Below are 72089 nucleotides of genomic sequence, written 5' to 3'. Positions count from 1 at the left end.
TTCCGACCACATACCGTGGTGCGAGAAAGAGGCCTAAATGGGGGAATACCCTAGACTTTGGATTTATTCAAAGAACAGTTGCCTAAATGGTAAGAAAAGTATTAAAGTATTCGCAAGAGCTATGGGTTATGAGAATGATAAATGCATTAGTCACCATTCGAGGACGAATGTTCCAAGGGGGGGATGATGTTACACCCCACGTTTTTGTGCATGAACATACGCCATAAGTAAATTGATGAAAGTCCGCAAATGAGATATTACATTCTGCATTTTCGCACGTTAAAGCATCGTCGTACGTTAAAGCTTCGTCGTAAGATTAATCGACGTAAGTTCGGGAATGAGATTTATTTTGGGATTATAAGTATTACGCTATTTCAAACAAGTGATAAGCAAATTCGTGAAAGTGAAAAGGGTGAGCAAATCAAAGAAAATTATTTCGTCGAAGTTTGAAATTTTGGGATAAAATATGGCCTGAGCTAAAATACCCGATATTTATGGACTAGTACCATACAAGATACCACATGGCCATGATAGTAAGGGATGGTTTAGTATGATGTATAAGAATAATGCGAAATAAGATGTATTAGTAATGCATGAATTAGTAATGCATGTGTTAGTAATGCAAGCATTAGTTGGGCATATATTATTTCTTATCTATTGTTTGGTGTGGTGTATTAAAATTATAATGCATTGCATAATTTTTAAGAAAAATAATTGTTTACAAAAATTCCCTCCATATTATTCTAGCTTTAAAGAACTTTAAGAATAATTTTATCTTTAAACATACCAATGCATGCATTAATAGCCTTGGTATTACTAATGTCATGGTTTTTTATGGATTACTAATGATAATACCAAGTGTGATGTATAACTAATACAAGTATTAGTTATACACATGTTGAAAAAATATATGAAGCAAGGTATTAGTAATGCATAGAGCTAATGCTTGCATTATTTTTTCTAATACCTCCTACCAAACGACCCCTAAGATGTATAAAGTGTATTAAAAGTGAGTAGCTTTTTATGTAATTTGAGATAATTCTAATTATGCAGGTAATTAGTTAATTATTGAATTAGTGGAGGATTAATGAATTGATTAAATAATTAAGTGGATGACTTTTGGATAAGTCTTATAATCAATTATGTGGCAGCCCATTACTACAAATAGTGACTCACGAATTATATTGCAAAATGGCAAAGTTAGGTGAATTTTGAGTGGCTTAGTCACTATGCAAATGGGGCCCACAAAGCTTAATTGTAAAGGACTTTAATATGTCTTTAAAGGAGTCACTTACGGATGGAAAATTTAAAAACAAGATTCTTTTGACTCTCTTACAAAGTGAGATAAAGTTAAGTTAGTTTGCGTCAGTAAGTTCATGCAACAACATGTATATACATGTAACGTGAGTTCTTCAGTGAAAATAAATTCACACGAAACTATTTAGCATAATAGCAATGAGATTTTGCGGTTCTAAAGGAGTACGGTACAATCTTTCTCAGGAATATCATACGAATTTTTCCTTACTTCGATCTGTCATCATGTGTTCTTCACAAAAGACGTGTGTTAGAGGAAGTGTCAAAAGAATCGGTCCAGGTATGTTAAGGTCATCCCTTCTTTCTTTTGGCATGATCCATACAATACAAATGAAACGGCCAAATGCACAACTTCCATAAATGACTCTATTCATAGAAGTATTAGAGGTGCGTATGTTCTTGAACTTCGATGTGTCATATTATTTTATCATCTGTTCATGGGTCTCAAAAAATATGTAAGTTGATAAAAGTTTACTTCATGATATTCATTAGAGGCATAATGGTCTTATGACACTCCGAAACATTTTATTGACGTACTTCTCATGCATTGCATTCATTTACATTGACATATGACCAGATGGCGTTATATACGCGTACATATGTATATATATGTATATGGGATATGGGAAAAGGTTACGGCGTTATATACGCACCACCACCTGATCAGCTGGTATACGTTAATGATTTGCCCATAGTGGCCGAAATGATATGATGGGATGCCCTCAGAGGCTTGATGATGTTATGAACGCATATACACATGCATGGTATGACATTTATATGCATATGCATGACATTATAAAATTAAATGATTCACAGAGCTATTCAGATATACATGTTGAGTCTTTTAATCCATATTTCTCTTATGTCTATGGTTTACTGATTTTTATTTCTTACATACTCGGTACATTATTTGTACTGACGTCCCTTTTGCCTGGGGACGCTGTGTTTCATGCCCGCGGATCCCGATAGATAGGATGAGAGCTCTCCAAGTAGGCTATCAGCTCAGCGGAAGGTGTTGGTGCTCTCCATTTGCTCCGGAGTTGCTTATTTTGTCAGTATGATTAGGACATGTATTGATTAGTATGGTCGGGCCCTGAACTGACCTTTATGACATTTATGTACTTTAGAGGCTTGTAGACATATGTCGTGTACGTGAAATATTATATGGCTTTGTCGGGCTTATGTTCAGTGTACGAGTGATTATTTTTGGTCTTGTAGGCCAGTATGTCATATGTATAAGTTTGGATTACATGTTGGGGTGTCCTATATCGAGTATTTCCCCATGTTTTATTCTACTTATCTCATGATAGCCTCTATGGCTCATTTACCTATAATAGTATGACACAAAAGATACGTTACGTAGGTACTCAGTTGAGTAAGGTACCAGGTGTCCGTTGTGGCCCATCGGTTTGGGTTGTGACAGTTCATGATTCATGTCTACAATTTATGTTGATCTCATCGGCCCTTATAGATAATAAGAAAGGTTAGATAAAATATACGTTGGTGCTCGGCAGGTATGATCGGGGTGCCAGTCATGGCTCTCCTGTTTTGGTCGTGACATCCAATAATTGCAAGTAGCACATAAAGGCTCAAGTTCACCTCTCAAATAGTATTTGTGTGATAGAACAGATAAATCGCAAGCAAAAAAGTTATGGAGAGGCAATTCAACAATGTCGATACTAGGTTATTCACGCGAACCAATTTATACATGTAAAGGCAACGTCTAAGTGATTGCCAAATTATCAAGTTGTTTCGAAATATAAGTTTAAATAAACCTATACGCATAATATCTGTAATTATTGGAAATAATAGGTAGGTGTGTATTTGCGTGAAAGAAAAAACCACACTGAAGAATTTAAGCAAGAGTAGTCTAATAACACTAGTTGATTGATTGTGCTCCTATAGACATGATGTCTGGTTATTTAAGATTTTATTAGAGTTGTGTAAGATCCTATAGGTTGTTTAACCATAGTCGACATGCTGATAATATCCTTTTCGTTTTTTTTTTGTCTCTAACTATAGCTCATTTTATATGTATATACAGAATATTGAATGTATTACCTGTTTTCAGGAGCGGATTTATGTAGAGGTGACGGGGTGGTACGCCACCCGGTCGCTCGAATAGAATTTCATGTACGGATTGGTGTTTCACTAGTATTTCATGTAGAAAAGGTATATAAATAATTAGTGGCACCCCAAGTCACAAAATGGCTATAGGCGCCATGGGCAAAGTAGCCCTTCCCAAGCCCAATAATACCTAAGATTGATCCTCCTCTCACCTATATTGAGTCAATTTTACTTTTTTCTGTTCCTTCTTTCCATATTGTTTTCTTTTCTCCTCTTTTTCTTAACTTCTTTTATGTTCATTTTTATATTTTCCCTCTATATACAATCTCATTTTTATTAATCCTTTAGATTATAAAAGTATATTTGCCTATGTTTTCTTGTTCTAGGTCTTAAATTTTTTTATTTGAATATATTTTTAATTATTTTTCTTTTTTATCTAGTTAAAATTATTTTTTTCTTGAAAGGACCAAATATATTTAGTTTTGTTATCATGTACTATTATTTATGCACCAAAAGATTTTGTAAAGCAAACTAAATTAACTCAAAATGGATCGAATCACCGAACCGAATTAATTTAAAATATAGCGAACCGGCCAAATGCATGTATACTCAAATTCAACCTTTTTGACTAATGATAAGTTTACATTAAATACAGTGGCATCCGCAACCATCAAATCCTAGATCCGCCTCTACCTATTTTTGTTCCCACTTACCAGTATACCTTTTTTCCGCTCATGCGTGGTTTGAATTTGCAGCGTTGGTGGTGCTTGATATGTCATTGTATTCTGAGCTGAATTTCATTATTCTGAACTGACAGTTCCATTAGTTGAAAACCAAAAGTGCACTATTAACTTATATAGTTTAAGTCTCAACCATGTTTATTGCATTAGCCAACTGTATAAGATGAGATGCTTACACGTTAATAAAGTTGATATTGAAATAAAAGAAGTTTAAAAAGACAACAATGAAAATGTTATGAAACAATAAAAGAAGAAGAACAATATTGCAGAGAAAGAGAGAGGAAATTCTTATTGAATTTTGGGATGAATTACAATGGAATAGAACCATCTATTTATAGGGAGAGAGTGACTTAGCCACCAAGTAATAAACCCTAGAATCTCTCTAAATATAGATATTCACCATAAATAAAATCATATTTACAACACTCCTCCTTGAATGTCTATTCAACAAATAATGTGTCTCGTTAAAACCTTAACTAAATAAAACCCAGTGGGAAAAAAATTCTAGAAAAGGAAAAAGAGTACACATATTTAACAATATGCCTTTTGGTTGCCTCGGTAAAAACCTTGCAAGGAAAATCCAGTGGGACAAAATCTTGTAAGGAAAAAAGAGTGCAACGCGTATTAACTCCCCTGATGAGAGCATCAATTCACATCTTTGAGCTTTCGCATCCCAACCTTGTGTACCATCTTCAAAAGATCGTTGGTAGAGATTTGATAAACAAATCAACCATATTAACTTGAATGAATGTGTTGAACCTCGAAATTATCATTCTTGATAGAGATGAATTGTCTTCATATGATCTTGTTGGAATCGTCATTTCAATATCATTACAGAGGGGCAAAAACTCTTGCTATCATATTATCATACGTGTAAATATAGCTAGATACATTTGTATACAAATTGTACTTAGGATGTAGTACTTCATGACCAAAAATTTTATATGCTTTAAGCAATTTAAATTCTTCATGGATTGTCATATAAGTTAAATCATATAAGCCATATGAATGGACTTTAAATGCATATCAAATTTTTATGTCATGCTAGACATATAAGATACCATTGACTTTATACTTTCAAGTATTTGAATACATGTCCAAAACTACATGTCTTTCATATTAAACCAATTCTATTTGAATTGCGTATTGTCTATTTGGCCAATATTTGTGTGTCTGTCTCGACAGCCTTAAGATCCTCATCTATACTTATCGCTATGATAAATGTCGTCGATGAACATTTTATATCGGTTCCAATATTTTTTTAATAAAGACATAATATAGAGATCTCTTCGTTCATATTTTAGGTACATGAACCTCTCTTGAGATTTTATGAAGTGCTATGTCATGTTATCTTCTAGATCACTTGCCTCCTTATTATGATCATTTTGATCATTTGCTCATCTTCTTTATCAAGAAGTTTATTTGGAACCGATTTGTCTATACACTTTAAGTGTACTATAGACTTTGCCTTCTAGGACTTATTCTAATATGAGCATTTGCATTGAGAATATAGTTAATTTCTTTGGGTCAGCAAATGCGTCTAGCATGTTTTGCAATATATTGCAAACGAATTATCTTTTTATGAACTTCAAGTTCATATTATCGTATTCGAGGATCTAGATATACAAATGATAACTCATTCCACGTAACTTTTTCTCAACTGTTTACCATGTCTCCCCCTCATGTTAGAAAAACTAACTTGTTTCCTCAACTTTGAGAACCCATTTTTGTGCGTTATGGTGTTAATCAAAACATACACCGCACATCAATAATAATAAGATGAAATTATTTGGTTCCTGACCCAGAACCACTTGTAAGGGGAGAATGTAATATACTTTCGTATATGACCTATATCAAACTGATATAAATAACTTTGTTCTCATAAGCAACAATTTTAGCTATTGAGTGGAGGCACCCAATAAATCATTTTGCTAAACCAACTGTGTGTAAACCAACTTGTCAAGATAAACTTTCTTGAATAAAAAATCTGAAAATTATGCTCTAAATTAAATTATTGGGCAAGTTACCTCGCAAACACCGGCCAGGTTGCGGGTTAATAATAATCGCACATGTAACCATCTCATAGATGCATCTTGTGTGGTATATACGGCAGGTGAATGTGCTCATATTCACTTTTGATATTTCCAGCATTCATGGATTCAATCCCAATTTTAGTTGGTCTATTAATTAATGAGAACAAATAACATAAGAGAATTCATAAAGAACTTTCTAGTCCTTTAATATTTACCCATGTGAATTCTCTTTTATTTTTGCACATCATACTTAAATTAACTAGGCCAAACCAATTATTCTAACTGAATAAATTATCAATATTGATAAAGTTCAGATTTACATCATGATATGTGCAATTATCAATAAACTCCAAGTTTATTATGATATGGGTTTTTATATCAATAAACATCCACTTTATTGTAGTATTCTTTTATTTGTGTAGTACCAACTGAAGAATAAAGCGGGTAGCTTTTCGCATATATATTACCCCGCTACAAATTGTAGTAATAGAAGATATCGAATTTTTCCTTTATTTATAGTCTCACTATAACCAACCGCTTTCGGGTATACTTTGGAAACTGAATAAGTTTCTTTGAAATTTACTACAACACAATACCTTATTGGTAATCAATTGTGTTTATCCAAAATAGTATAATTGGCTCTTGCAGAGTTCTCAATTAATTTTGTACTACCACATATTCATCAACATCCATATGGTAAATATCTCTTTCAAGAAGGAAGTTATACCATTATGGTTATGGTCAAAATTATATGCAAGATCTATTTCTTGCATTACCGTTGTCTTTTAATAAATACATTGCCAAAATATTTTGGCGTACAATAAGTACATGACCAGTGATAATTCATGTCATAATAATGACATTATTTTCTTATTTCATCTCAAACCTCCCTCTGGAGGTGAGTGTGGTATATTCACTACCACTAGCACGTTCATATTCTTCCAAGAATGAATATGTATTCATAAATCACATGTTGTCACATTCACATCATGAATGGACCATAATCATCTATATGTGCTTTACAAAATCTCATATCAAATCGATGACAAATATAACTTTCACAGAGTGAAGATTATTTTGAGAATCCTTATTGTTCTCATTACCACAATAATGACGATTATAATTTCATCTATTGCCACGTCCACATCCATTGATACATTCATAGTAATAATTTTGTCTTCTTTCAGACTTATCACATACTACTATCATATTCTCTTAAGGGAATCAGAATGGAGCAAATTCAATGGGACGGGTTTTTAATTCTTTGCCCACAATTATACATGAATTTGATCATGGCAAGGCATAAAAATTTTACCACTTTGGGTGGTTATAATTTCTTTCAAACTCCATTAGAGTTACAATCAAAATTTATCGCTTTTGCTTGTATTTAAAATTAAATTATAGAATGTCAAGAATTTAAAAGAGAAAAGTAAAATACTTACCATAAATCCAGAATTTAATCATGAAGGAAGTTCATGGAACAATTGACAATCATTATGCTCAATTCCAAAGCTTCTACTCAATTGGTTAGAGTCTCGTGCTGATAACGTGTTATGAAACAATAAAAGAAGAAGAACAATATTGCAGAGAAAGAGAGAAATTCTTATTGAATTTTGGGATGAATTACAATGGAATAGAACCCTCTATTTATAGGGAGAGAGTGACTTAGCCACAAAGTAATAAACCCTATAATCTCTCTAAATATAGACATTCACGATAAATAAAATCCTATTTATAACAGAAAAAGATATATGGTAGTATTATTTTATCATATTATGTATGATGCAAGTGTTTGCACAAACAAGGAATTCGAACTAGTTATCTATCTATACTATATTAAAATTACGAACACTCTTAGAAAAATATCGTTCGCCTTTTTTACAATAATAATAACAACAAACCTAGTATATTCTCACAAGCGAGGTTTGGAAATAATAGCATGTATACATACCTTACCCCTACCTTGTGAAGGTAAACATATTATTTTCGAAAGGCTTTCGGCTCAATATAATAAAGCAAAATCACTAAAGTTATAACAAAGAACTACGGAAAAGAAAAATAGTAATAACAGCCAGAAAAAATAAAATGAAGCAAAGAAAACCTTATGTAATAATATTAGTACTACAACTATGGAAGGACATATAGGGTTGGAAGGATACGCTCGATTATTTACTAACATACAACCTTAATCCTCGGCCTTCACACCCTCCTATCAAGGATCATATTCTCGGTAAGCGGAAGATATGGCATGTCCTATCTGATCATTTCTCCCTAATAATTCTTCGGTTTACCTTTACCTCTCCTTAGACCTGCCATAGCCAACCTCTCACACCTCCTGACTGGAGAATCTATGCCTCTCCTCTTTACGTGCTTTTAACCATCTGAACCTCGATTCCTTCATCTTGTCCACAACACAAGCTACTCCCACCTTATCTCGAATATCTTCATTAATAATCATATCCCTCCTAATATGACCACACATCTATCTAAGCAACCTTATTTCCACAACTTCTTAACTTCTGAACATGAGTGGTCTTGACTGACTAACACTCCGCCTCATACAACCTGGTTGGTCTAATTACTACTCTATAAAACATACATTTAAGTCTTGGTGATACATTCTTATTGCATAAGATACTGGATGCGAGTCTCTAATTCATCCACCCCGCTCCAATATGATATATGGCATCCTCGTCAATCTCCCTATTTCATTGGATTATAGACCCAAGATACTCAAAACTTTCTCTCTTGGGTGTGACTTATGTGTCCAACCTCACTTCAATGTCATCCTCCCGACTCACGTTACTAAACCTGCATTTCTAATATTCTGTTTTTGTCTTGCTCAACTTGAAACCTTTAGTTCCAAGGTCTGCTTCCAGGCCCCCAGCCTAGCATTAACATCGATTCGTGTCTCATCAATCAGTACTATATCATTTGCAAATAACATGCACCAAAGTTCCTCTCCTTGATCGCATAAACTCATCCATCACCAAGACAAATAGGAATGAACTAAGTGTTGATTCCTGATGCAACCCCATCTCTACAGGAAAGTGTCCTGAGTCCCTTTCCACCATTCTCACCTAGGTCTTGGCTCCATTGTACATGTCTTTAAGCATCCTAGTGTATGTGACAGGAACACCTCTAGCCTCCAAGTATCTCTACATAATATCCCTAGGGACTTTGTTATATGCCCTTTTCATATCGATGAACACCATATGTAAGTCCTTCTTCTTCTTCCTATACTGTTCCACCAATATCCTAACAAGATGAATGGCTTCTGTCATCTAACGCCCCTGCATGAATCCGAACTGGTTCTCAGAAATAGACACATCCCTTCTTACCCTCATCTCCACCACCCTCTCCCAGACTTTTATAATGTGGCTTAGTAGCTTGATACCCCTATAGTCATTCGTTTTTTTACGCTTTAAAACAACTTTTACAATGGACAAAATTGTAATTAATATGACTTTAAAATCAATTAAAATTTTGCATCTTGAATCTCTCCTTATTAAAATAAGTAAGAAGTTCTAATAATTAGGAATTTAAGATCAATAAATATTTTGCCCCTATATAAATTATACTAATTGGAAATATAAGCTTTGTGCAATACTTATAAAATCAAGATGAGAATGATGGTGACTTCAATTGATTTCTAATTTAAAAAAAAAATATAATGTGGGGACATAAAATCACATATTAAATAAAAATTATTTCATACAATAATATTTAGATTAAAATTATGTCAGTGCAAAATAATTAGTATACATTTTAATATTTTTATTTTAGTCATACAAAATAATTAATCTGTGTCAATTAAGCACCCAAAATGATTATTTGATACCATATTTATTAATACTAAATAGTACAAGCCTACATTTATACTATAAAAGTACGAAACCTCTACACGAAATGTCAGTTAACTCTTATCCTTTAATTTTCTTATATTGAATAAAAATGTAGTGTAAATATTTTATTAATGATTAAGATTTTAAAATTAATTAAATTTTGCTTATTGAAACTTTTCTTATTTGAACTATACAGGAAGTCCAAATAGACTTTAAAATGAATTGTTTATAAAAATGTCTAAACTAATATATATAAACATATTTACTGAATTCAATAATTTTCTATAGTAAGTTATTCATCCTATTAGTTTTTCATGTTTTAGTTACATTTCAACGAAGTTATGTAAATGATAAATTTCTTTTTTTAGTTTCTAAAATTTCACTACATGGATAACATTAAGAACTTTGAAGGGAGATAAACTAAGAAGACATATGATTTAATTTTTCAAGTTATATCATTTGATAAATCTTTAAAGAATCATAATAAAAACTTTTGTGTCTTAGGAAAAAATCTTAAATCTTAAATATTCAAGGGCTATGTGTTTTTTGTTGAAACTAAAAAGGAAGCACGCTAACTTGTGAAGTTAAACTGATAAAATTATAAAATTAAAGACAAAATTTAAGGTGAAATATTGAATAATGATTGAGGACTTTTATAAAGATTTTTTATTGAGTTATATATATATATATATATGTGTGTGTGTGTGTGTGTGATTGTTATTCATCAATTATATTAATAATTTTTATAATTCTTACAAAATTACTCATTAAGATGCGGAACACTTAATTTACAAAATAATACTTGCAATGCACGTATACTAAGACTAATAATCTATACTATATTAAAAGCACGAAAGCCCTTAGTGAAATGTCGTTCGCCTTTTTACCCTCTAAAAGTAGATTTTATGTAGGACAAAATTATAATTTAAGTTTTTCCCTAATTTTTAGGAGTTCTAAATCAACTAAATTTTGGTTTAAAATATATTCCTTATTTGAATATGTAGAAAGTTCTACATTTTGAAATCGATTAAAACTTTACTTTATATAAACACTTCCCTAAGAAGGTAACAAAACCTTCCATGTTTATTTTTTTTAATAATAATTTTCAGAATAAGGAAATAAAGAAAAACAAATGAAAGGGAAAGAAGTAAAGGATTTACGTTTCTTTGCATTTTTAACTCCTTTGCAAATCGATTCTTCCGCCTAGAGGCTATAGGAATAGAATTTTAGTGGATAAAATTATATTATAGTTAAATATTTAAAATTGGAGATGAACAATATTAATAATTTAAATCAACAAGGAAGTAAATTATTTCCTTTAATGTTGGCAATAAATTATTAAATTTTTGAATTAATTAGTTAGCTAAAAATCTAATTCAAATCTTTTCTAAATTATGAATGGTCTTAGCAAAATGTTATTCGCCTTTTTTACTCTTTAAAAATAGAGCTCACACCAGACAAAATAGTCATTTAATATTTTTATATTTAGGACATTGAAAACAACTAAAAATATAATTACTAAATCTTTCCTTATTAGATAGAAAGTCTAAAATTTGCGGCTTTCAATTAATTAAAATTTTACTTTATAAAAATTCTTTTCTTATAACAAACTATATGAACAACCAATACTCATATAAAGACTTTGAAGTCAATTAAAATATTTATTCAAAAGAAATTTTGTTTGTCGTATATTTTATTTTTCTAGTGACACAAGCATTTTTAGACCGAAACTATGGCATATTTGTCTTAACGATGATATTATTATTTTAAGAGTAACTTCAAAAAAAAATTCTGCCAAATTATATTTTAAAAAGGCAATAACAATCATAACACGAAAAAAATGCACAAAGTTATTCTTAAAATGTGAGTCATAATGCGAATTTTCCTTCAAAATTTAGTTTTTGAACTCCAAAATGAATTTAACTTGTGCATAATAAATATGACATTACGATGTAGAGAAAAATTAAATTGAACGCCACAAACGCAAAATGAGAATTACGGCTAAAAATCAACATTCAACATTTTCATGAACATATATTTTTTATTTAATCTTCATTTATAACTCAAGCAAATTATTATTTAAATGATTTTTAAAATATATATATATATATATATTTTAGTATAGAATATACGCGCGTTAAGACTAGTTTTCATAAATGTGCGTATGAGAAATCAAGCACTCGACCGAAGCTAATCAACTAGTGTACTCTGAACTGTGTACGCACAAGATTATAACAGCTAATGCGAAATTGCTTTCTAAAGGACAGGCCACCGCTCCGCTCTTTAGAAAATTCCAAATTAAAAATATTTATGTGTTAATTAATTTACGACGACAAAGGTCAAGAAAGGGGTGGTGGCGCAGTTGGCTAGCGCGTAGGTCTCATAGCTTTACGAGTAATCCTGAGGTCGAGAGTTCGAGCCTCTCTCACCCCAATTTCCCTTTTGTTTTTCCTAGAATGGCCAAAAATATCCTTGAACTAACGGAAAAGATCTAAATATACCCTTCATCCACCTATTTTGTTAAAAATGTCACTCGCTTACCTTATGGCTCATTTGTGCCCTTCAAACTAAGAAGTTTTTATTTTTTGCTTTTTAAAAATTATTTATTATGTGCCGAATTCCTATTGGACGAAATTAAACTCATCCACCCAGACCGTTCCTCTATAATGCCCTAACCCAACATACCCGCCCCATGACTCAAAATCCGTTAAAATAAAATCATTTGCTTCTTTGAACTCGAAGCTTCAATGGAGTTTTTTTTCAAGTTCAACCAATACAAAATTATCATGTGTCCAACCCGCCGAAGAAACTTTTATAAACCTCAAATAATAAACCACACTCTCGACACATATTTAATATAGATAGAAAATGGGTTAACAAAGAATAATATGGGTAACCATATTATTCATGATTTTTTAAATATGATCACTTTTGGGATAATTCCTAGTCTTCCAAGCTTGAGGAACCCTCAATTTGAGTCTTTACAATTGAGGGTAAAAATTATTTATTATGTGCCGAATTCCTATTGGACGAAATTAAACTCATCCACCCAGACCGTTCCTCTATAATGCCCTAACCCAACATACCCGCCCCATGACTCAAAATCCGTTAAAATAAAATCATTTGCTTCTTTGAACTCGAAGCTTCAATGGAGTTTTTTTTCAAGTTCAACCAATACAAAATTATCATGTGTCCAACCCGCCGAAGAAACTTTTATAAACCTCAAATAATAAACCACACTCTCGACACATATTTAATATAGATAGAAAATGGGTTAACAAAGAATAATATGGGTAACCATATTATTCATGATTTTTTAAATATGATCACTTTTGGGATAATTCCTAGTCTTCCAAGCTTGAGGAACCCTCAATTTGAGTCTTTACAAATTTAAAAGTTAAACTCATTAGTTATCCATTGGTTATCCATTTTCGAAGTAGATAATTTGATTCTTATGCATATTTAACCCATTTTTAAAAAATTTATTATACAATCAATTTTTAGTGAATAATATGGATAAATAACTATTCTTTTATCCATTTTGGCCCCACTAATTTAAGGTGAGAAAATCATGAGAAATGAAGAAAACTCAGCAAGTTATCATGCTTTTTGTTGATCAACTTAATTGAGTGTCTATTTTACCTCTGTGAAAATAATTTTGCTCCAATTATTCATATCTGTTACATATATCTTATACTAGTGTAAAATGGCCTGTGCTGAGTCCAGGCCCAAACTTATATTATTTTATAAAAAGAATGGATAAATTTCTATGAAATGCATCCGTTTATTGTTATTTAAGATATAGTTTGAGAAACTCAATTCGTGAGGGGTTAAAAGAGAGTAATATAGCTATATTAAACTCATCGCAATATAGCACTTTGAATAATCCTTTGGATCCCATGTCTGTAATGGGACATGCAGTAACATTTTTTATTTATTTATCGTTCTATTTTTACTCATCCGGAAAAAAATAACTTTGTTTCTATTTAATATAATTAGTCTAAACCGTAGAAACTTCAGTTGATAGCAGAACAAAGAAAATAAATTCAAGCCAAAAAGATCATATTTATTGCTAATCTTTGGTTGCATTAGTTCTTCTTTAAAGAATAAGTTGATTTTGATCAACTTTAGTATAAGTTACAACAGTAATATCCCAACAATGTTTTTACTATCACCCCCCACATCAAGGCGTTAAAGTATCGAGCAACATTCAGTCTCTCTTATGATTAGAAGTATTTACAGTTAACAGAGGTAGAGGTGTCTTAACTCAATAAGTACAGTCAGGCTACGCTACACTTTAATAACCAGGAATAGATATCAATAAGAAAATGGCCATAAAGAAATAAAACGCAATGAAATGCAAGTGGCCACATCCGAGAATGCTGCAGTATACCATCTGGAACCTAGGAAAAGTCTACAGGTAGTCATGCCTATATACCATCTTGTCTAAGAAGGAATCTCAAAGGAACAACAGATTCTACATTCAATTCTACCATCCTGATACAAATAAGACACTTATGTCCCAAGCAGCATATTCGGAAATGAACGACAACATACCCAATATTATCTCTATTATATAGGGCTTAAGTCTTTCGGTGTTTCAAGTCACCTTCCAAGTCCTCCCTCTTTCTTGTACAATCTTTCCATGTCGTACAAAATCACACAGCATTGCGGAACGACCTAATTTCCATATCTCATTTTCGCTTACGGCTCCGTTCATTGCACTTGGAACTGCAAAATGCGCCTAAGTAGTCTTTACTCCAAGGTACAATCTAGGCTTTTAAGTCTTTCTTTAACAACCATTGTTCATTTCCAGCAACACTTCATAAACACCTATTACATACCAACACAATGCATCAGTTAGTAGACAAATCTAACATCATGAAATTGTAGGGGGAAGCTTAAATCTATTACTTTTAGGAAAGCTCCACCAACATGTTCACTTTTCAATGTAATCACAATCTGTCACAATTGATCCACAGAAGTTGATGCTTCTGTCTCTATTCGTAAGCAATTCAATTACCGAAAGTAATGATATCTCAAGATGAAAATATTGAAATTCTATCAACATACATGAGATTTTTTATTCTATAGACCGACATGTGTTTCATGGTTGTATACCTAAGAATTCATAATGAACCGGAAGGAAGAACAAGCAAGTAGAAAATTGAATGACCTTTTATTGGAGATGGTGGAATGACAAAATTTTACATCAGTATTAACTTTAAATTTCTTGTGAGTTGCAGCAACTCATACACAAAGAGCGAGTCATGTTCATCCATGTTGTCAGGGAAAGCAACAAAGCAACTTGAAGAGGCTAGCATAAAGAAAGCAAAAATTGTGAAGTATCAGATGAAGAGAAACTGATGAGACATATTTATGAGGATTGACTGCGATAGTTAATTGTCAACTACAACGCTAATCAATTCCTTTCATCTCTGCCAAGCCATGCCTGTAGAATCAATTGTGTTACTTCCATTTTTTCGCCTGAAGGAGGAAGAGTACTTTTCATGGATATTGAGCCAAGCTTATCATATTAAATAGGTTGTGGTAGTTTTATGTTATAGCTCATATAAAATCAAAGGAGTACATAAAAAATTCAGTCAGCATATATACAATTGAAAAATTACACAGGAGACATGAGCTAAACTCTAACATTTCGTACAATATGTATATACTATATAGCGCGATGATAAATCCGGCTCTGGAGTTGGGATATTAAAAACATCTCCCGGTCTTATGAAATCAAACTACTATGATATGTCAAAATACTATTTTTAGTTTAGGCAACATACTTTGACTTGTCAAAACTTTAGTTCGTTTTATTCAAATAGCATATTTAACAAGGAATAACCCTTAACACCACTTTTGTAATGGTTATGTTAGTACTAAATAGCAGAAATCTTGGTAGAGATCTTTAACTAATGTTTGTGTTAGGTAATATTTGATAACAATAGGTAGTACTTCTCATTACATAAGTTACAGTCATTTCAAAAAGCTTATCTTGATCTATTTTACCTTTAATTAAACTATGCATCTCACGGGTCACACAGATAGCCCACCTTTACAAAACATCTATTTCGCAATGAGCTAATGCGTTTTATAAGAAGTAATATTATCAGACAACTGCGAACTTTGTCGAAGGCTGAAGAAGCATGACTTATGTCCTCCTCTATCCATGTCTGGTTTTAATCGGGAAATTGCTTATTGCAGAAGAGAATTATATGCATAAAATAGTACCAAATCTTAGCTACTTTAAGATCTTTATATACAATTTGTACTGACAAATGGATACCCTATCAAGATCATCACTTCCGAGAGTGTCCTCTGAGGAAAAAAATACCTATTGTGTTAGTCTGATACGAAAGCACATTCAAAGCCAAAATTTCTACAAACTGCCCCTTCTCTATCGTAGAACTTTTCTTTCTCTGTTTTCCCTCTCATTTTATATTTTTAGGGTTCTACCTAGAAATACACAGATGAAACATTTATAACATACCTAATAGAGATAGTGAGGCGTAATCCAACATCAAGAAACATAAGATCCACCATATTAAGATGTAGTAATAATTCTTTTTATTTTGTTATGATATCATGATACCTTGATATACATAAATGAAAAGTTAAATATACATGATGTCAGCATCGCTAGAGCTAACACATAACCCCAATCACCACCACAAGCTCACATGTAGCGACAACAGCAGATCAGATGCAAATTATATCTAAATTAAAACACTGCATATAGAATCTTATAGAAAAGCCAATTTAGGCAAATTTCCAAGGGCATTCTCAGCAAGCCGCAAGAAGAGAGGTCATACAACACATGTAACTGCCAATACTAAAAAAAATTGGCAGTGAGACTAAGAAGAAAAGATGAAAAACTGAAGGAAAAAAAATGGCACCATTTCGCTGCAATTTTAAGGACTGAAACGAATAATAATAATAATAATAATAATAATAATAATAATAATAATAATAATAATAATAATAATAATAATAATAATAATAATAATAATAATAATAAGAAGAAGAAGAAGAAGAAGAAGAAGAAGAAGAAGAAGAAGAAGAAGAAGAAGAAGAAGAAGAAGAAGAAGAAGAAGAAGAAGAAGAAGAAGAAGAAGAAGAAGAAGAAGAAGAAGAAGAAGAAGAAGAAGAAGAAGAAGAAGAATATGTAGCAGCCTCATGTAGAAGAAGAAGAATATGTATTGTTGCAGAGGGCCTATTGAAAGCACGACCACACAAATAAGAAAAGCTCACTCCAAAGATATATTCATCCAGAATCAACAAAGGCTCTAACCAGCCTCATCATGTTTTTTCTCTGAACCAAACAAAATGCATGTTATTTAGAATATGTAGCAGCTACTCTGGTTATCACTTTGGAACTAGAACAACTGAAAAGCAAAATCGAGAAAAGTAGTGGCAACAATGATGGAACACTTTTGAGCTATTGAATAATATTCTTGATGAGAACGGGTGAAACTGCCAAAAACAGAGATGACATACCTGAGTTCTTAACTTCTACAATGAACTGTACACCCTTAATGCAACAGATTATTTCCAGTACACTTTGAAGATGGTCCAATATATCCTCTGTTTAAAACCAAAATCAAGTGATTGTCCTATGAAGCCAAATTGGTGCTCTCTTCTGTTTCAATATAAGAACCGTTTGAACCTTCTACATATAGCTTCATAACCGGTTTGGGAATTTACATCCACTGAAAATTCTAGCCCTAACCATGAAATTATCATTCTTCATAAAGACCAGCTGGAAGATGAAAACAATAAGCACATAATGACATGAGATGGACATGAAGTAGCAAAAATTGAGAATGATATTGTTATGAGGATACAAGGTATTTTTGCACAGCAGAAAACCCAAGCTTTTTTTATGAAGCAGTAACTAAACACATATAAAAAAATTCTTGGTCTTATATAGACAGTAAAAATCGTAAAAACCATGTGAACATAAAGCACAAAATCATGAATGAGTAAAGTAATTGGAACTTTTAATCCAAAAAAGGTTGAAGTTTATAAGTTTTAAATCAGAAACATGTTGAAGAATGTGGTAAGCACATTAAAGTTAGTGAGTTGTAGTCAATTATTATATCAACTTTAGATCTTTGAGTTAAAACCAAAAAAGGTAGATTTATTTTCAAACCACCATATTCTGATAACTGAATGAAGCTTATCTAACTATCAAGAAGTCACGAAAATGACCTAACTATCAAGAAGTCAAGATTTATTAGCAACTGAGGTTTTCACTTGATTCGTCCCATATTATAAATGAATGTGGGAATATTACTACTCTAGTTATACGAATGTTACAAATATCAGTTAGATATTTTTGTTCTTTTATGATTGTTGTCTGAAAAGGAAGTACCAATAATAGTACTTTCGTTTAAGGCTTGACCTTAAGCTAAACCTAGTTTGAGCTCCAATCAACATATGACTGCTTACGAATTAACTTGAGCTTTAAGCTTTCTGGGGCTCAACATATTATTTAGCCAAACGTTTCATGAGAAATAAAGTTTTCCTTTTCTATGTCATCTATCAAGAATTCAACATACTACCAGACCCTTACAGCTATTTAGTGGTTTATACTACTAAAACAACATCTTCTTCTCCTCGTTCTGAACAGCCTCCTCTACATGAGTGAAATAGCAAGACTTTGAGAACATCTATGGACTTTTATACATTCAGCAGCTTATCAATGTGAGCCAAAAATAAATAGCTCTATCTATATCACAATTTGACCAAAAATGAGATCGTAACTCTATATGCAGATGTTAGTTTAAGTTTCCAAGTCTCACTCACGAAGATCAAGTGTCAAAAACAAACAATTAAAAGATCTTATTGTTGATACTCAATTTTTCCTTGCATATTTTCAATATGCAAAATACTCTCAAAATAGCATGTATATGCATATATAAGTATGTCCCAAGGTTTCAATATTTTTCTCTTATTTTTTAAGGTTTTCTAAATCAATTTATTGCCTTATTTTAGCAAGAAAAGCCCAATAATTATTCCCAAAATTGCCATTTTGGCAATTCACTTATCATATTCTCATATTTATACTAAAATGTAGCTAACATAATTTTTGCATATTTTTACAAAATTTATTTAGTATTTTTTAAGCTTAAATTGCATATAATTGCAATATTAGCCTATTTCAAGATTTAATTTTGTTTATAATTATAAAATTGACTTCAGTATTTTTTATTTTCATTATTATATGTTATTAATTATTTTATCACCTTTAATTTACTCTCAGAAATTAATTTACTATTTTTTATAATTTTAAAAGGGAAAATTGGCTATTTAAATAATAGCCCAATTCGTTTCAATTTTAGCCTAAAATCTGACTCCAAATTGGACCCCAATTTCCAACCCAATTTCAATTAAAACCCGACCCAGGCCCCAATTACCCCTACCCGACCCAAAACCTTATTAAATCCTGGCCGTTGATCTAAAAGATCAACGGCCCTCACTCGTTCTTACCATTTTTAATTCCAAACGACCCCCAATACCCCTCATTTCCTCACTCGTCTCTATCTCTCTACCTCTGGTTCTCTTTAGAACCTTCCCCCTTTCACCTCCTCTCCGATGAGTTCCCTTCATCTTTTCTGGCCACCTTCTGACCTGAATCCATGGGGATTTCACCACCCACCAAGCCACCTATGGCTCATCGCGTTTGGTTACTAGAGCTTCATGACTCGACCACGAAGAGTTGGGTCCAGAACTCTATTGATTCAAGTTCCACGACCATCTCTGGCCTGCTCCGGCGAGCCATGCCTGTTTCGAGCCTGGCCTCGACTCCTCTTGCTTAGATCCAAGCCTTTCTCATCGTTTGGGTTCCTCTGAAAATCCTAGCTTTTGAGGTTTTTCTAATCTCTTTAGATCTATTCCATATCTATACTTTCCCTAATGTTTTTAAATGATTTTTTTTCAAAAAAAAAAATATACTTTCAAAACCATTTCTTTTTTTTTCGATCTAGGGTTTTTGAGTTATTTAGATATTTCTCCGATTTTCTCTTTCTTTCGTGTGTTTCTTCTACTGTATTTTTCTTTACTGTGTTCTTCTGTGTTTCTTATTAAGTTTCCTCTACTGTGTTCTGATTAGTTTTCTTCTACTATGTTGTGTATTAGTTTCTTCTACTATGTTTTCTTTGAGCGCTTCTACTGTATTTTGCATGTTACTCTTCTACCATGTTTCTCATGAGTTTCTGTTGCTGGAGGAACATGTTAAAGGTTTCAGTTCTTTTCTGAGACCTCTGAACCTGTTTCGACTTAATTACTTGCCTTCTCATCTCCGCTCTCGACTCATGGTAGAAATCCTAGAATTTGGGGGGGGGTCTTTCCAAGTTTGGAAACCATTGGCTATGTGATTTGCTTGAACTAGTTTTATCTCAAAAGAAACCCTAACTCTTTCAGACCTATTTCGAGTCTCTGAACTAAGTTTTGAAGTCCTTGTTTTTCATATGATTCTAACTTTTGCTAAACTCTTCTAAGGTCTTTTACACTGGATTTTTGTATGCTGCTAGATGCTACTTCTCTTCTACATTGCTAACCTATGTGACAGCCATGCTCCTATAGTCTATTATCTACTGATTTTGCAATGACACGATATCTTCTTTCAGCTTAACATGTTTGTATGCTCTTTATATGTGTTGGACTTCCCCTCTAAAATGGCTTTCAAATCTTGATTAGTTTCAGACTTCCTTCTGTATAGGTTTGATTTATTTCTTTCCTTATTTGCTTATTTCCCCTATGACTCGATTTAAGTTACTTGACTTTCCTTAACTTTTCTGACTCGGTTCATTGATGGACCATTGATTACAAAATCTTTGATCCTTGATTTACTGGCTACTAATTGATTTTTCTTACCTTATTTATGTAACCGTGTATTTCAAAATTCTGCCCTTAAGTAACTTTATATGTATTTATCCCTAATTGCATGCTTTGCACAAGATGTTTATTTGATTTCTTCCCTTAAATAGTTTTCCCGTTTGAATGTAAGTTCCTTAATTAAAGGAAGTCTTGTGTGATTGATTCTTAATTGATATTCAGTTCCTTAACTGTTTTCTTACCTTATTTCTGCATGTTTTTCACACTATAAATACACGACTCTTTCATTGACACAAGGGCAATCACTCATTCATAGTCTTTTTGAACTCACACTTATACGCAATAGTATTCTCTCTTCTTGTCTGCACTATGGCATGTTTACAAGACCTACTACTTTTCTCTATTTGTTTCTTTGAAACTGGTATGTTCTGATTTAAGCTTTAGCACCACAACAATGTGTTTATTTATGCTTTTGTATCCATGTCTACTTATTGTTTCTGTATAGTTCAATACTTAAATTAGTATGTTGATTTCTTTCTGCCTGTTTCTATTATGAATCCCAAACCCCTGCCCCCTTTGTGTTTGAGCTAAGGTTTAAGGCATGGCAATATGCAAATTATTGTCCATGAATTAAATTTGATTCCTTGGGATCCTAGCCTCTAAATAGTGTGTTCTAACAGGCTTATGGGTGTGCTAGCATTCTCCATTGCTAGGTATGCCCATAACCTGCCCTTGCCACTTTACACTCTCCCCATTCCCCTGAACCCCTATGTGTACTTATTTGTAACTGTTTCCTTTCCCCCTTTCCCCCTCTCAGAATTTTGTTCCTGCACTTGCACTCTCTCTTAGTCTTTAAGTTCTGCCCCCTCTTGTGAGCCTTGCTTTGGGACCTTGAGTTCCCTCTGAACTTGGACACTTGAGGGCTGGCCTTTCCACACTGCACTTGTCTTAATCTGGTAATACGTTTGGGTGTGAACACTGCCCGGAGTTCATTTGAGACTCTTAGGGAACTCTGACACGCTCAAATGGGAGAAAGACTTTGGATCATGAATCTCTTGGAGTTAGTTTACCTCATATTTCATACATGAAGTCTGAATCAGGCTCTCTTTGGTTGTACTTTTAATTTTTAATGTATTCTTTTACTTTATTCTAGGCTGTAATAATTTTGTAATAAACATTTGGGGCTGATTATTGAAAAGGGCGGGTAATTATGTATGCAAAAAAAGGTAGATACCATGTCTATAGGAATTCTGAATTCTGCATTCTCACATAGATACCATGTCTATAGAAATTCTGAATTTTGCATTCTCACATAGATACCACATCTATAGGAATGCTGAATTCTGCATAAATACCACGTCTATAGGTTTTCGAATTCTGCACATTCAAATGCATGTAGAAGCATGTCTATAGGGAATTCTGAATGTCCATTTTCATATAGAAATCATGATCATAGGTCTGCTACTCTCGTCTAGAAATCATGCCTATAAGTCAATCTGAATTCTACATATGCATATAGAAAATATGCCTATAGGTCTTTCTGAATCCTGTATATCCATTTTTCTCATATAGAAATTGTGTTCATAGGTCTTAAACAAATTTCTGCACCTAGATACCATGCTCATTGGACTTAAACATTTAATTGCACTTAGGTATCATGTCTTAAACAGAATTCAGCAGCTAGTTATCATGTTCATAGGTTTAAGACGAGTTTTTTGCATTTTTATATTACGTCTACAAGGTTTTAAAATCTGTAACGCCTAGAAAGCATGCTTATAGGAGTTTCTAATTGAATCTGATTTGCCTCACTTTATGTTAGATATAAAAATCAAGTAACAATAGATACTGTCAGTTGCAAAGCTTATAATCAATTTGTTTGAATTCTGCCTTTCTTTTAATAATCTGAGTCTCTCACTTAGCCAGTTTAACGAGTATGCATATAGGGTTTCAAATAATTCATTTCAAGTTTTACTGTCTTTTGAATCATGCCTATAGTACCTTTGTCCTAACACTTAGGCAAGACTTAGGGTAATAACTGTAACTGAATCTGTTCTATTAACTACAACCAGCATGCAGACCTGATTCGAGCTTCTTATCTGAAATATGCCATAAATCAGTCTGCCTCAACCTCTAAGTTCTTTCACATTCAGTATTTAATCAGACCCTAAACAATACGTGCAAGACATGCTAAATTACGTGCTTCTTTGACTAAAGGAGGTATATCTGAGCCCTTTTGCCTGTTTTATGCTATCCCCCAATTTGTTATACATGTTCTTGCATGTCGCCTTAGAATTTTACCTTTGAAATTAAAATAAGCCGATATCTCTTCCCTTTAGGATTAGTAGTCCTAAATGCCTCCGGGACTGACAGGATTGGGGCAGATAATAGCATGCAATGAGTAAACGAGACCATTCCGCGCTTTAATACCTTAACGAGGTAGGAAGGTAGATATGGATATGATGACCACGCGATAATGTCACGCGTAACCCCTCATTGAGGAGTGATTACCGGGCATTGTGTGGGGTGATCCATATTAGTAATAAACCTAGAACCCTCTTTCCTTTATTTCTTATCTCTTTTAAAGAATTTCAAACTCTTTTTTTAAAGAAAAGTCAGCTTTCTTTTAGTTCTTTCCAACTTTATTTGTTTGTAAACCCTTATGTGAAAATCCTCTCTTATTTGAAGCTTTATTTGTTTACGTGTTATTTGCACCTAAGTTCATAACAATAGTCTGACCGGGAACCACACTAGTGGATCTTGAGGGGTGCCTAACACCTTCCCCTTGGGGTAATTTCAAATCCTTACCCTATCTCTGGTTACTCAAATCAAACTCTCTTGGTGTCCTAATGCACCCTAATCATTAGGTGGCGACTCTTCAAATTCAAACCCAATTCTCAAAAGGGAATAAGTTGTCCTCCCAAATGTCATAAACCCGATTTTGCTCGAGAAAAAGAGGGCGCGACAGCGTGGCGACTCTGCTGGGGATTCTTAGGCTTTTACCATTTCAGACTATTATTGTGAATTTATGCTTCTTTATGCGCAATTATCTATTTATTTCTTTCAAGCATTCAATTTTTCTTTTCGATTGCAAAACTGACTTGTCTTTTGTTTCTTTCCCTTATTACTTTCCTTTACTGCCGCTTTAAATTATGAAAACACTGTTGTATTTACTGCTTTCCTAACGTGCAAATATGTGACAACCTACTTTAATTGTTGCATAATCATGCTCAACATCATATTCCACTTATGCCAAACAAAATACCATAGCAACGCTTATAATGAGTGGTTACGCTCTTCCGATATTATCACCCCTTTAAATCCGAAAAAGGCGTATTTGCGGTAAAATCAATCGATCAATGGTGTAGTCGATGGTTCCGTTCCTTTCCCTCTTGAGTTGTTTGTTCAAGGGTACTAGTCTAAAACTCCGTAGAAACCTTACTCTGTTTGAACTGTGCATGCATCATGGTCAAACCTAGCTGAGTCAGTTATGTTGTCCGCATAATGACTCTTTAAGATAGTCTTGTCCAAAGTCCACTAGGTTTCCCTAAGATCCAAACGGACACCATCATGTTCTGTGCCTTTATTTGGAGAACTAAATGTTTTTATGCCAATTATTGATATTTAATAGTCGAGTCCGGTGGGGGTAAGGGCCTAACCCTTTTGTCTTGCAAAAATATGAGGCAGGAAGTCCCCAGATTCGGCATAGTCACCAACATCTACCCAAAATTGCTAAGTTGGTGGGTGGATCTTCATTCCAGTAATCAGACTCTTGTCCGGAAATATCTAGGCAATCTACCTTCTCTTCTAGAGATTCAACCCAACAACAAGATCATAGAAGCTGCTACTTTGTTCTGGGACTGTGAGAGGGTTGTATTCCGCTTTGGGGACATTGAAATGACACCCTTGCTAGAAGAAATAAGAGGATTAGCTGGTATACCATGGGAAACTCCAGGTTTGTTAATGCCGGAAAACTGCAAGGGAAGAGGTTTCCTCAAAATGATGGGTCTAAAGAAGAATCCAGACTTGACATGCTTGAAAGAGTCGTATATTCCCTTTGATTATTTGTACGAGAGGTACGGTCACATCAAATCTTACCGTACTTATCCTGACAAGTTCGCCCTCACATCCTTGGGACATATTCATCGAAGGGTCTTTGTCTTCGTGTTTTGCTTCCTGGGGATGATAGTGTTTCTAATGAAGAAAGCAAGGATCCACACCAGGCTAGCTATGGTAACCAAAACTCTAATGGGGGGAATTGGCAGGCAACCATTCAGCATTGTGCCCATGATTATTGCGGAGATATACCAAGCCTTGAAGAAGTGTCAACGAGGAGCCGAACGCTTCGAGGGCTGCAATTTGCTACTTCAGCTCTGGCTCATGGAGCATCTCCAAAGGGGTGAATACCGACATGAAATTCAGCGAAGAGATTGAGACAATCATATCGCTTTCCATCATCCGAAGCGAATGAACTATATGCCCAACATGTTCGCCCAGCCAAAAGATGCTAGATGATGGGTAGAGTTATTTGATAACCTTACCGAGGACCGGGTACAATGGATGTTTGAGTGGTTCCCTACTGAGGAGTTCATCGCCCAATCCAGGGATGCGCCGTTTCTGATATTAATCAGTCTGAGAGGAACCTACCCTTATGTCCCTCTCCGATTTATGAGACAGGCTGGTAGAAAACAGGTTATACCAAGGGTCGACAAGATGAGTCACTTCCTGGCTAACTTCCAAGCTGATGACAGTCCTTATAAGTGCCAAGCTCAGCATATGTGGCATTGCAAGATCATCATGGGAAGAGATACTATCGAGCCAGACAGATACCATGCTGGTTGTACTCCACACTATTCAGGCTGGCTAGAGGATAATCATAATGGTCTGGGTCAACCCGGGTTTGTTCGAGGTCATAGAATCATAGATGAAAAGGCCGAGGCACAGGTCAAATACAATCAACTGCGCAAGAGGATACGAGAATGTGAAAGCGAGCACCGTGAGATACAAGAAGCCCACCAAAAGCTAATTGAAGAGTGGAAATACATGGCTGTTAGTGCCAACAAGCGACTGGATACTTGGAGCGGGGTTTAGTAGAGCTGGAAAGGAAATTTCTCAAAAGAATCGAGGATTGCCAGAATGCTAAAGGAAACGAGGGCGGACACCTAGCCAGAGCCTATCTATTTCTAGGACTTCACGAGCTGGTGAAGTTGTTCGATGGAGCCAAAGATGCCGAGTCTGGGGAAGGTTCTTCTAGGACCAAATAGATAGGAGCTTGTTCTTTTGCTTTGAGAAATGTAATAAGGCCAATGGCCATTATTGACTTTATTTAGGGTCAATTTGGGATTCGTCTACTTTTTATAAATAAAATGAGGCATTTAGCATTCTAAGTTCTCCAAATCAATTTGCCGTTAGGCCTACCTCGGGCACAAAGAGGTTCCCAAATAGGACACGATTTACATTCTTGCACTACGTGTTCAAATATCGCAACATTTTTTTTATAATCCTCACTAACTTGTTACCTTTTTATTTTTACTTTTTTGTTTATTCCCTTCCCCAAAGGTTAGTTCGTGTACTCTGGCAACATCATCTTATTCCACGAGATAGGGGCCCTCCACCCACTCCTCCTTTTAGTCTTGTCAAAAACAAGAACAAAGAGAAGATGGAAGATTTGAACAACGCCGGAAAGGAGAACTCAACTGAACTGGTAGAGGTCACTCATGGTCAGGTACTCAAGTTTCCAAAGAAAATGCATCCCAACTCGAACAAAAACTGTTGAAATTCCAAGAAGAGCTTGATCAGGTTTGGAATCTGACAAATCTGTCATTTTCCCTCACCACTCCGGATGTTAATTTCCCAAATGCTTAGAACCCCACACACAATATCCCAAAGCCACAAAACCATCCCGCTCCTCACCACTACTGCAACACCTGCCATACTTCAAACAATACTCCGCTGCTCATCCTAGAACCCCAAAACTCCACAAATGACCACTTACACACCCGTTATAACACCCTCGTCTACGTGGAGACTATGCCACACTCCACCCAAACCATCTCAAGCATGCCCGAGTCTGATGATAAAGACTTGCTCATCAGGAATATGGCTGAAGAACTTAAGAAATTGACTAGCCGGATTCAAGGCGTCGAAGGAAGCAAAAGAATTGAGGGGCTAAACTATGAAGATCTCTGCATACAACCCGATATTGAATTGCCCGAGGGTACAAACCTCCGAAGTTCGAAATGTTTGATGGTACAGGAGATCCAAGGGTCCATTTGAGAACGTATTGTGACAAGCTGGTTGGAGTATGGAAAGACGAGAGAATCCGCATGAAGCTTTTCTTGAGAAGGTTGAAAAGAGATGCTTTGTCCTGGTACATCAGCCAGGATCCAAAGAAATGGTCAAGCTGGGTAAGCATGGCATCTGACTTTATGGACAGGTTCAAGTTCAACACGGAGAATGCACCAGATGTGTTCTATATTCAGAATCTAAAGAAGAAGCCCACAGAAACATTTCGCGAGTATGCTACTCGCTGGAGATCCGAAACTGCTAAGGTCAGGCCTGTCTTAGAAGAGGAACAAATGAACAAATTCTTTGTTCGAGCCCAGGACCCGCAGTATTATGAACGACTAATAATGATCGAGAGCTACAAATTTTCCGACATTATCAAGTTGGGTGAAAGGATTGAAGAGGGCATCAAAATCGGTATGGTTACAAACTTCGAGGCCCTTCAAGCCACAAATAAGGCCTTACAGTCCGGTGGTGTGTCCAAGAAAAGGGACGTAGGAGTCGTAATAGTGGCACAGAGAACCAAATCCCCCATCATATACCAAACCTACCCAATACCTCCACTCACATATCAGCCTACTCCGAACTACCAAACACCCTCACCCTCCTATCAAACTCCACTATACACTTACCAATCACCCCCACCTCCTACATATCAGCCTACTTCACCCAGATATTCTCAACCCGCGCGTGTTTACCAAGCCTACAATACTCAACCATCCCACTATCAATCACCTCCTACACGCCAAAACTTCCCTAGACCTCGACCAAATTTTGATCGTAGACCTCCTAAATAATACACAGCCATTGTTGAACCTATTGACTAGTTGTACGAAAGACTCAAAGTTGTTGGTTATGTCACCCCTATCCCTACTATAACTCTTGAGAACCCTTCTCAGTAGGTTAACCCAAACAAATCATGTGCATACCATTCCGGCATGAAGGGACACACCATCGACGAATGTCGTTCTCTAAAAGACAAGATCCAGGCTTTGATTGATAACAAGATTATTGTGGAAAACGAGCCCGCTCCGAATGTATGCAATAACCCTCTACCAGACCATAAGGGTGGAGACATTCACATGATTGAAATAGAGGATGATTGGGATCCCAAGGGATCAATCGGGTTGATTGTAGAAGGTGATGACCCAAAGAAGCCAATAGTTACTCTTAATCCAATCATAGTCCAGATTCAGTCGTTTGGGGACGCTGAGGTAAATATGTTCGTGCCACTTGAGTTCGAAACAACATCATATGCAACGACATCAACATCGATTGAGGTCGAATTTATGTCACCAGCAAATGCACCTACACCATTCGAAGTTGCAGTTTTACCACCCAGGGGACATGCTCCGTTCGGGGTGAAGATAGCCACGCCGATCCCAATAGCGATGTCAGCCGTGATGTCATCTCACACAAAGGCTATACCATGAGACTATACAGTTGAGGCAAGGAGGAAAGGCAAGGTTAGGTTCGAGGAAACTGTTGTCGCACACCTAACTGAGTCAAGCAAGTAGGTCTCCAATCAGTCGCCCATTATTGAGACGGGTCCAGATGATCTTTGGAGAAAGATACAGGCCAAGGAATACTCGGTCATCGACCAGCTGAACAAAACATCGGTGCAGATCTCCATACTTACTTTGCTACAAAATTCTGAGGCACACAAGAATGCTCTATTAAAGGTGCTGAGTGAGGCATATGTACCAAGCAACATCACTGGCGGAGAAATGGCTAACATGGTAGGACAGGTATTAGAGAGTGACAAGATCACTTTTCATGAGGATGAGCTGCCATCCAAAGGGTTGGGACACAACAAAGCGCTACACATCACTATGCAATGCGAGGACTACTTCATTACCAGGATCCTGATCGACGGGGGTTCCAGTCTCAACATTTGTCCATTGGTAACACTCAAGAAGTTGGGTAAGGGACTACACGAGATAAAGGATGGAGCCATCAATGTGAAAGCTTTCGACAGTTCCCAAAGGTCCACCATTGGGGAGATTAGTCTGTGTTTACAAATGGGGCCTACTTGGTTCGACGTTGATTTCCAAGTGATAGACGTGCCGGCATCTTACAATCTACTGTTAAGACGACCATGGATTCATGCTGCAGGGGCTGTAGCATCAACACTACATCAGGCGGTAAAATTTGAATGGAATTACCAGGAAGTGATCATTCAGGGCGACGGTAACAATCCTATATACAGTCGCCAGACCATTCCATCAATCGAGGGGAGAAAAAGCTGGGAGGAGAGACTTACCATCACATCGAACGGGTAAATACTGTTGACAAAGACAAATGGTGGGATAACAAGATCGAGAGTATACTGAATTGGAGTGGGTACGAACCTGAAAAAGGGCTCGACAAGAACCTCCAAGGAATCACTAAGCCCATAAAGCTCAAGAAGCATGGCACTACTTTCGGTCTAGGATATGAGTACACCTGGGAGGAATTCAACAACTGGTCTCCACCATGGCGCGGTCCTTACTATCCGCTGGAGCAACCAATACCACATTTGGAGTAGACTTTCCAACCATCTGATGTTATCTATGGGTTAGAAGAAGAGAAAGAACTAGCAGCTGTGAAAAACTTGTTCTAAGAGGACAATGACATGGATTGTTGTGTTGTTCTCTAGAAGGAGGCGGGAGGAAGGCCCTTCCATACAGGCCGTAAACAGAGGGGCACGCCTCAATAATTGGACCATCAGGGCAACTAGAGCCTAATGAGTCTCAGGGTAGCAAGGCTAAAACAAACAGCATGCACTGTTTTTATTTACTAAATGATTTTCCTTTCGCATTTTTAATTCCCGCAATAAGATCTCCAATGTTCAAAACGATTGTGCAATTTATCAAAGCATTTTTGACTTTCCTTATGAATCAACACTTATTACTATTATTTTCTCTCATTACTTTACTTATACAGCATTACTATTACCTAACTTGATGAACCAATGACTGTGACGTGCAACGAGACAACGCAACAAATGGACATAAATTCAGAGGAAGATGATATACCAGAAGAGAATGTTAAAGAAGTCAAGAATTTCAAGAACAGGCCTAAGTCCAACCTAGACGAGATTGAGATTGTTAACATGGGAGATGCAGAAAATGTCAAAGAGATACGAATTAGCGTTCATTTGTCTCCATCGGAAAAGGAAGGGTACACATTCTAAGAGAATATGAAGATATATTCGCCTGGTCGTATGATGATATGACTGGTATGGGTACATGTATTATGGCTCACAAACTGCCAACTGATCCAACGTGTCCACCGGTAAAGCAGAAGCTCAGAAAATTCAAACCTGATATGAGTTTGAAGATCAAGGAAGAAGTTACCAAGCAGGTCAAAGCCAAAGTTCTCAGGGTAGTGGAATACCCAACATGGTTAGCCAACATTGTGCCAGTACCAAAGAAGGACAGAAAGGTCAGAGTCTGTGTCGACTACCGGGATCTCAACCGGGCCAGTTCGAAAGATGACTTCCCCTTGCCAAACATACACATCTTGATCGACAATTGTGCCAGGCATGAATTGCAGTCATTTGTGGATTGTTTCGCTGGGTATCATCATATCTGGATGGATGAAGAAGATGTTGAGAAAACGACTTTCATTACGCCGTGGAGGATGTACTATTACAAGATGATGCCGTTCGGATTAAAGAATGTTGGGGCCACCTACATGAGGTCCATGACCACCATTTTCCACGATATGATACACAAGGAGATCGAAGTATATGTAGACGATGTTATCATCAAGTCCAAGAAAACCACTGATCACATGGAAGATTTGAGAAAGTTCTTCAATAAACTGAGAAGGTACAACCTAAAACTAAATCTCGTGAAGTGCGCATTTGGGGTTCCTGCCGGAAAACTACTTGGGTTCATTGTAAGTCGCCGAGGAATAGAACTGGATCCGTCAAAGGTCAAAGTTATTCAGGAATTGTCACCGCCAAAGAACAAGAAGGACGTAATGAGTTTCTTGGGGAGACTTAACTATATCAGCCGGTTCATAGCACAATCTACAGTTATCTGTGAGACAATCTTTAAGATGTTGAAGAAGGATGCCGCTACCAAATGGACTGATGACTGCCAAAAGGCCTTCGACAGAATCAGGGAGTACCTGTCAACACTACCAGTTTTGGTCCCGCCCAAGCCAGGTAGACCTCTATTACTCTACCTCGCAGTATTGGATGGAGCGTTCGGTTGTGTTCTAGGGCAACATGATGAAACGGGGAGGGAGGAGCAGGCCATCTATTACCTCAGTAAGAAGTTCACCCCGTACGAGGCCCGATATTCTCTGTTAGAGCACACCTACTGTGCTTTGACTTGGGTAGCTCAGAAGTTGAGGCATTACTTTTGTGCCTATACTACACATCTCATATCAAGGTGGATCCTTTAAAGTACATCTTTCAGAAGCCCATGCCCACTGGCAAGCTATCCAAGTGGCAAATCCTGTTAAGTGAGTTCGACATTGTTTACGTAACTTAGAAAGTGATCAAGGGACATGCATTGGCAAATCACCTTGCTGAAAACCCCGTGGATGGAGAGTACAAACCCCTGAAAATATATTTTCATGACGAAGAGGTATTGTTCATAGGAGAGGACATTGTAGAATCCTATGATGGTGGGAGAACGTTTTTCAATGGAGCAGAAAATTTCAAAGGAGTCGGCATAGGAGCAGTCCTAATATCAGAAACCGGCCAGCATTATCCGGTGTCTGCCAAACTCAGGTTTCCTTGCACCAACAACATGGCTGAGTACGAAGCCTGCATCTTAGGGCTCAAGATGGTCATTGACATGAACATCTAAGAGTTGCTAGTAGTGGGGGATGCTTATACATCAGGTCCGAGAAGAATGGGCGACCAAGAACTCCAAGATACTCCCTTATCTGCATCATGTAAGGAACTGAGAAAGATGTTCACAAAGACAGAGTTCCAGCATGTTCCCAGAGTCCGGAATGAGTTTGCCGATGCATTGGCCACCCTATCATCCATGATGCAGCATCTAGACAAGAACTTCATTGATCCCATTCCGATAAAGATCTATGATCAGCCAGCTTATTGTGCTCATGTCAAAGAAGAAGCAGATGGAAAGCCTTGGTTTTATGATATCAAGGAATATTTGGCAAAAGGAGAATACCCAGAACTTGCGAACACTAGTCAAAAGCGCACACTTTGAAGACTGTCTAATAATTTCTTTCACAACAGAGGAATCCTGTATAGGAGGACTCCGGATTTGGGATTACTAAGGTGTGTTGACGCAAAGGAAGCATCCAGGCTACTAGAGGAAATTCATGCTAGGACTTGCGGTCCACATATGAACGGTTTTGTCTTAGCAAAAAAGATACTCTGAGTTGGTTACTTTTGGATGACTATGGAGACGGACTACATCCAGTATGTCTAGAAATGTCACCGCTGCCAGATACATGTAGACATGATAAGGGTACCTCCGAATGAGCTTAATGCAACAAGCTCGCCATGGCCGTTCGCCGCCTAGGGAATGGATGTTATTGGACCAATCGAGCATGTCGCTTCCAACGGACACAGGTTTATCCTAGTAGCAATTGACTATTTCACCAAATGGGTCAAAGTAACATCTTATAGAGCAGTAACTAAGAAAGTCGTGGCAGAATTTGTCCGCAACCGCATTGTTTGTCGGTTCGGGATTCCGGAGTCAATCATCATTGATAATGGTTCCAATCTCAACAGTGACCTGATGAAAGCCATGTATGAGACCTTCAAGATCAAACACAAGAATTCTACAGCCTACAGACCTCAGATAAACGGAGCCGTCGAAGTCGCCAATAAGAATATCAAGAAGATACTAAGGAAAATGATAGAGAAGCATAAGCAGTGGCACGAGAAGCTATCATTTGCTTTATTAGGATACCGCACCACAGTCCGCACATCAACTGGGGCAACCCCCTATATGCTAGTTTTTGGTACAGAAGCCGTCATTCCCACTGAGGTGGAAATTCCCTCATTAAGAATCATACTTGAAGCAAAGCTAGACGATGCAGAATGGGTGAAGAATCGTTACGAGCATCTAGCTCTTATAGATGGAAAGAGAATGAATGCAGTTTGCCACAGTCAGCTTTATCAAAACAAGATATCCAAAGCCTTCAACAAAAGAGTCAAGCCGAGACAGTTCACATCAGGGCAACTAGTGTTAAAGAAAATCTTTCCACATCAAGATGAAGCCAGGGGTAAATTCTCTCCCAACTGGCAGGGTCCGTACATGGTTCACCGGGTTCTAATAGGAGGATCCCTCATACTCGCAGAAATGGACTGAGAAGTCTGGCCAAACCGATCAATTTAGATGCAGTCAAGCGTTACTATGTGTAATCTTTATGCTTTCCCATATGATGTAAATTGAACTACATCCAACCTGATTCCTGTTTAAGAGGGGATACTTAGGAAGCCCTATGGGTTGGTCACAATTCAATAAATTTTCATTTCCCCCCGCAATTGGAAATTAAGGCAGAATTTTGAGGAGGACCTCAAAATTCCGAAGTCATTTTCAGCCAATCATCACAAACAACAGTCAGAAACATCAACCCATTAAACTGGGGCAGAATTTTTGAGGAGGACCCTCAAAATTCTGTAGCAAGAGAGGTTGCAATGTCCTGAACCACGTCACAGTTGTCGATTCATCTAAAAGTTGTTTCTTAATTATATACTTATATCGTATTTTCACAAAAATCATGTATGTTTATTACTGAAATTACCTTGTTTAGCAACGCTACCCCAATGATACATACAGTCTCACTAGATCAAAGTCAAGTGAGTCAAGCAGAGCCAGCGGGGATACGAACTAACCTCCCCCTTTACAAAACTCATGATTTTTCTTTGGATGCAGGCACTTGAGTTTCAAAATCATCAAATATACTATACGCTTATTCACAAAGTTCAGGAATACAACTCTCCGAACCGTTGCACTTGCTCGCAACTGCTATCCGCACACAACAGTGTCCCCGGCAATCACGATACCGCAATCCGCTATCAGCTATGAAAACTCTATTGCCATTTGCCCTTTTTACTTCCTGCATAAGGCTACCATTCTGCCTTCCGAGACTAAGCACTGTCTCCATCTGCATTTCCTGCATTGCATAAGGCTACCATTCTGCCTTCTGAGGTTAAGCTCTACCTCTATCTGCATGGCTGAAAGATCTCCACCTTATTTACATTTGCATTGGCCGAAAGATCGCCACCTTATTTACATTTGTATTGGCTGAAAGATCGCCACCTTATTTACATTTGCATGGATGAAAGATTTCCACCTTATTTACATTTGCATGGCTGAAAGATCACCACCTTATTCTACATTTGCATGGCTGAAAGATCGCCACCTTATTTACATTTGCATGGCTGAAAGATTGCCACCTTATTTACATTTGCATGGCTGAAAGATCGCCACCTTATTTACATTTGCATGGCTGAAAGATCGCCACCTCTACATTTGCATGGCTGAAAGATTGCCACCTCTACATTTGCATGGCTGAAAGATCTCCACCCATTGCATCTCATCGGCCGAAAGATCGCCACCTATTTACATTTGCATGGCTGAAAGATCACCACCTTACATTTGCATGGCTGAAAGATCGCTACCTCTATATTTGTATGGCTGAAAGATCGCCACCTTACTTACATTTGCATTGGCTGAAAGATCGCCACCTTATTTACATTTGCATGGCTGAAAGATCGCCACCTCTACATTTGCATGATTGAAATATTGCCACCTCTACATTTGCATGGCTGAAAGATCGCCACCCATTGCATCTCATCGGCTGAAACATCGCCACCTACTGCATCTCATGGGCTGAAAGATCGCCAAATCATCCGAAGACGTCATTGTTCGGAGGCACCATTTTCATAGCCCGAGAACACCATATCATGGCCTAAGGACCCCTTTTCAATCTTTTGCATATCATTATTCAAAGGCATCATGGTTCGGAGGCATCATTCTCATAGCCCGAGAGCATCATTTCATGGCCTGCGAGTCCTTTATTATACGCTTCATGGCCTAGGAAATCATGGTCTGAGGACGTCATCCTAATCATCCAAAGACAACATTCATGGTCCGATGGGAACTTGCATCATGTTTAAATTTACTCACAATATATGCTTGCATTGCTTATTTGCAGGTAAACCGGCGAGCAACGGCTATCTCAGCGAGAGCAATCTCTCTCCAGTTCCCGTACCCTATTAGACCTTAACCATTCATCCCAATATAAATATTGCGTCCATTCTTGAAAGTCTCCTCGAACCCTTTCGTTCGGTTCAAATTGGCCATCATATCTTTACCCGTCAACTCTTTCATCCTTCCTGGGTAAAGTGGGGCAACTGTTGATACTCAATTTTTTCTTGTATATTTTAAATATACAAAATACTTTTAAAATAGCATGTATATGCATATATAAGTATGTTCCAAGGTTTCAATATATTTCTCTTATTTTTTAAGATTTTTTAAATCAATTTATTGCCTTATTTTAGCAAGAAAAGCCCAATAATTATTCCCAAAATTGCCATTTTGGCAATTCACTTATCATATTCTCATATTTATACTAAAATGTAGCTAACATTATTTTTGCATATTTTTACAAAATTTATTTAGTATTTTTTAAGCTAAAATTGCATATAATTGCAATATTAGCCTATTTCAAGATTTAATTGTATTTATAATTATAAAATTGACTCCAGCATTTTTTATTTTCATTATTAAATGTTATCAATCATTTTAGTACTTTTAATTTACTCTCAGAAATTAATTTACTATTTTTTATAATTTTAAAAGGGAAAAATTCGCTATTTAAATAATAGCCCAATTCGTTTCAATTTTAGCCTAAAATATGACTCCAAATTGGACCCCAATTTCCAGCCCAATTTCAATTAAAACCCGACCCAGGCCCCAATTACCCTTACCCGACCCAAAACCTTATTAAATCCTGGCCGTTGATCTAAAAGATCAACGGCCCTCACTCGTTCTTACCATTTTTAATTCTAAACGACCCCCAATACCCCTCATTTCCTCACCGTCTCTATTTCTCTACCTCTGGTTCTCTCTAGAACCTTCCCCCTTTCACCTCCTCTCCCATGAGTCCCCTTCATCTTTTTCCGGCCACCTTTTGACCTGAATCCATGGGGATTTCACCATCTACCAAGCCATCTATGGCTCCTCGCGTTTGGTTACTAGAGCTTCATGACTCGACCACGAAGAGTTGGGTCTAGACCTCTGTTAATTCAAGTTCCAGGACCATCTCCGGCCTACTCCGGCGAGCCATGCCTGTTTCGAGCCTGACCTCACTCCTCTTGCTTAGATCCAAGCCTTTCTCATCGCTTGGGTTCCTCTGAAAACCCTAGCTTTTGAGGTTTTTCTAATCTATTTAGATCTATTCCATATCTATGATTTCCCTAAAGTTTTTAAACGATTTTTTTTTCAAAAAAAAAACTATGCTTTCAAAACCATTTCTTTTTTTTCGATCTAGGGTTTTCTGAGTTATTTAGATGTTTCTTCGATTTTCTCTTTCTTTCGTGTGTTTCTTCTACTGTATTTTTTCTTTACCGTGTTCTTGTGTGTTTCTTATTAAGTTTCCTCTACTGTGTTCTGATTAGTTTTCTTCTACTATGTTGTGTATTAGTTTCTTCTACTATGTTTTCTTTGAGCGCTTCTACTGTGTTTTTCATGTTACTCTTCTACCATGCTTCTCGTGAGTTTCTGTTGCTGGAGGAACATGTTAAAGGTTTCAGTTCTTTTATGAGACCTCTAAGCCTGTTTCGACTTAATTACTTGCCCTCTCATCTCCGCACTCGACTAATGGTAGAAACCCTAGAATTTGGGGGGGTTTCCAAGTTTGGAAACCATTGGCTATGTGATTTGTTTGAACTGGTTTTATCTCAAAAGAAACCCTAACTCTTTCAGACCTATTTCGAGTCTCTGAACTGAGTTTTGAAGTCCTTGTTTTTCATATGATTCTGACTTTTGCTAAACTATTCTAAGGTCTTTTACACTGGATTTTTGTATGCTGCTAGATGCTACTTCTCTTCTACATTGCTAACCTATGTGTCAGCCATGCTCCTATAGTCTATTATCTATTGATTTTGCAATGACACGATATCTTCTTTCAGCTTAACATGTTTGTATGCTCTTTATATGTGTTGGACTTCCCCTCTAAAATGGCTTTCAAATCTTGATTAGTTTCAGACTTCCTTCTGTATAAGTTTGATTGATTTCTTTCCTTATTTGCTTATTTCCCCTATGACTCGATTTAAGTTACTTGACTTTCCTTAACTTTTCTGACTCGGTTCATTCATGGACCATTGATTACAAAATCTTTGATCCTTGATTTACTGGCTACTAATTGATTTTTCTTACCTTATTTATGTAACCGTGTATTTCCAAATTCTGCCCTTAAGTAACTTCATATGTATTTACCCCTAATTGCATGCTTTGCACAAGATGTTTATTTGATTTCTTCCCTTAAATAGTTTTCCCGTTTGAATGTAAGTTCCTTAATTAAAGGAAGTCTTGTGTGATTTATTCTTAATTGATATTCAGTTCCTTAACTATTTTCTTACCTTATTTCTGCATATTTTTCACACTATAAATACACGACTCTTTCATTGACATAAGGGCAATCACTCATTCATAGTCTTTCTGAACTCACACTTTTACGCAATAGTATTCTCTCTTCTTGTCTGCACTGCGGCCTGTTTAGAAGACCTACTGCTTTTCTCTATTTATTTTTTTTGAAACTGGTATGTCCTGATTTAAGCTTTAGCACCACAACAATGTGTTTATTTACGCTTTTGTATCGATGTCTACTTACTGTTTCTGTATAGTTCAATACTTAAATTAGTATGCTGATTTCTTTCTGCCTGTTTCTATTATGAATCCCAAACCCCTGCCCCCTATGTGTTTGAGCTACGGTTTAAGGCATGGAAATATGCAAATTATTGTCCATGAATTAAATTTGATCCCTTGGGATCCTAGCCTCTAAATAGTGTGTTCTAACAGGCTTATGGGTGTGCTAGCATTCTCCATTGCTGGGTATGCCCACAACCTGCCCTTGCCTCTTTACACTCTCCCCACTCCCCTGAACCCCTATGTGTACTTGTTTGTAAATGTTTCCTTTCCCCTTTTCCCCTCTTAGAATTTTGTTCCTGCACTTGCACTCTCTTTTAATCTTTAAGTTCTGCCCCTCTCTTGTGAGCCTTGTTTTGGGACCTTGAGTTCCCTCTGAACTTGGACACTTGAGGACTGGCCTTTCCACACTGCACTTGTCTTAATCTGGTAATACGTTTGGGTGTGAGCACTGCCCGAAGTTCATTTGAGACTCTTAGGGAACTCTGACACACTCAAATGAGAGAAAGGCTTTGGATCATGAATCTCTTGGAGTTAGTTTACCTCATATTTCAGACATGAAGTCTGAATCAGGCTCTCCTTGGTTGTACTTTTAATTTCTAATATATTCTTTTACTTTATTCTGTGCTGTAATAATTTTGTAATAAACACTTGGGGCTGATTAGTAAAAAGGGCGGGTAATTATGTATGCAAAAAAGGGTAGATACCATGTCTATAGGAATTCTACATTCTCACATAGATACATGTCTATAGGAATTCTGCATTCTCACATAGATACCACGTCTATAGGAATGTTGAATTCTGCATAGATACCACGTCTATAGGTTTTCGAATTCTGCACATTCAAATGCATATAGAAGCATGTCTATAGAGAATTCTGAATGTCTATTTTCATATAGAAATCGTGATCATAGGTCTGCTACTCTCATCTAGAAATCATGCCTATAAGTCAATCTGAATTCTACATGTGCATATAGAAAATATGCCTATAGGTCTTTCTAAATCCTGTATATCCATTTTTCTCATATAGAATTCGTGTTCATAGGTCTTAAATAAATTTCTGCACCTAGATATCATGCTCACAGGACTTAAACATTCAATTGCACTTAGGTATTATGTCTTAAACAGAATTCAGCATCTAGATATCATGTTCATAGGTTTAAGACGAGTTTTCTGCATTTTTATACTACGTCTACAGGGATTTAAAATCAGTAACGCCTAGAAAGCAGGCCTATAGGAGTTTCTAATTGAATCTGATTCGCCTCACTTTATGTTAGATATAAAATCAGTAATAATAGATACTGTCAGTTGCAAACCTTATAATCAATTTGTTTGAATTCTGCCTTTCTTTTAATAATCTGAGTCTCTCACTTAGCCAGTTTAACAAGTATACATATAGGGTTTCAAATAATTCATTTCAAGTTTTACTGTCTTTTGAATCATCCCTATAGGACCTTTGTCCTAACACTTAGGCAAGCCTTAGATAATAACTATAAACTGAATCTGTTCTGTTAACTACAACCACCAGGCAGGCCTGATTCGGGCTTCTTATCTGAAATATGTAATAAATCATTCTGCCTCAACCTCTAAGTTCTTTCACATTCAGTATTTAATCAGACCCTAAACAGTACGTGCAAGACATGCTAAATTACGTGCTTCTTTGACTAAAGGAGGTATATTTGAGCCCTTTTGCCTGTTATGTGCTTTCCCCCAATTTGTTATACATATTCTTGCATGTCGCCTTAGAATTTTGCCTTTGAAACTACAAATAAGATGATATCCCTTTCCTTTAGGATTAGTAGTCCTAAATGCCTCCGGGACTGATAGGATTGGGGCGAGTAATAGCATGCAATGAGTAAACGAGACCATTCCGCGCTTTAATACCTTAATAGGATGAGAAGGGTAGATATGGATATGATAAATATGGATATGATGTCTATTGAGGAGTGATTACCAAGCATTGTGTGGGGTGATCCATATTAGTAATAAACCTAGGACCCCCTTTCCTTTATTTCTTATCTCTTTTAAAGAATTTCAAACTCTTTTTTAAAGAAAAATCAGCTTTCTTTTAGTTCTTTCCAACTTTATTTGTTTGTAAACCCTTATGTGAAAATCCCCTCTTATTTGAAGCTTTATTTGTTTACGTGTTATTTGCACCTAAGTTCACAACAATAGTCTGGCCAGGAACCACACTAGTGGATCCTGAGGGGTGCCTAACACCTTCCCCTTGGGATAATTTCAAGCTCTTACCCTATCTCTGGTTACTCAAATCAAACTCTCTTGGTGTCCTAATGCACCCTAATCATTAGGTGGCGACTCTTCAAATTCAAACCCAATTCCCAAAAGGGAATGAGTTGTCCTCCCAAATGTCATAAACCCGATTTCGCTCGAGAAAAAGGGGGCGCGACACTTATTACAAGCTTAATATTGAAATTTCTCTTCTTTTTGATAAAAAGACATCCATTAAAAAGAAAAATTCATTTCAATAATTAGTGTGGAACATAACAAGCGTATTTTACTAAGCCAAAGATACTGTTCAAAACTAAAAGGGTACTTCTAATTACTCTTCTTTTCCTAAAACATGCAGCGCCTTCTCCCTCCCCCACTCCAGAGAAAGAAAAGTTTAAATTCAAATCGAGAATTATTTCTTTCAAGGTAAAAGACTATTTTTGCATGACAGTAAAATTACTCTTCAAAATTGAATGGGATAAGTTTTAATTTTTTTCTTCCCCTGAAGTTTGTAGTATCTTCTCTCAACTCCCAATCCAAAGAAAGAAAAGTATCAAATTTACTTCAAGAATGAATTCTTCCAACGTAAAAGAACTACTTTTTGAAGATAATCTTCAAACCATCAAAGACTAAATAGAAAAATACGGGATGAAAGAAGAAAGCTTACAAGAAACAACGATCGAAATGGGAAAATTCACAAAAGTGCAAAGATAAGATCAGGAAGCGCGAGGAGCGAAAAGGTGAAAAGTGGGAAATTGATCGACGACAGAGCTTTTCCGATATTACTAATACTGAATTTGCAATAAAGTGGGTGTTAACCTTTTGATATAGAGAAGTTGCATCTTGGTGCCAAGTTTCTCAATGAGCTGTCTGCCTGGTCCGATAAGAACAAGAAGAGTGAAAAGCTGAGAAGCCAAAGAAGAGCTTGTACAGAGCGGTGATTGGCAGGGTTTGCAAACTGGTCGATATGGGAAATTTTATTTTGAGTCTCGTACAACCAACAAAAGTTTTATGAGGGCTCCTTCTATAGTTGACAAGTGGAATTGTGGGTCCACGCATCACTGGTTCGCTTCCAGCCTAAATCCTCTTCCCTTTCCTTGACTGTTTGCACATAAACCACCTCCACCCATTAACGACGACTCCCTCTTTCCCTCTTATTACATGTCTCACCAAGTATAGTAAGTTCCTGCTAACATGTGGAAGATGAGTCTCACACCCACTCAACTTGGAAAAAAAGGAAAAAGAACTCTTAGATTACCTTTTAGCTTTTTTGTCTTCTTTCTCTTTCGTCCTCTCCCATCCTCTTCAACTGCTTCTTTTCTACTATTATTTACTTTATTTTTCTTCATATTTATGGCTTTTTCTAATCTTCAAAAATAATAATACCAATATTATATGATCCAATGACTCAATATGCAACCCCAAAATTATAAAAAAGAAAAATATAAAATATAAAACAACCACCATTGCAATTGTGCCGCCTTGATGTGACTATAGGGTAATTTTTGTTGAGGCATAATGATGGTGGTTCCTTAGCAATAAGTTAGTTTTGGGTGTTTTGATGAAATAGAGAGGTGGTGAAAATGAGGATCCTTGTGTATTTTTACTGTGTATGGAACGATAGAGAGCTATTAGTATTATACAGGTGGTGCAGGTGGTATTTGGACGGTGAACGGGGTGGGGCGAAGGGATGGTTTTGTGGGCTAATGTCTATGGGTGCAAGGTGTAGAAATAAAATAAAAATAAAAAAATGGTAAAGAATAGAGGAGATGGAGTGATGGACCGAAGGGTTTGGTGGGTGAAATTGTTTGGATTTGCGGGGACCACAGTCCACTTGTCATATAATAAGTCCCTCATACAAATATTACGTGTCATAGTTCACACAGAATAAAATTTCTCGATTGATATAATCCAACAACAATAAAAAAAAATTGGATGGAAAGACAATATTGCCCTTGAAATTCCAGGCATACATGTTGTCCAGGTGTCTGCTAGATAGAAAAATTAAATAGGAGAAAATAAGTATGCTGGAAAAAGAATTTCAAAGAACAAAAATATGAAGGGTTTTGGGTCATAGGGCGAGTATATTGGGTCGGGGCAGTAATTAGAGGGAAAATGTCTGGGTGGGGTGAGTTTAATTTCGTCCAATAGGAAGTCACCATATTAAAAGTAATTAAAAAATAAAAAATAAAATATTCTGTTAGTTTGAATGGCATAAATGAGCCAGAAAGGTAAACAGAGGGGTATTTTTAGTAAAATAGGTAAATAAAGGGTATATTTAGACTTTTTCAGATAGTTCAGGGACGCCTTTTCCCTTTTTTTTAACTTTTTGCTCATTACGGCTATTTTTCGGCCCCGACTTTTTTTAAAGGACACATAACGTGAGACCCGGCCCGCGTATAATTGACCCAGCCTTTTATTTCCGCTGTCCCCTCCAAAACCCTAGTCGCCCTCTCTAAATCTTCGGAAAGAGCAGAAACAGCCAAACAAAAATGGTGAAGAAAAGCAAGAGTAAGTAATTGAACCTCCATTCCGTTAAATTTTTATTCAGTTATCAGCTAGTCGCAAAACTTTTTTGCAGATTATATTGACAAATATGTAAATGTTTTGCAGAGAGTAAGAGCAAGAGGGTGTCATTGAAGAAGAAGCATAAAATTATAAGGAAAGTGAAGGAGCATCATAAGAAGAAGTCCAAAGAGGCTAAGAAGCTGGGCCTTAATAAGAAATCTAAGGTAGAGAAGGACCCAGGAATTCCCAATGACTGGCCTTTTAAGGAACAGGAACTTAAGGCTCTCGAGGCTCGTCGAGCTCGTGCTCTCGAGGAATTGGAGCAGAAGAAAGCTGCCCGTAAAGAGAGGGTATTCACTTTTCTTGAGTTTAGTTGTTTTCGTGTTTTGCTTGCTTGGCCGGATTGTATGTTACTTGGACTTTATATTGCATCTTGAGGCTTTGCATCGGGTTAATTTTATGAAAAAAGATAATCTTTGTGCTACGTTATAATATTTGATTGATTGTCGATGCTTGAGGTGAAATGTTAAATGAATTTTATGGAAATAGTGCTGTGCTTCTGTGAGTAGTTGATATTTGCAGGCAGCTCTTGATTCTGATATGAAAAATATCTTGGTTTTAAGAATTCTATACTTGATTCAAAGAAAATATAAGGAAATTTGGACCTGTCTAGAAATTTCAAAAAAAAAATTGAGATAAAAATCTAATGGTATGAATTATGTGAATTCTTTGGATCATAGAGTAGAAGCCCCCCCACCCCCCACCCCACAGCACCACCACAAAAAAAAAGTAAATAAAAGGAATGGTAGAAGGAACTAAGGAGGAAAAGAATATATCTCACTAATTTTCGGGTAAGATTTACTTTTCTGCATGCTCAGGGAGTGGCATACTGATTTTAAAAAGAGTGGAGTCAATGACTTAAGCTTCTTTATGAAGGGCTTTTAAAAGGTTTAGGTTGCTACTCCATATCTCAGCCTTGAAGCAGGCAGACAGACCAACTCCCATCTCAACGGTGGGAAAACTCGTGTCTCCTTTTTTATATAGGTTTTCTTGCTATTGGGTTTTCGCTTTCCTACATTTTTTTGCAGGTGATATTTTGTCCACATGTTTACCTTTCATGACATTGTTGTTTTCCAGGCAAAGAAGAGAAAGCTTGGGCTGCTTGAAGATGATGATGATAAGTCCACACCGGCAGATATGACTTCAACAAAACAAAATAATTTTGAAGAGGGAAGGCCAAATGATGGCTCAACTTCTTTTGTTAAACATCGAGGTATGCCGAATCTTTCTATATATGTTTGTTATTAGTTGGTTGGCTACGGACATGGGAGTGTGATTAAAGGTTTTACTCCTTTTTTCTTTCTTTGAGCTTGATGCTTGCTTGATTGATACAGATAACTCTGAAAGGGCTTTCTACAAGGAGTTGGTCAAAGTGATTGATGCTTCGGATGTCATTTTGGAAGTGCTTGATGCTCGAGATCCTCTTGGTACCCGCTGTCTGGACATGGAAAAGATGGTGATAAGAGCAGGACCCGATAAACATCTTGTGTTACTCCTCAATAAAATTGGTATCTTTTAGTTCTATCATTGTTAGCATTATCCTGTGTCTGCTTGAGTTTTCGTTTACCGTATTATACTGATCACAGATAGGTACTGTGGTACCATGTGTTTTCGACGTCATTCAGAAAGTAAAGGGTTGTCGGTTGAGTTTAATCATTAGAAGCACAAAGAAGTGGATATTGGTGATATATATATATATATATATGTAAAATGATATCCATATCTAAAATAATATATGTGTATGTGTCTCTACTTTGGCCTTTTGATATAGGTCACTATGGTCGGTTATTTTGGCTCTGTAAATGTTGCGTCAGAGTCTTAGATTAATGATGGTTCATACAATGCCCAACAGAGAAGCTTCGAAGGGGTACTTTTACATGCTTATTTGGATGGGATTTTTTACCTCTTGACTATTTTCTTCAGATCTCATTCCTCGGGAAGCTGCGGAAAAGTGGCTAAAGTATCTAAGAGAGGAATTACCAACGGTTGCTTTCAAGTGTAGCACCCAAGAACAGAAGTCAAACTTGGGCTGGAAGCCTTCCTCAAAGGCTGGTAAGAGTAAGACTAGCAATCTTCTGCAGACCAGTGATTGCCTTGGAGCTGAGACACTGATAAAATTACTGAAGAATTACTCGCGAAGCCATGAGGTACTTCCAGGATCATCTTTATGGCGTTTTCTCTCTAGTTTGTGTTGCAGTTGAGTTCTGGAGTATGCCTCGGAACTTTAACTTGTATACTTTTTGCACAAGGTGCAAGTAACAAATGCATTAAATTGTTTTCTCACACATTCGGTTAATTTCATTTGGATATTACATGAATGCTTTTGGTTCGCTGTTAACTTCCGTTCTATTCTCTTTGAAGACTTTTCAAACCTAATTCTCCATCCTCTCTTACACTCTGGACATTTTCAAGTCTCTTATGTCTATCAGTTGTTTGCATGTGTTGGGTGTCTCTGAATGTGTTATAAAGAGAACTTTGCTTCTAACCATCAAGATGAACAAGGAGACATTGAAATTTGTTATCAGCATCAAGAAGTTGTTTGAGCTTCTGTGGCAAAGTCACTTGCACTTTACATTGTCTTTCCAACCTTGAATTTATCGTTTGATAAAACCTTGAACTCGTCGTATGTGCAGTGCATTTAGATGGGTACACCACGAAATATTATACTTATCCACTATCGGTATGGGTCCTATCTAAGGTAAACTTATGTTTTTGGATGCAAGAGATGAAAGGTTTTGGAGGAATATAGTAAGATGAGGAAATTTAAAGTACTTCATAGACCTTCGGTTTGTGTGGAGTAAATTAACCAGCCTATTCAGTTGCCTAGTTTCATGCTATTTAATTTTGCAGTTTGCTTGAGTTATTGTGTTGGTTTCCCACTAATGGTAATCCCTTGCAGATCAAGAAATCAATCACTGTAGGAGTCATTGGTCTACCAAATGTTGGTAAAAGTAGCCTGATTAACAGCTTGAAGAGATCTCATGTAGTCAACGTAGGTGCTACTCCAGGATTAACAAGATCCTTGCAAGAAGTCCAGTTAGATAAGAATGTTAAGTTGCTGGACTGCCCTGGGGTTGTGATGCTTAGGTCTGCATCTGAGGATGATGCATCTATTGCTCTTCGAAACTGCAAGAGGATAGAGAAGTTAGACGACCCGGTTGGTCCTGGTAATTGGATTTTCTTTCACATTTTTTTTGTGCTTCTGATTCTACTCTTTCAATAGTATTTACGTATCTGAAACGATTTAATAAAATGGTATTGATGTATCTGACTGTTAGTACTATGGGTTTACAGTAAAGGAGATTCTCAAACTTTGTCCAGAAAGAATGTTGGTTACAATATACAAGGTTCCTACCTTTGATTCAGTGGATGACTTCCTTCAGAAAGTTGCTACAGTTAGGGGTAGGCTTAAAAAGGGAGGAATTGTTGATGTTGATGCTGCAGCAAGGATCGTTCTGCACGACTGGAATGAGGGTATGTATGAATACTGTCAAGTTTCCTTTGAAACAATTTGAACTTCCAATATATGAGCGCATTTCACGCTCATAGATGAAAGCACCGCATTATTAGAATCTGATGTCCCATCGACACATTCCAGGGAAAATTCCATACTACACCTTGCCCCCAACCAGGAATGAGGGGGAGCATTCTGAGGCCACGATAGTTTCAGAACTTGGAAAAGAATTCAATATCGATGAAGTTTATGGAAGTGAATCCTCAATTATTGGAAGCCTGAAATCTGTCAATGATTTCAACCCAGTTGAAGTTCCATCAAATCACCCCGTTAACTTTGATGAGAACATGCTAGAGGTAAGTTATTTCCCCTATATGCTTCTGCAAATACTATTTGTATTTCATTCCTGTGTATGCTGTAATTGCTGTTCCCTTGACCATTTCTGAACTTCAAATATTATCAATTTAAGATGAAATGCTCCTAATTTTGTGATCTGAAGGCTGCATGAACTAATAAGTCTTTTTGTGTTTGAATTTTTTCCTAAGAACTATGATTACAGTTTATCTTTGAGTGTTTTTCTTTCAAAATTTCAGAAGAGCAGCTTTGGGTCCGTGTTCAAATTATCATATAAAGTTATCAATGCCATTTTCACCCTGCATTCTCCATTTATGATTTGTCACATCTATAGTCAACTTTATATTTTCAAAAGAAAAGAAGAATCTGACTAATGTTGCCTATTTGCATTTCAGGACCATTTGCAGCAGCCATTGGCTGAAAATGATAATTCTATAGACAACCCTGTTAGTGAGAACGGAGATGAGCCAATGGATTCAGGAGAAGGTGATGCAGTCCAGACGAGGGGCAAAAGTGCCAGTAGTAGACAAAATGAGAAGTTATACGCTGAGGAAGGCATGTTGAACACTAAACAGAGAAAAGCTGAGAAGAAAAGGAGGAAGAAAGACAAGCCCTCAACTGCCAGTGATATGATGGATGATGATTATGACTTTAAGGTAGATTATGTCAAGAAGGATTCTGCCATGGATGATGCCGAGGACACTGAAACAACTGATGGAAGTAAGAATAACAGATTTGAGCTACCATCCGGGGTTGACTTGGATAATGAATGAACCCTTATAGGACCATCTTAAAAATCTATTTTTGTGGTTTTTAAATTAGTTTGTCCTGTAAAAATTTTGATACCAGAGACCATCTTCATTTAAGTTGCTAAATTGAGGCAATTATATATCACGGGAGAGGCATTTTTGTTAATTACATTTTGTTCTTGTTCCTAAGCAACTTTATCACTTGTGACCAGAAAAGATAACGAGAAGGAAAAGGAATTATGTAGCTAAGGTTATTCGAGGGCTGTGGAATTCAATTTTACTTTAGATCTGAAAATAATACGTAAGACCAATTTAGAAATCACAGCATTAGTTTCTTTCATCTGTAGGTTAAAGAACGTCTTGATTTGATGATAGCTTTTATCTATAATACAAATTTCTATAGCAGTAAATCAGGTCTAGTGACTTCAGGTTACACAACTGACACTAACAATGTAAGCAATGAAGCCTTGTTAAAAATCCGATGAGAAAAGGTATAATATTAATGGTGAAATAACAGTCTCTCAAGAAAATTTTCTTTGCTCTTCTACAAGTATCATATTGTTTCATTGAATATATAATCTAAACTAGGGTGTAGCTATAACAAGATTACATCACGATGATAAACATAAACGAATAACAGAAACATCAGTCTCCGTTTGACAGCCCTAGCTTAGAGTCCTTGCTTCCACCTTCTGAATCAATCTTAGCAGGTTGGGAATTTATGCTTGTTTGTGGACTAGTTGCCGAAGTAACACCAGTACCAGCTGTCGATGTATCTGCCGCAAACGAGTTGGGAATAAGTCCCTGTGTATCCATAGTTTCACGTGCTGCTTTCTCTTTGGCTTGTTTTGCTCTTTCAAGAACCTCCTCCTGTTTTGCACAAACCTTTAAGGTTAGACATTTCTACTAAAGTTGTGGATAAACTTCATCCACTATTTGTTCTGGATGGACAACTCTAGACAACCAGGAACTATGAACAAGAATTTTCATAGTCATGATGCTTAGCCTGTGGATTACATAGTTCAACATTTTCCTGTACTGTATAAGGGAGTCATGGCTTCTCAAGAGACAAGAAACTGCTTCCGCAATTCATAATCTCAGGGGAGCTCAATTGCATACAAGCTCAAGTGGTTCTAGCAAAGCTTCTTCCGGTAAAGATACATAAAAGCGTTCACGAAATTTTTTACATTCATCTAGCACTTTAGTTGATTGAGGTTTAATTATATTAGTTGAAGACATAATTAACTAAATAAAAGAAGTGTGCACTCTCTAACAACTTAAGATTTTAGATGAGACGATCACACATTTCAACATGGTGTGAGAGCAAGCAGAACTCCTGGGTTCGAGTCTCACCATCACCATTATTAGAAAAGAATTTTCACATACTTGTCTCATGAATAATCAAGGCCGCACATGAAGCGTGGTGAAAACATAATTAAGTAAATAAAAAAGGCACAATAGCCTAAACGGCACTTCTTGTTCTAGTTTGTCATCCCGGTCCCCGTACTTACAATTTTACCAAGTGAACACTTACACTCGTTCAAACCTTGTATAATAAATGCTTATGACTAGAGGCTGAGGGTACGTGTAATGCAATCTCCTACACGTAGGACTCCATGTCATTACTAGTGCCACATAGGAAAATAAACTATTGAAAAATAGGATTGACCACCCAAACCTACTATTTCCCGTCATTTTACACTTTATCGATTATTCCACGTCATTATTTATTTTCTCAGAAAATATTTTTAATTTTTTTTTGAAGACAAATCCCAAATGCCTCAATAAACCACCTCATAGCCACCATTACAACTTCTTTCTTTATCTGACCATCGTGAACTATTCCCTAACCACCAACCAAGATCGTCCTTTCAAAATCTCACCCGACAGAATCCTTTTTCATCCGTAAGACCATCCTCACACATTGACTTCTCACGACTGTTCTACAATTACTAGTACCCACACAAAAAAGAAAAAAGAGAAATTCAACCGCCACAAAATTTTCTTCAGTGTAACCAAACAACCGGATCACCACCTTCCTCTAAAAACCACCACCCAAAAGCACCATTAAATACCCATCTTGTCATTATTTCCTTTAAAAAAAAAAAAAAGAACCCCAAACGGAACCCATTATCCCAAAATTACCTGAAGAACCGATTAATTGAAATTTTGTTGCCTCCGCCATTTTTTCTAATAAAGAACTGATTAATTGGTTTTGAGTTAATATAAAAAAAGTGCTTTTTATAAGTTAAGTTGGGAGAAATCAATTGGGTTTTGATTAAACAGAAAAAGAAACAAGAAACGTAAAAGATTCTTTTGTTAAAAAATAGGATATTTCTGCCTGATTTTGTGATTTTGAAGGCTCATCCATTGTTTATAGTGGTGTGGAGGGGAAAAGAGGGAGGGGGAAAGAGGGATTGGGGCCAAGAAGAAAGGTGGGAGAAACTGAGAAAGAGAAGAAAATTGGTTTTTTGGGGGGGGGGGGTCGATTAACTTATTAACTTTACTTTTCTCTGTTTTTAATCAAAATCACTAGTATCACTCTCTTTAAATGCCACATAATTAAGCTCGGTCAATGGCCAGAGGGATTATAAAAATTGGTTTTGAAGAAGTTGAGGTGTCTGGATGAAAATCCGTAAAGTGTAAGGATCGGAGATGTCAAAACAATACAAGTACGAGTGTCTATTAGGCTATTCTGCCAAATAAAAAATGAGTTCTAGTGGAGAAAACGAAAGGAGAATACATGTTCGGAGTTGTTCAACAGCATAGAGATGAAAGTGAAGCATCAAATCGTATACGTTGCCCATAAGCTGCAGCAGTCCCATAGTTAACAGGGGAGACCAAGAAAAGTACGATGCTTCTGCAGCAAGATCTGCTCGAATAACAAGCAGGAACAAATTTTGCATTGAACCCTCTCCTATCAAGTCCTCTGGTTGTTTGAATTACGGAAAAGCTAGAGCTTTTCTAAAGAATTGGAAGGAAGTCATTATGACACACAATTTTAGTGACTATATCTTGAAAAACCTAATTATGAATAGACCAAAAGGAAACATTGGGCTGTCTTTTCAGGTTATGCTAAATTTCAGCTTTATCTAATCTTTAACACGTTTCCTAGGCAGTGTTGGTTAAGCCATTATGCCACTATTAAATGTCATTGAACAAGGCCTCCGAAAGTAAACTAAAACCAATATCTCATAACATTCATGTTAGCTTATAGCTTCTAGTTTTCCTACTTGAACTACTTAGTACCTGAAAGTCTTGAACTTGCTTTTGTTGCTCTGCTTGCAATCTGCCAACTGTACTTAAGAACTCCCCAACTATAGACTCTATGCGCTCAGTAACTGCTTCCGCCAGAGCTTTTCCTAAGAAGAATGCATCAAGGATATTCTTACTCTCATTTTCACCTGCAAAAGAGATGTTTTTAGCCAAATGGTTCAAGAGTGAAAGATATGCAGGAATCTAGAGGAGACTGTGATGAAACAACAAAATTAGTTAAAAATTACTGTTGAAATCCAAAAGCAAACCCCATAGACTCCTCCCTCCCCACCCACCCAAGACAAAAGCAAGTGGAAAAAGAAAGTTAAGAGTCTTAAGACACACCAAAAAGAATGGGAAGAACTGAAGAAAGGTGTATTCACAATCTCACGCTACAAACCAAGTTTCTTTTAAACACCTACAAATCAACAACAACAACAACAACCACCCAGTAAAAATTCCACAAGTGAGGTCTGGGGAGGGTAGAGTGTACACAGACCTTACCCCTACCCCGGAGGGATGGAGAGGCTGTTTCTGAAAGACCCTCGGCTCAAGAAGAGGAAAGTAAACAATAGACAATAGACACTAGATCAGTGACAGCAACACAGAAGCCAGAAAAATAAAATAATATCAGCATCGTAAGAAATAGAAACTAAATGTAAAAACAATAACAATAACCAGTACTAATGCCATAGAAAATAGTGTGGAAGCTACACAAACCACTAACAACCCAAGGCGAAACATTAACAGCCTAGTCCCGCCCTCGGAAACAACGTAGAAAAATGCTCGACTCCCTCCTAATTACCTCTCCTCATACCTGCCAATGTCAACCGCTCACACCTCCTAACCGGGGCATCTATACTTCTCATCCGCACGTGCCCGAACCATCTAAGCCTCGCTTCCCGCTCTTGTCGTCCATGGGAGCCACGCCCACCTTCTCCCTAATATCTTCATTCCTAATCTTATCCAGCCTAGTGTGTCCGCACATCCATCTCAATATCCTTATTTCTGCCACTTTCATCTTCTGGGTATAAGAATTCTTGGCTACCCAACATTCCGCCCCATGGCTGGTCTAACCACCGCTCTATAGAACTTGCCTTTAGGTTTCGGTGGCACTTTCTTGTTACACAGAACTACAGATGCTAACCTTTATTTCATCCACCCCACTCCTATACGGTGCTTGACATCCTCGTCAATCTCCCCACCCCCTGGATAATTGACCCAAGGTACTAGAAACTTCCTCTCTTGGGGATGATTTGTGAGTCAAGCCTCACGTCCATGTACGCATCCCCTGATGCATCACTGAACTTACACTCCAGATATTCTGTCTTAGTCCTACTCAACTTGAAACCTTTAGACTCTAGGGTCTGTCTCCAAACCTCTAGCTTCTCATTAACGCCGCCTCGCGTCTCATCAATCAGAACTATATCATCAACGAACAACATACACCGTGGCACCTCCCCTTGAATATGGTGTGTTAGTACATCCATCGCCAAGGCAAATAAGAACGGGCTGCATACAGGCCCTTGGTGCAATAGGAACTAGTTAACAAAAGATAGGGCATGGTAATGATACAGACCAAAGGCTTTGACTTAGCTAAAATATATCTTATGACTAGGCAGGAAATCCTTTAATTCCTCCAATCATCCTTTGCTAAACAATATTTTCCAGCAAACAAGTAGTACAACACAACACCAAGCTACTTCTGAGGACGAAGGATATGGCCAAATTCGAGTAACAGGTGATTTTCCCGCTGAAAATAAAAAAGTTATACTGAAATAGCAGAGAAGATATGACAACAAACGATCATCATGAAACAATTCATGTTAGCCAAGACAGTTTCCAAAAGCAGAAACCATGAGTCACCTGACGAATATGGAGTATGGACACACAAGTTAAGTTTTATGAACTTGCACCGTAAAATATCTTTATATAACTAAATCATTATCATACTTCATAAGCATCAAACTCCTAACCTGATAAAAATGGTAAGTAATCTGTCAAAACTACACCGAGAGTGTAAAGAATCTTTACATTTATATACCTTAAATCCTTCTTTTATTCTTTTTCCTCTTCTTCTTACTCTCCAGGATCAATAGTGATTCCTACTTACTCCTTGTAATTCTAACCCCCGACTGACCAATTAATAGACAGTTTGCAAAAGGGGAAACCATAAAATTGTTATCATGGATATCACAGAAACAAAAGACGGAACCAAGATTTCAAGTCAGTACGTCACTAATACCAAATCAACAATTGTATAAATCAGTAAGTGGGCAATACCACAAACACTTAGTGGGTGACAGTAACTTAGTATGAATATAAGAACTATACCCACGGCCAAGATAGATCGGGAAAAGGGATTGGACATACCAGGAGCAGGGCCACCAGGAGTTGAGCTGCAATTACAAGTGAAAGAGTGTGCTTTTGCCGAGGTGGTGAGCTTAGAGAAAGGATGGGTAGTTGGAAAAAGAAGAGCAGAGGAATTCCAACGTAGGAGCCGAGGAGGTTTAGATTGAGTAGGAGGAGAATAAAGTAGTGAGGAAGATGAGGATGCTGTAACTAATCCACTCATATTTCCTCTTTTCTTGGAAGCTTTCACTTCCGGATTGATTCTCCTACTTTCTGGTGCTCTACTGTTTTATTTCTATAACTTCCAAAATTCTCTTTTTCTTTTTCCTGGAAGATGGAATTTATTGGGAAGAAAGATTAGGTGAAATTAACTTATTTTTCTCAATTAAAATTTAGATATTGAGGAAATATATAGAAAGCATTCTTTTCTTTGTCTTTTTAAGATGCTAGTATTATTTGGAAAGATTCGAACAAAATTTGTTTTATCACAGTTTTTTCAGACGTTTTAATAACATTTGAGCTAAAAAGTACTTTTCATGTAGGTCTATTTATGTAAATTAATTATAGAATGTCTGTGATTTACAGTACTTTTAGATAGCTTCTAAATATATACTACTTATAAATTTTAATTTTGGATTTATGGAGTACGTTTAAAGTTAAAATATTGTATAAAGTTCGATATGAATTACACCATTTTAGAATTTCAAACTTCAAAGTATGAGGTTAAGTCATTTTTTCTATTTTTACCTTTCTGGACAGGAATTTGAAAAAATCCCATATATAGAACTAAAATGAAGACCAGAATAAATCATCAATGCTTATAGTACGTGAAGGTCTTTCACTCTGATACCACTGAAGGATTGGGTATAGGTGTTCGTAACACGCAGCGAAAGACAATAATAATCCTAGGAAGATCTTTTCATGTTTAAGATTTATTTACATGTCAAAGATCAGATCTGAGACGTACCTGGTGAAGAGAGTCGTGTTTCAAAAAAATTTCGATAGTGCGAAGACTCTATGTGTATCCACACCGAGACCGACCCTTACTATCAACCCTTTGATCAATGAAACCCGAGAACAAATTGAATAAAAATTACTATGCTGAAATTTTCTCAAAACCTTCAGCTAATAACTAGAAAAATATTACCCTTCGTTTGCGGCTCTCGTTTGCGGCTCTTTCAAGAGAATTGTCTCAGATCCACATTATTATTTTTTATGTGTATATATATATAATAAATCACCAACTCTTTCCCTATTTGGTTAGGGAAAACCAAAGGCAGTGATTTACAAGACCAATTCTTAAGTGGACCTTTTCATAAGTTGTTTACTTGAAAACATAAATCCTATTCTCAATAGGATGAGGCGGCAGACGAGTCCGGTAAGGACTTCTATGACAATCCAATTTGGATCTTAACGAACGAATCTTTGATAATATTTATATATATCTTTATATAAATAAATATTAATTATAAGCACCAAATATATATATCACATATACATATTTCAAACCAAAAGATATAATTTAATTTTCTATTCCAAATAGAAAACTTCAATTTGTTCACAATATTAATTATATCATCTATGCTAGAAAAGAATATAATAATATTTTATTTGGACTGATAATTTATTTATTTGACTAATTAAATTCTTTAATTTAATTATGAAATACTAAAGTAATTAATCCTTTAGCAAAGATCAGAACACTCGTTAGTGTGCGACTCCATAGGTTCAATACTAAGCCGGTAGTGAATTGATTACATCAATATACTAATCAAGGGTGGCGTCTAGCAACACTTCTCAACGACCGAATAGCATGAAGTATACAATTTACTCTCAAGAACCAGTAGAAGAATAATGTAGTAATTCCTTCTGTCCTTATAGCTCTTGATCACCCTAGGATATGGTTCAACTGTCAAATCCTAATAGGCGACCAACTATGCGTACATGTCAAATATAATCGACCATTGAATGACCTAAGAAACTCATTTCTTCTTTCATTCAATTGTCCTGGCCAAGGTCTTAATTTGGTCGTTTATAATTCATGACAACATGGAGCTTAAACTCATTACCAAGAGTTGACAGATTCCATCTAATCAATCACTATTCTACAAGCATTTAATTGTACCCAATATCCTTTCAACTATCTCCCTAGGGCCATAGGTGTCTGGTATCAAAGCACAATAAATAACTTATCAATTACTATGACGATCTCAGGTCAAAGGAAACTCTTACATCACATTCTTCAAGAGAATATCCTATTGACAGTTTATGGTAATTCTAACCATTAGGAATTATCCAATGAGTCGGTTCAATGATCATATCTCTATATGCATCATCTATCTATGTGATTTAGTTAATGAGATCAACTAATCTTTATCCCATAAAGACGATCACATAAATATTGATCTAACCGGATTACTAATATCCAAATTAATAATCCTACGATCAAGAACAAATTTAGATTAAATTATAAGAAACTTTACTCTCATTATCATGATCTCCATCACAATGTCAAGTCTCAAAATTTAATCAAGGACCTTATCAAATTAATCAAGCAATTAATAACAATGATAAAATAATATCAAATGCCATATTTATTTTATATCAAATAACGTTCACAATATGTTCAAATCATCAAATATGATATTGGATCTAGGGCATATCTACTATATCCCTAACAATCTCCCACTTGCACTAGAGCCAATCGCTCTTGTACTTCATTCCCAATTTCCACTTGTGCTTGTCAAACTCCTTTGCGCCAAGAGCATTAGTTAATGGGTCTGCAACATTTTCCTTTCCATCAATCTTTGAATCTCGACGTCTACACGTTCAATGATCTCTCTTATCAAGTGATACCTTCGCAGAACGTGTTTGGATTTTTGGTGTGATCTTGGTTCTTTTGCTTGAGGAATGACTCCAGTATTGTCACACAACAGGGGAACCGCACCTTCTATTGAAGGAACCACACCAAGTTCAGTTAAGAACTTTTTCATCCATACAGCTTCCTTAGCAGCTTCACTAGCTGCTATATATTCTGCTTCAGTCACTGAATCAACTACTGTAGCTTGTTTGGAACTTTTCCAACTCACCGCACCACCATTTAAGGTGAATACATAACCAGAAATAAATTTGCTATCATCCCTATCTGAAGAGAAACTTGCATCAGTATAACCTTCAAGTTTCAACTCAAAATCTCCATAGATGAGGAATTGGTCTTTAGTCCTTCTTAAGTACTTAAGAATGGTCTTCACTACCTTCCAATGTTCCTTACCAGGATTTTCCTGATATCGGCTAGTCACTCCAAGTGCATAAGCCACATCAGGACGTGTACATGTCATGGTATGCATGATAGCTCCCACTGCACTAGCGTATGAGATCCTACTCATGCGTTCTCTCTTCAGGTGTTTTAGGACAATCCTCCCTACTGAGAGTAATTCCAGTGCCTATCGGTAGATAGTCTATTTTGGAATTATCCATGTTATACCTCTTTAAGATGGTATCAATGTACAAAGACTGGGAAAGTCCAAGCAACTTCCTAGATCCATCTCTATAGATCTTTATTCCTAATATATAAGCTGCTTCTCCCAAGTCTTTCATGGAGAACTGTTCAGATAGCCAAATATTGGTACTTTGCAATGCTAGTATGTCATTCTCTATGAGCAATATATCATCAACATACAACACTAAGAATATAATTGTGCTCCCACTAACCTTTTTGTACACACAAGGTTCTTATTCGCATCTAACAAAATTGAACTTTTCAATTGTCTTGTTAAAGCGAATATTCCAACTTCGAGAAGCTTGCTTTAGTCCATAAATGGATCTTTGTAGCTGCAAATTTTATTATGATCAGACGAAGATGTGAAACCTTCAGATTGTGTCATGTCCACATCCTCTTCTAGCTCACCATTAAGGAAAGCTGTTTTCACATCCATTTGCCATATTTCATAATTATAGTATGCTGCTACAGCAAGCAAAATCCGAATAGATTTGAGCATTGCCACAGGAGAGAACGTCTCGTCGTAGTCGACTCCTTCTTTTTGGCGATATCTCTTGGTAACAAGACGCGCTTTGTAGGTCTCCACCTTTCCGTCTGCTCCAATCTTTTTCTTAAAAATCCATTTACAACCTATATGTTTTATATCCTTTGAAGGTTCAACTAAAGTCCATACTTTATTTTCCTTCATGGATTCCATTTTGGATTCCATGGCATTTTGCCACTTCTCATAATCGGAACTTTGTATAGCCTCTTCATAGGTCTTAGGGTTATCATCATTATGATCAACCTCATTTGATATATCATCTTGTACCAATAAATTTAATCTAGTTGGTACATGACGTTCTCGTGTAGATCTTCTAAGAGATACTTGTACAACCTGTTCACCTTATGCTGGATTTGGTTGTTGTTCAATTTGGTTTGGAACTGATTCATTAACCTGTTCTTGAACTTCATTTAGTTCTTGAACTTCAACTGTTGAAGATGGAAACTTTAAAACATCCAATAAAGGTTCTTCAACTTGGGTTTCATGATCCTTATATTGTGTTGATTCATTAGTTTCTTGAACTTCATCAAGTTCTATTTCTCCATTATAATTTCCTTCTAAAAGAAATTCCCTTTCCAAAAAGGTTGCTCCCCTGGCCACAAACACTTTATGGTTAGAAGGGTGATAGAAATAATATCACATTGTTTCCTTGGGATACCCAATGAACCTACACTTATCAGATCTTGAGTCAAGTTTATCAGACTGTAGTCTCTTAACATAAGTTGGACAACCCCAAACTTTAATATGTTTAAGGTTAGGCTTACATCCTTTCCCTATATCATATGGTGTTGTAGAAACTGACTTAGTAGAAACTTTATTAAGTAAATATGTTGCTGCTTCCAAAGCATATCCCCATAAATTTATTGGAAGATCAGTGAACCCCATCATAGATCTCACCATATCTAATAAGGTTTGATTTCTCCTTTCAGACACACCATTATGTTGTGGTGTTCCTGGAGGTGTCCATTGTGAGAAAATCCCATTCTCTTTGAGATATCTGGTAAAATCTTCAGTATGATATTCTCCACTTCTATCAGACTTTAGTACTTTGATACTTTTACCAGTCTGCTTCTCAACTTCACTACGGATCCTTTTGAACATTTCAAAAGATTCAGACTTGTGTTTCATAAGATACACAAATCCATATCTTGACATATCATCAGTGAAGGTGATGAAGTAAGAATATCCACCTCTAGCTTGAATTTTTATGGGCCCACAAACATCTGTATGAATTAGTCCCAATAATTCAGAAGCTCTTTCTCCACTTCCAGTAAATGGAGATTTGGTTATTTTTCCTTTGAGACAAGATTCACAAGTTGGATATGATTCAAAATCATACTTGTCAAGGTACCTTTCCTTGTACAACTTGTTAATTCTTTTCTCTCCAATATGACCAAGCCTACAATGCCAAAGGTATGTATGATTTACTTGATCATCTCTTTTCCTCTTAAGGCTTGAAACATGCATAATCTAATTAGCATTCACATTAGGTAAGACATAAACATCATGTTGGAGATAGCCATTCACATATAAATTATCACCATAATTAATAGAGCAAATACCATTGCCTATAATAATGCGAAAACCACGTTTGTCTAACATAGAAGCTGAAATTATGTTCCAAACAAATTTAGGAACGTAATAACAATCATCCAACATAAGTACTTTGTCCGTAGGCATTACTAAAGAAATTGATCCTACAGCTACGGCCGCAACTTTTGCACCATTTCCAACTTGTAGATTAACTTCTCCTTTCTTTAGCTTCCTTCTTAAATCCTTGCAACATATTGCAGATGTTATAATCACTGCCAGTATCTAATACCCGCAGTGAAGAATTAGTAGTAGCTAAAGAAACCTTGAAAATATTTTTCATTAATGTCTCACCTTGTTTCTTGTCATTTAGAGTTGCAGGATACTCCTTGCAGTTTCTCTTACAATGCCCTTTCTTCTTACAGTGAAAACATTCAGCATCATATACTGACTGCAAGATCAAATCTTTAGAAAGCTCTTTACCAAGATTGTACCCCAACTTCTCATGTTCTTCTGTAAGAACAATCATATGATTGACAAGGGGTCCAACTGGAGAGTTTTCAATATCCAACTGTGTATCAACCATCTTCTTAAGATATTCAATGATTGCAATTGGATCCATATTCTGATGTTTCCTCTGGAGTTCAGAACTCATAGAAGCGAGAATGATGTGTTTAATAGCAAGACATTCTTCCAAGTATTTCTGATAAACCTTGGTGCCTTGAACATCATTCTCTGGTGGGATTATCTTTGCAGGCTTATCGATCACATCAATGAGCCTTTCATGCATGGGAACAATTCTCAAATTTCTATAACAGTCATCAAAGTTTGGTCCTACCAACTTGTTGGTCTCAAGTATTTCACGCAGTGATATAATAGACATATTGAGAAATCTAAAATATAGAAAAGAAAAAGGCAATAATATAGAACATATTTGCATATATCATAAAGACATGAACTTTTATCTAAATGGTATTTTCACTAATTATTTTAAAATATTTACCCTCATTTTAGTTTACGAAATCTTTATTTCTGTTAGTGATGTAAAGGAATCCTTTAACAATATGTATGAGCCCCTTGGAAGTCAAGTCATTTCTCACATATATTTTAAAGGTTGGTACTCTTACCAATTTTATCCCCATACAATTTCCTTAAATAACTCTATGCCAAATAGTCCCCTGGTAGTCAGGTCGATCCTATTGGCATATTTGAGTTCAACCATCATGATAGCAAAGAACTTATTAAATTTTATACTCCCCCGGGTGGTCTAGGCATATAGTGTAAAATTGAATAATTCTTTCAATCCATACATCTAATGCAATAAATAATTTTAACATATTCTCGAACTATAAGTCTCCTGGTAGTCAGGCCGCTCCTTATAAATAAGAGATACGTAAAATTATTTACTTTGATGGGTAACTTTATAATAAAATATCTTATACTTTATTATTTAAGAACTCAAATTTTAGTAAGAGGGAATTCTTACTAAAATAATTTTTAATAACATGAAGGTCAAATCTTTTATAGCATGTGAATTTGGTTCAAGTAGTCGACATGCTTAGTACTAAATTAATTTACATCACATGTAATAAATAATTCAAAATTATGTAACGAACAAGCACGTGACATAAAAACAAAATTCAACATTCTTCTAACATGTTTAATCTATATATCATATATATCACAAAAAAGTAATTCATTCCAGAATATCATGATTAATTAACATCTCATGAACCAATATCAATTAAAAATAACTATAGAATCATGTAACCTATTATAGATTCCCATCGTATCTAATACAATATTTCAAATTCAAGCTATGAACTATCTCAATAGTTATATGAATACATATTTTATCCACAATAAAATAATATCAACATTCAAATAATTTGACTATTGCATAAGACACATGTATTATGGTTTGAACTCTTCAAATATAATATTAAAATATTTTGTAAATAAATTTTAGACACAATAAACCACGGCTCTGATACCACTGAAGGATTGCGTATAGTTGTTCGTAACACGCAGCAAAAGACAATGACAATCCTAGGAAGATCTTTTCATGTTTAAAATTTATTTACATGTCAAAGATCAGATCTGAGATGTACCTGGTGAAGAGAGTCGCGTTTCAAAAATTCTTCGATAGTGTGAAGAATCTATGCGTATTGTCACACCTCCTTTTGGCCCGCGCCCGCAGGAGCGCAAAGGGAGTTTTTCCAATTAAAGGACAATCGAACGGGATTTGTTCACTTATTTTTCAGAGTCGCCACTTGGGAGATTTAGGGTGTCCCAAGTCACCGGTTTAATCCCGAATCGAGGAAAAGAATGACTATGTATTACGGTCTACGTACCAGAAATCCGGATAAAGAATTCATTTAATCCGGGAGAAGGTGTTAGGCATTCCCGAGTTCCGTAGTTCTAGCACGGTCGCTCAACTGTTATATTCGGCTTATTTATCTGATTTTTACAATTATGTACTTAGTGCAAATTATGATTCTTTTACCGCTTTTATTATTATTGTTGTTATTTTTACAAAGAATTGCAACGTTGTGAAAACGTATCTCGAACCTCGTCACAATCAATATACCCGAGGCTATCGACACGTCTTGACTCCGTTGAGATTTGGATTTGGGTCACATAAATGCACACCCGTATTTAAGGAAATAATTTTATTAAAGACGACTAGCGTAGTGTTATTTTGGGCGAGGCCGTGAAATTTTGCTAAACGGCCTGTCCCGGAGTCTAAGCAACTTCGCAAACACGTATAGAAGGCCCCGCAGCTTGTGCATTTTTTTGTTTGGCGAGGCTCGTCTCATTTGTTATTTTGTTTTAAAGAATTGCAACGTCATGGAAACACATTTCGAACCACGTCACAATCAATGTACTCGTGATTGGTCGACGCATTTCGACTTCGTTGGGATTTGGATTTGGGTTACATAAATGCACACCCGTATTTAAGAAGGTAAGATTAATTAAGGCGCGTCCTAAAGAGACTAACGTATTGTTATTTTAGGAAGAGGCCGTGAAAATTCGCTAAATGGCCAACTCCGAAGTCTAACCAATTATTGTATACGTTTATTGAGGGCCCCGCGATTTGTAATTTATTTGGCGAGGCGCGCCTCATTTTATTTTAAAGGTCGTCCTATAATGACTATGTTTTCTATTTCGTTTGTCTCTAAAATAAATGAAGAAAATGTCCTACTTTATTTACATACTTACGAGTTATTATAGTTTAGTTTCGAACATGATTCGTTAAATCTAAAATGAACGTAGTAAGAGCAGTCCGTTTGACAGTTATGGGCCCAGGCCCAATGTGCATGGCGTGAAACTGGGCCTGGGCCATCCTTATTCCAATTGGGCCTAGTTAACTTATTTTATATATGTTTGACATTTACAAGGGGCTGAAATGTGAACCCGTGCTATCTAATTAAACAATGTTCCTATAAGTTTCAAAACAAGCCTTTTGTTCCATGAGGTAACTATTAAGTATTTAGAAATAGTCTAAGAGGCCTAACAGGCTTTTGAGATATACTATTTAACAAATAATACTGAAACAACAAAACATGTTTTCTACAACATCAATCCATTTTAACTAAGCATACAAGGGAGGAAGTTTATAACTAAACTACTACAAAACATTGTTCAGTTACACATAGCCCACAGTTACATGATTCTAGTAGAAGACATGAACTATAATATGTATACCGCTTAATGTTCAATATACAACTAAAAGGTATTCAAAACAACTTCAACTCTTCATTTTTCATTCATGCTTCAAATTTCAGCTTACATTGAACCAGTGGATCAGTTGTGTACCTGATATTGGAAAGCAAAAGAAGAAGATGAGTGATCAGTGCAGCAGTAGCATACACAGCAACAGCAACAATAACAACCAGCAATCAACAACAACAAGGACCCAGTGACAGATTTTTAAAGCCAAACAGAAACCCAGGACACTCAATGAAACAGTAACAGGTCACCCAAGTAGCAGACCCAGCAAAACCAGTTTGAAAAAACCCACCAATATCGAACAATCGACAGGCCAATGAAGCTATAACAGTATTGTATTCAGCAGTAAAGAAAAGACCTCTCTTTTTCAGTTTCTATCTCTCAATATGCTGAAAATAACTGTAAGAAAGCAACCTAGAACCACAGATCTCTAACTCTGAACTTTTCGATTCAAATTCCAGTCTATCTCACACTCAATATCCTCTGACTTATGAAGATTCAAAACCAGCACGGTTTTTTTTGCTTTTTTAAATTCAGAAATCTTAGTGTCCAGTCCCCTCTTACTTTGTTCTAAATGCGCCTATTTATAGGCAAAGTAGGCAAGCACAAGGCTGCCTTGATCCCTTCACACCTTAACTCTGCCCATACCCCTTAACTTCCCATGCCTAAGTGTCTTTTCTTGATGCAAACTATTTGGTTCCCCACACTTGTTCCCTTTGTTTTAATCAATAATTATGGGGGCTTATAGTATTCATTTAATTCCCATGCTTGTTGTCTGGTTCCCCGCTGACAATTATACTAATGTTATCTATTACCACTTGGCATGCTCTTAAATTAATTCCAATTAAACTCTGTCAAATACCAAAATTACCCTTAACCCCCTGAAGATTACTGTTATGCCCTAACTCTTAATAGTCAGTATATAAACCCCTCTAAATTCAACTAATCATTGATTACTAACTATCAGATTATACAACTGTGACCAATTCAATCCTATCCAAACATACAAACTGATTTCAGGCAGAAGGGATGAGGGAATGAGGCTCATGTGGCATTAAAATGAGCGAGCTAGTTTGGTTCAAAGAAGCAATTGGATATGTTCAACAACTTCAACTCAATCACATAAGAACAGAAAAGAGGCAGAAATGATAAACACTTGAATGAACAATTCATGGTTCCCTAGTTTCTTTCAGTGAATTCAATTGATGACATTAATTTAGTTGACTATATGAGCTACAACAGATAGCTAACAATCAATAACCAAAATATCTCAAGCGGGTTACCAAATTAGCTTCAGTGATTTTACCAGGGAACCTTGATATGAACTAAACTATTCTACGACTCTAAACAGGATGGACACACAACTCATAATAACAATGAACAACAAACAAACATAAGCTAATATGAACCAAACAAAAGGTCTTATGAAGCCGGAGAAAATTGAAAGAAAAATAACAGAAAAATCAAACAAATCAACTAGACATGCAGACAAACACAAATAGAACTCAAACAGAAGGAAAGAAAGGAGAAATTACCTCGGAAGCTTAAGAACCAAAATGACCCATGCTCGAACTGGACTCGACCTCTTTGAGGTCGAACGGACTTTAATCGAAGTGTCCTCGACTGAGAACACCTTGATTAAGGTCTATTAGACCCCAACTCTTTCTTTAAATTGGACAGACCCTCATGGTTTTGAGTTCTAGGGTTTATACGGTCCGATTTGGGGCTCGAAGGTCTCTACCTAGATTCGAACCAAACCAAGCTTGGTTTGGTTACGAGTGAGGCCAGGGGAGTGACTGGTGTGAGTCTGGGGTTGGTTGGTGTAGATCAGGTTTTTGCTCAAACCTTCAAATAAAGATTCGAGACGTTCGGGGAAGATTCGAGGTAAGCTGAGTGTAGATTTGGAGAGAGGGGATCATGGTGGTTCAGGGGTGTTAGTTTCACGGCCAGCGGCATCGTTGTCGCCGGCTTTCAGGCGAAGGGGTGGGGTGGCGGCTAGGGTTTTTCATGGGAATAGAAAAAATGAAAAGTGAAACATGGGAAGGGGGTAACTTGTTTGGTTATGGGGCGAACCGGATAGAGAAATGAGGAGTTATATACGGGGTGGGTGGTTTGATCCTGGCCATTGGATCTAGTGAGATCAGTGGCCAGGATCTTTTCGTCAATGGGAACGATGTCGTGTGGTTTAATTGTGAGATTGGGTCGGTCTCAAACGGGAATGGGTCGGGCTATGAGGCGTGTTTGAGACCGTTGGATCAAGGGAGATGAACGGCTCAGATCAAAGCTCCTGAAACGACGTCGTTTCTTTCGTCTGAGAGGCTGGGTCATGGACTGGGTCAATGTATAGCTTTGGGCCTGATTTTCTTCGGTTTGACATAAGCCCAATCCGAATTTCCCTTAATTTTTCAACCTTTTCTTTTCCTTCTTCTAATTTAACAATTAACAAAATTCCTAAAAATGTGAAACAAAAAATTAAACTATTAACTAACACATAACAACAATTAACACACAATTAGAACATTAAAATAAAATCATACAATGACAATAAATAGCATAAAAATGCATATTTTTGTGATTTTCCTTTTAAAACCAAATTAAGGTTTAATTAATTCCTAAATGCACAATTAAATCGTAAATGCACATGCGACACATATTTTTGTATTTTTCTTAATTAAAGTAGAAATAAACATGCACAGACAAATATGAATAAATCACGGACAACACAAAACTATTTTATTTTGAATTTTTTGGGAGTAGTCCTTGTATGGCAAAAATCACGTGCTCACAGCTACCCCTCTTTGTCCGGAAACACGAAGGTTTTCGGGCAAAGATAAAGTGAGCGTATATGAGCAATTTTTGCCCGTTCAGCTACTCCGTGTGAAGCATTTTTGAAAGATTTGACCGAACCTCTGCTTCAAAGGTTTCCTACATATCCCTGGCTAAAAGGGAATCAGGTCAATGTAGTTCGGGAAGTTTTGGTAGCTGGGACTACCATGGGGCTGTGGATTTACTGTTACTGTTGTTGCTGCTGCTGCCGCTACTTACTGGCCTCCTTATTACACCATGCTGAAAGAAAACAAGAAGCTAGACTAAACTATAGTCTATGCATTACAAAATCTTATTTAGATCTTCAGTCTTGCTCTTATGTCTCTCGTTGCCTTGATGTCTCGTTGATTTGTGTTTCCTCCGCTGTTTTTCTACTTTGGCTCGACTTGTGGTCTTCCTTCGGATTTCCACTGGGATTCATGCTGGGGGTATTTTTTGTTGTAACCCTCCGCATTGCTGGCTTCTGACTTGATCTTGAAATGCATTCCTCTGTTATACAGGCGGGTTCCTGACTTCCAACTTGAATGTACTCCTCTATTATATGGGCGGGCTCCCAGCTTCAACACTTAAAATGTAAATACTGAAATGTGTTCCTCTGTTCTCCAGGCGGGCTCCTGCAACCAAAGTAAACAAGAACAAACAAGATTTTTGCCCCAGTTTGCACTAGGAATATTTGTGAGTTGTTAGCCAAATTGTAAACCACTTCTACTGCAATGATGAGAGTAAACTAAAGAAAACTTAAGAAGTATGTCTCCTAAAGATGAATTTAAATGGTCAAGACTAGGAAGTGCGTTTCCTATGGGTGAGAACTTTAGTGACTAAAACTAGGAAGTACGTCTCCCATGACTGAACTATTGACTTAGGAAATGCGTCTCCTATGGGTAAAAAATAAACTTAGGAGGAAATGCATCTCCTATGGGTAAAAACAAACTTAGGAGAAAATGCATCTCCTATGGGTAAAATAAGCTTAGGAGGAAATGCATCTCCTATGGGTAAAAACAAACTTAGGAGGAAATGCATCTTCTATGGGTAAAATAAGCTTAGGAGGAAATGCCTCTCCTATGGGTAAAAATAAACTTAGGAGGAAATGCGTCTCCTATGGGTAAAAATAAACCTATGAGGAAATGCCTCTCCTATGGGTACAACAAACTTAGGAGGAAATGCCTCTCCTATGGGTAAAAATAAACTTAGGAGGAAATGCATATCCTATGGGTAAAATAACTTAGGAGGAAATGCGTCTCCTATGGGGAAAATAAACTTAGGAGGAAATGCATCTCCTATGGGTAAAATAAACTTGAAAGACCTAGCCTAGGAAATGTTTTTCCTAGTGGTGACGTGTGATCGTCTCAAATAGCCTTTTGCGTAAGCAGAATTGGGGCACTACACCTGAAAAATTCACCCTTCCTAGCTTTGATATGAACCTAGCTTCCATCCCTGTTTCAAACAAAGGAAACTTGTGAGTTTAAACATGGTGGTTGGTTGCGCTACTCCTGCTGGGGATGCTATCAACCCTTTTCCTTCTGTCCTGAATTATATTTCTTCAAACTACTTCCCTCAAAACTTGTACTGTCTTCTATGCGAACTGCTGGGGATAACATTTCTCAAAAATGTGTTATCTTACTCCTCCAAAGACTACTTCCCTTAAGACTGATGTTTCATTCCTCTGCAAACCGTTTCTCTATTTATATTCTTCCTTCGAAGACTATCTCCCTTAAAACTCGTGTTACCTTCCTCTTGACATTTCTTTCTTTAAAGCTTGTTTTGCCTTCTCCCGAAAAACTGCTGGGGATATCGCTTTTTCCCAAACCTGTGTTAGACTTCTCGAAAAATTTCGAAATGAACGAAAATTTTCTGCCCCAGTTTGATAATCTTCTTTGTGACCCTGTCTTTCTGCTGTCAGTAATATTCCCTTTCCCTGCTTCAAATCAAAGAAAAATTTGTTAGTTTAAAATGGGGCGAGTTGTCGTGCCCTTTCTGCTGGGAATGGTTCTTCTTTTCTCTTCCTTGCTTTGCTATAAAACTTGCTAGGGCTGATATTCTTGCTGGGGATGGTTCTTCTCTTCTCTTCCTTCCCCACTCTGTGTTATCCGACCATTGTGGAGCTTGGTCGAGAGTCTGTCGGAGTTGTCCCTGTGTCTTGCAAGTCTGCTGGGGATCTTCAAAACCTTTTAACTGTTGCTTTTCCGTTTTCTCCAACTTCCCCTGGAAATTTGGTCCTCTTGGGGTCTAGACCCATTCATCATTTGTTCTTGAGACCAACCTCTTTTCACTTTGCCGCCTTATCTTTTGGGCCTGTCCTATTTGCATTTTGTTTTGCATTATTTTGGCGATTGGTAGTAAGCTCTGAAAATCCTTTTCAGAAACAACTTCCGGGGAAGTAAAGTCTTTAAACCAAGAAATGAAAAAGTGATGATCTCAAAAAATAGAAAAAAAAGAAGTCTTTCTGAACAAATGCTGGGGAAAAGCAAAAAAAAGAACTTATCTGAATGATATAACCGATCCCAACGATCATGTCGCTCATTCCAGATTAATCAACCCAGTCTATTTGTATCAATCAACCTTTCGGACGACCTCATGTTGCTGGGGATAAACAGGCACTCAACTCTTTGCCAAATGCGGATCCTTTCCGCCAATCTTGTCTTGTCGCCTCATAGTGCCCTTCGAGGGGTTTTCACTAATAAGACTCTCTCATTTCTCTCAACTCCCGTCGCCTTACGGTGCCTGTGAAGGTTTTCACCGATAAGACTCTTTCATTTTATTTTATTTTTTAGTTGGGGATCAGAGTGCTACCGATATGACTCTCTCTGCTGGGGATTCTTTCGGCTATCAATTCATTTCCAGCTTATGATCTTCTTCTTTTGCTGGGGATCAAAGTGTTATTCCCGACTTCCATTTGCATTGATTTAGCACTTCTCGGATACTGATCAGGAGTCTTTTTTGGACATCAATATGGGTTTGTATGGTTAAAAGAAAAGGGGTAACAAGAGGTTCAAAATAATTTTTGATGGGTAAACATTACAACTATTGGAATCAACTTTCTTTCCCAAAATTATAAACACAAACTTCTGCCCCATTTTTTCTTACTTGGGGGATTTTTATTTTTTGTTACACTATGACCGAGCCGTGAGGCGCCTACGTATCCTTCTTTGAGGAATCAGGTCAAATGTAGTTCCCAATTCCTTTATTTTTCTTGTGACTTTTTTTTGTCTTTATTATCATTATTTTCTCTTATATTTTTCTTTTATTTTAATTACTGATTCCAAAAGAGGGGTATGAAAGAATAAATAAGGCTCAAAAGGGGAAACAAAGGTTAAAGTGTTTGGATAGAAGAAAGAATTGCCTCTGTCATTTCATTCTCCGATAAATGTCAAGTACAAACAAACAATGATTACAAGAAATCACACATAATATCTCTTGACTGCGTCAGAATTGATAGCCATGTCGACGCATTTCCCTTCGATATCTGTTAAACATAAAGTGCCATTGGACAATACTCTGGTTACAATGAATGGCCCTTGCCAATTTGGGGCGAACTTGCCCTTTGCCTCAGCCTGATGTGGGAGGATACGTTTCAACACTTGCTGGCCCACTTCAAACTTCCGGGGACGTACCTTTTTGTTGTATGCTCTTGCCATTCTCTTTTGATATAACTGGCCATGACACACAGCTTCCAGTCTCTTTTCATCAATCAAGCTCAACTGCTCCAAATGGGTTTTGACCCACTCGTCATCATCAATCTCAGCTTCAGCGACAATCCGAAGGGATGGAATTTCGATTTCCGCCGGTATTACTACTTCGGTTCCATACACCAACAAATAGGGAGTGGCCCCTACTGAAGTCCGAACAGTAGTGCGATAACCCAACAATGCAAATGGTAATTTCTCATGCCATTGTCTGGACCCTTCTACCATCTTCCTCAATATCTTCTTGATGTTCTTGTTGGCTGCTTCGACTGCTCCATTCAGCTTGGGATGATTGGTGTGGAATTACGGTGTGTAATCTTAAACTGTTGACATACCTCTTTCATCAAATTGCTGTTAAGATTAGCACCATTATCCGTGATGATCACTTTTGGGACCCCAAATCTACAGATAATATGGGAGTAAACAAAATCCACTACTGCCTTCTTGGTTACCGACTTGAAAGTTTTAGCTTTAACCCACTTAGTAAAATAGTCGATGGTTACCAGAATGAACCTATGACCATTGGTAGCTGCCAGCTCAATAGGTCCAATGACATCCATGCCCCATGCAACAAATGGCCAGGGCGCTGACATTGTATGCAATTCTGTCGGCGGAGAATGAATCAAATCTCCGTGTATCTGACATTGATGGCATTTCCGCACAAAATTGATACAATCACACTCCATAGTGAGCCAATAATACCCTGCTCGAAGAATCTTCTTCGCCAATACATATCCGCTCATATGTGGCCCACAAACTCCGGCATGTACCTCTGTCATAACTATCGTGGCTTGACTGGAATCTATACATCTCAGCAATCCCAAATCTGGGGTTCTTTTGTACAACACTCCTCCACTGAGGAAGAATCCACTTGACAATTGCCGAATGGCTCTTTTTTGATCTCCGGTGGCCTGCTCCGGGTATATCCCCATCCTGAGGTACTCCTTGACGTCATAAAACCATGGCTCGCCATCCACTTCTTCCTCTATCATGTTGCAATAAGCATGTTGATCACGAACCTGGATGTACAACGGGTCAACATGAATTTTGTCTAGGTGGTGCAACATCGATGCTAAAGTGGCCAATGCATCGGCAACCTCATTGTGAACTCACGAAATGTGTCTGAAATCCACTGATCAAAATTGCTTGCTCAGATCGTGCAAACATTGTCGATATGGTATGAGTTTCAAATCCCGTGTTTCCCACTCGCCCTGAATCTGATGCACCAGGAGGTCCGAGTCTCCCAAGACCAAAACGTCCTGGACATCCATGTCTGCAGCTAGTCGCAGACCCAAAATGCATGCCTCATACTCAGCCATGTTGTTGGTACAATAGAAACGCAGCTGAGCTGTAACAGGATAATGACGTCCGGTTTTAGAAATAAGTACCGCTCCTATTCCAACTCCGTTCGCATTTGCGGCTCCATCAAAGAAAAGCTTCCAACCTGGTTCCTCAAGTAATTCCAACTCATCTATATGCATTACTTCCTCGTCAGGAAAATACGTCCTCAACGGCTCGTACTCTTCATCAACAGGATTCTGAGCCAAGTGATCGGCCAGCGCTTGGGCTTTCATGGCCGTTCTCGTCACATAGACAATGTCAAACTCCGTGAGTAATATTTGCCATTTTGCTAACCTCCCTGTGGGCATAGGCTTTTGGAAAATATACTTTAATAGATCCAGGCGTGAAATGAGATAAGTAGTATATGAGGACAAATAATGCTTCAATTTCTGGGCTACCCAAGTTAGAGCGCAACATGTCTTCTCAAGTTGAGTGTACTTAACCTCATACACCGTAAACTTCTTGTTGAGATAATAGATGGCCTGCTCCTTCCTTCCTGTAATGTCGTGTTGCCCCAAGATGCAGCCAAACGAATTCTCCAGGACCATTAGATAAAGAATTAACGGTCTTCCCGGCTCATGTGGAACCAACACAGGTGAGTTTGATAAATATCCTTTGATCTGGTCAAATGCCTCCTGACATTCTGCCATCCATTCTATCGCAGCATCTTTCTTTAATAGTCGAAAGATGGGTTCACAAGTTGCTGTGAGTTGAGCAATAAATCTGCTGATGTAGTTCAACCTTCCCAACAGACTCATTACTTCTGTCTTGTTCTTCGGCGGTGGAAAATTTTGGATAGATTTGATCTTTGACGGGTCCAGTTCAATACCTCTCCGACTGACGATGAATCCCAACAACTTTCCAGATGGAACACCAAAGGCACATTTAGCCGGGTTGAGCTTAATATCATACCTTCAAAGTTTTTGGAAAAACTTCCTTAGGTCTGCTACATGGTCTTCCTGATGCTTAGACTTTATGATGACATCGTCTACGTACACCTTGATTTCTTTGTGGATCATGTCATGAAACACAGTAGTCATTTCTCTCATGTACGTTGCCCCAGCATTCTTCAAACCAAATGGCATTACCCGGTAGCAATAAGTTCCCCACGGCGTAATGAAGGCCGTCTTTTCCGCATTTTCTTCATCCATCAGAATCTGATGATACCCAATATAGCAATCTACAAAAGATCCGAGCTCACGCCCGGCACAATTGTCGATCAAGATATGGATGTTGGGTAAAGGAAAGTTGTCCTTTAGGCTTGCCCTGTTCAGATTGCGGTAATCGACACACACGCTGATTTTCCCATCTTTCTTTGGAACCGGCACCACATTAGCCAACCAATCAGGATATCGAGTGACACGAATAACCTTTGCTTGCAGCTGCTTGGTTACTTCTTCTTTAATCTTCACACTCATATCCGTCTTGAACTTTCTCAATTTCTGCTTGACGAGAGGTCATACCGGGTCAGTGGGAAATTTATGGACCACTAAATCCGTGCTTAACCCCGGCATGTCGTCATATGACCAGGCAAATACATATTTGAATTCAATAAGTGTTTTGATCAATTCCTCCCTAATATTTGGTGCAATGTGGATGCTTATTTTAGTTTCTCTGATATCGCTGGCATCCCCTAAATTGATGTCTTTTGTGTCATTTAAGTTGGGCCTGGATTTTTCTTCAAACTGGCTTAAATCCCTGTTTATCTCCTCGAAGGCTTCATCCTCATCGTATTCCGATTCATTATTATAATCGACTCTTGTATGGTTAATTCGGAATCAGATTAATCTTTTAGACTAGGTTGAAGATCCGTTGTGCATGCCATGTCGTTAAGAGCACTATGAAAAGAACTGTTCAGAAAAAGAAAAGAAAGAAACAAAAATTAAAAATAAAAATAAAATAAGGAATGAAAGAGAAACTTGTCATTTTATTGAATCATGGGATAACAAGATTTCACACTTTGTTGAGCAATACTAATAATAAAA

The 72089-nt window shown here is 36.9% G+C and overlaps 2 protein-coding genes and 1 non-coding gene across 3 annotated transcripts; 2 read left to right on the top strand and 1 right to left on the bottom strand.

Annotated features, from left to right (window-relative positions):
• Positions 1–12346: 12346 nt before the first annotated feature.
• Positions 12347–12432, top strand: TRNAM-CAU (transfer RNA methionine (anticodon CAU)). The gene is given in 2 exon segments: positions 12347–12384; positions 12397–12432. It is a non-coding gene; the product is annotated as a tRNA-Met (tRNA).
• Positions 12433–42588: 30156 nt separating this feature from the next.
• Positions 42589–47508, top strand: LOC107829330 (guanine nucleotide-binding protein-like NSN1). The gene is made up of 9 exons (XM_016656805.2): positions 42589–42728; positions 42831–43075; positions 43863–43998; positions 44120–44293; positions 44709–44932; positions 45685–45952; positions 46080–46259; positions 46384–46595; positions 46989–47508. Exons 1-9 carry the CDS (start codon positions 42710–42712, stop codon positions 47364–47366), a joined length of 1836 nt encoding a protein of 611 aa, XP_016512291.1. The 5' UTR covers positions 42589–42709; the 3' UTR covers positions 47367–47508.
• Positions 47509–47809: 301 nt separating this feature from the next.
• LOC107829331 (uncharacterized protein At4g13200, chloroplastic) lies at positions 47810–53327 on the bottom strand. The gene is made up of 3 exons (XM_016656806.2): positions 52971–53327; positions 50592–50746; positions 47810–48212 (listed from the first exon to the last, which is right to left on the bottom strand). Exons 1-3 carry the CDS (start codon positions 53170–53172, stop codon positions 47988–47990), a joined length of 582 nt encoding a protein of 193 aa, XP_016512292.1. The 5' UTR covers positions 53173–53327; the 3' UTR covers positions 47810–47987.
• Positions 53328–72089: the final 18762 nt, after the last annotated feature.

This window comes from Nicotiana tabacum, chromosome 22 (assembly GCF_000715075.1).
Source record: "Nicotiana tabacum cultivar K326 chromosome 22, ASM71507v2, whole genome shotgun sequence".
NCBI lineage: Eukaryota > Viridiplantae > Streptophyta > Magnoliopsida > Solanales > Solanaceae > Nicotiana > Nicotiana tabacum.
The sequence above is the reverse complement of the archived record's forward strand: the minus strand, read 5'-3'. Positions and strand labels throughout refer to the sequence as shown.

Coding starts and splice junctions, on each gene's coding strand:
- LOC107829330 (XM_016656805.2), top strand. Junction 43,076..43,862: donor AAGCTGCCCGTAAAGAGAGG/GTATTCACTTTT, acceptor GTTGTTTTCCAG/GCAAAGAAGAGAAAGCTTGG. Junction 43,999..44,119: donor TTCTTTTGTTAAACATCGAG/GTATGCCGAATC, acceptor TGATTGATACAG/ATAACTCTGAAAGGGCTTTC.
- LOC107829331 (XM_016656806.2), bottom strand. CDS start 53,172: ATGAGTGGATTAGTTACAGCATCCTCATCTTCCTCACTACTTTATTCT. Junction 50,747..52,970: donor TCCTGGTGGCCCTGCTCCTG/GTATGTCCAATC, acceptor TCTCTTTTGCAG/GTGAAAATGAGAGTAAGAAT. Junction 48,213..50,591: donor AGCAAGTTCAAGACTTTCAG/GTACTAAGTAGT, acceptor TGTGCAAAACAG/GAGGAGGTTCTTGAAAGAGC.